At 47.3% G+C, this 68,725-nt stretch overlaps 6 protein-coding genes across 6 annotated transcripts; 3 read left to right on the forward strand and 3 right to left on the reverse strand.

Annotated features, from left to right (window-relative positions):
* Window positions 1–1,051: 1,051 nt before the first annotated feature.
* LOC133909393 (4-coumarate--CoA ligase-like 5) lies at window positions 1,052–10,567 on the forward strand. The gene is made up of 6 exons (XM_062351813.1): window positions 1,052–2,267; window positions 2,359–2,548; window positions 9,282–9,427; window positions 9,516–9,583; window positions 9,706–9,808; window positions 10,222–10,567. The coding sequence occupies exons 1-6, from the start codon at window positions 1,236–1,238 to the stop codon at window positions 10,345–10,347; spliced, it is 1,665 nt and encodes a 554-aa protein (XP_062207797.1). The 5' UTR covers window positions 1,052–1,235; the 3' UTR covers window positions 10,348–10,567.
* Window positions 10,568–11,428: 861 nt separating this feature from the next.
* Window positions 11,429–15,240, forward strand: LOC133909392 (uncharacterized). The gene is made up of 11 exons (XM_062351812.1): window positions 11,429–11,754; window positions 12,021–12,103; window positions 12,197–12,332; window positions 12,413–12,906; window positions 12,995–13,042; window positions 13,265–13,439; window positions 13,647–13,759; window positions 13,851–13,947; window positions 14,117–14,336; window positions 14,512–14,671; window positions 14,760–15,240. Exons 1-11 carry the CDS (start codon window positions 11,553–11,555, stop codon window positions 15,192–15,194), a joined length of 2,163 nt encoding a protein of 720 aa, XP_062207796.1. The 5' UTR covers window positions 11,429–11,552; the 3' UTR covers window positions 15,195–15,240.
* Window positions 15,241–15,644: 404 nt separating this feature from the next.
* On the reverse strand, window positions 15,645–18,110 carry LOC133909394 (uncharacterized). Its single transcript, XM_062351814.1, has 5 exons — window positions 17,768–18,110; window positions 16,658–16,814; window positions 16,386–16,436; window positions 16,181–16,273; window positions 15,645–15,922 (listed from the first exon to the last, which is right to left on the reverse strand). The coding sequence occupies exons 1-5, from the start codon at window positions 17,908–17,910 to the stop codon at window positions 15,863–15,865; spliced, it is 504 nt and encodes a 167-aa protein (XP_062207798.1). The 5' UTR covers window positions 17,911–18,110; the 3' UTR covers window positions 15,645–15,862.
* Window positions 18,111–21,225: 3,115 nt separating this feature from the next.
* LOC133909395 (protein PLASTID TRANSCRIPTIONALLY ACTIVE 10) lies at window positions 21,226–25,336 on the reverse strand. Its single transcript, XM_062351815.1, has 12 exons — window positions 24,557–25,336; window positions 24,271–24,330; window positions 24,150–24,179; window positions 23,983–24,056; window positions 23,437–23,518; window positions 23,071–23,144; window positions 22,850–22,916; window positions 22,663–22,755; window positions 22,354–22,530; window positions 22,190–22,240; window positions 21,956–22,107; window positions 21,226–21,890 (listed from the first exon to the last, which is right to left on the reverse strand). Exons 1-12 carry the CDS (start codon window positions 25,271–25,273, stop codon window positions 21,497–21,499), a joined length of 1,971 nt encoding a protein of 656 aa, XP_062207799.1. The 5' UTR covers window positions 25,274–25,336; the 3' UTR covers window positions 21,226–21,496.
* A 4,226-nt stretch (window positions 25,337–29,562) lies between these two features.
* Window positions 29,563–36,481, forward strand: LOC133909396 (probable thimet oligopeptidase). The gene is made up of 20 exons (XM_062351816.1): window positions 29,563–29,790; window positions 30,093–30,214; window positions 30,482–30,645; window positions 31,032–31,122; window positions 31,640–31,819; window positions 32,004–32,081; window positions 32,349–32,429; window positions 32,617–32,709; window positions 32,924–33,004; window positions 33,102–33,264; window positions 33,364–33,484; window positions 33,838–33,910; window positions 34,191–34,298; window positions 34,574–34,671; window positions 34,770–34,815; window positions 35,193–35,289; window positions 35,666–35,739; window positions 35,813–35,917; window positions 36,003–36,083; window positions 36,175–36,481. Exons 1-20 carry the CDS (start codon window positions 29,667–29,669, stop codon window positions 36,283–36,285), a joined length of 2,091 nt encoding a protein of 696 aa, XP_062207800.1. The 5' UTR covers window positions 29,563–29,666; the 3' UTR covers window positions 36,286–36,481.
* Window positions 36,482–37,121: 640 nt separating this feature from the next.
* Window positions 37,122–40,344, reverse strand: LOC133909397 (probable carboxylesterase 16). Its single transcript, XM_062351817.1, has 2 exons — window positions 39,361–40,344; window positions 37,122–37,993 (listed from the first exon to the last, which is right to left on the reverse strand). The coding sequence occupies exons 1-2, from the start codon at window positions 40,008–40,010 to the stop codon at window positions 37,453–37,455; spliced, it is 1,191 nt and encodes a 396-aa protein (XP_062207801.1). The 5' UTR covers window positions 40,011–40,344; the 3' UTR covers window positions 37,122–37,452.
* Window positions 40,345–68,725: the final 28,381 nt, after the last annotated feature.

Consider the following 68,725-nt stretch of genomic DNA (forward strand, 5'->3'; position numbering starts at 1 on the left):
CCTATTGAATAATTTTATTTCTACTTAAGTTGTATTTTAGTCACATTCCAAGTTATTCTCTCCATGTAAAACCAGATTAATATTTCTTCTCTATTTTATAGTATTATGGAAATATATATTATCATTATATAAAATTATATATAAATTAGAATTTAAAAAATTAATAATGCCTTAACCACCGTGAATGAGTACTAAGGGATATAACATAAGTATCTAAGAAAGATATAAAGCTAAATAATTATCCTTAGCACCTAATAGAGAGGGTAAGAGATGCACGTGCTCTAACAAAAAGGCTCCCGGTATATACTCCCAATCTAATATAGTTTGTAACTGTTGGCTAATCGGGCTGGATAGATGGTGGGGATACGGTTTTAAAACGTGTGCTGATTAATGCGCATGCGTGCGGTTGCATGGTTTATTTATGACGGATGACTGACAGTCAAAGTGAGGGCATTATCAGCTTTGACCAACCGTATCCTCCCTTTCAACCTCGTGTTCTAGAAAAAAACTAATACTCCCCCGTTACAAGCGTAGATCGTTTTATATCTATGTATAAAGATTAATAAAATAGATCAAATAATTTTATTACTCTTTATTTATTTTACATTGGAAAAGATAACTCATTCATTTGTGAGAGTAATAGTTTTTATTAAACCAGAAGTATATGAGGATAAAAGAGAAAAAATACATAAAAATTTAAAAATAACTTATATTTAGAGAATAGTTGAAAGAACTAAAACGAACTATATTTACAATAAGAGAAAGTACATATATATTCATCTCTTATGATGTACTAACTCGAATACCTATACAGTAGGTTCTTTCCTTAAAAAAGAAAAAGAGAAAGAGAAAATCGTTTACAAGGCTCCGATGGGCTAACGGGAAGAAAGTAAATTTTGTAAGATTTTTTATAAAAATTTGATATAAAATCTTGATTCATATTATTATTTTAATTTAATAGCTGGTATGTACAATAAAAAAACCCATAACATAAAAAAGATACACATGATGTCGTTCTCTAATCTATAAAACCGGGTGTCCTAGAATCTTCTTCCTAATCTATAACGGTCAGCCCAGCCCGCAACTAGGTCCGTACTCGGCCACGTCTCGCTGCCTCTCCATCCGCTTCTGTCCCCTTCCCTTCCCTCCCCTCCCCGGCCGCTACCACCAAACCGACGCGGCACAGATCCCCGAACCCAACCCGAACTGTCGCCTACGCCACGCTCCACTCCACGATGGCCGAGCAGGAGCCGCCCGCAGGGATCGACCCGCGCAGCGGCTTCTGCGCGGCGACGAGGACCTTCCACAGCCTCCGCCCGGCCGCGGCCCTCCCGCCGGAGTCGCTCCCCGCCACAGCGGCCGCCTACGCCTTCTCCCTCCTCTCCTCCCCGCTACCCGACCGCCCGGCGCTCGTCGACGCCGCCACCGGCATTGCCGTCTCCTACCCCTCCTTCCTCGCCGCCGTCCGCTCCCTCGCCGGGGGCCTCTGGTCCAAACTTGACCTGCGCCCCGGGGACGTTGCGCTCATCGTCGCGCCATCCCAGCTCGACGTCCCCGTGCTTGACTTCGCGCTCATGTCCATCGGCGCCGTCGTTTCGCCCGCTAATCCGGCATCCACCGCCGAGGAGTACGCGCACCAGGTCGCGCTCTCCAGGCCGGTCGTCGCGTTCGCGGTCCCTGAGGTGGCCGCCAAGCTGCCCCGACATCTGAGGTGCGTGGTCATCGGATCGGATGAGTATAAAAGGCTGTCCACTGGAGGCGCGGCGGCGCCTCCGGTGGTGGCGGTGAAGCAGTCGGACACGGCGGCTGTGCTGTACTCCTCGGGCACGACCGGGCGGGTGAAGGCCGTGGCGGTCACGCACCGCAACCTCATCGCCCTGATCTGCGCGCACAGAGAGAACCGGGAGAAGGTGGCGAAGGAGGCCACCGAGGTGGGCGAGCAGCCGCCCCCACCAGCGGTTACGCTGTTCCCTCTGCCCCTCTTCCACGTGTTCGGGTTCATGATGCTACTGAGGTCCGTGGCCATGGGGGAAACTACCGTCCTCATGGAGCGGTTCGACTTCGGCGCCGTGCTGCGCGCCGTGGAGCGGTACCGCGTGACGCTGCTGCCCGCGGCGCCCCCGGTGCTGGTGGCGATGACCAAGTCGGAGGAGGCGCGCCGCCGCGACCTCTCGTCGCTTCTTGTCATCGGCATCGGCGGCGCCCCACTGGGCCGCGAGGTTGCGGAGCGCTTCGCCGCCATCTTCCCCAACATCGAGATCGTGCAGGTTCCATGCACAAGAGCCTCTCGTGCGCACTGCAGATTCCGTTCTTAATCTAAGAAATTGCTAATGTCTGTACCTCTCTGTTTCGTTTCAGGGCTACGGCTTGACGGAGTCGTCGGGGTCGGTGGCCGCGACGGTCGGGCCGGAGGAGTCCAAGGCGTACGGTTCGGTCGGGAAGCTTGCCTCGCACATGGAGGCGAAGATTGTCGACCCGGCCACCGGAGAGGCGCTCGGTGCGGGTCAGCGCGGCGAGCTCTGGGTCCGAGGACCAGTCGTCATGAAAGGCAAGTAACTATTTGTTGGACTGAGTAGTAGATGATAGCTTTGTTAATTTAGATGAATCATGCAGTGCATACGAAAATTCTTTGCTATGATGATGCATCGCCTAAGATTTGCAGTCATTGTATGGTCGGTTTGGATTTGTCTGAGTGAGTTGTCATGTGTAAGCTAGAGCTGGGACTTGGGCTGGCCCGGGCTGCCCCCTTTGAGCCTCGGGCCCTTCAGGCCATGCTAGAATGGCTCGAGGAGCTGTTCGTGCTGGGCCGGGTTGGCCCAAGTCACCTCCAGCTAGGCCCAAACCTAGCACGAAGCATGACGGGCCTCATTGGGCTGGGTTGGCACGAGACCAGCACCACTCGTTCACCGTAACTGCCGTGCGCACGCCTCATGTGCCGCCCTGCCCATCTTCGATGCTCTACGGAGGCAACCAGTCTAGGACGGTGATCTGCATGGCAACCAACGTCGGCACCGATGCATCCACGACATACATGGCGTGCGTGCAAATGGTCAGCTCCGGTGTGTCAGTGGCCGTGAAGCTGGAGATGCTTGTCTTCTCGCCGACTGCCAAGAAGCAGAGTGGCAACTGGTGCCAAGCGGCGAGGAGATGCCCGGTGGAGGGGCTGCTGGAGGAGACGACTGACTACATCGCCGCGCTCAAGGCGCAGGTCGCGTCATGCGCGCGCTCGCCTGCCTGCTGTCCGGCTCTGGCCTCGACATGCCGCTGGAGAAGACGGTTGTTCTCGCGGTCTCGCCACGCCGGAGAAGTCTTAGTGAGAACAAGTCATCTCTGGCCTCTGGCCTGGGCTTTAACTAGTTTGAGCCCTCCCGGGTTCGGTTCCTCCTCTGTGTCGTAAAGGAGCAACACTTGCAGATGTTGGGTAGATTCATGGAACCAAATTTCTTGTAACCTTTTTTGTAAGGGGTGTTGATGAGAAAGGAGAAATGGATGAGCGAGCACGCTCGTCCTAACAAACTAGGCAGATAGAATATGGCTATTCGAATTTCAGAAGAAAAAAAAAGAATATGGCTATCCGAGCATGTGGCTCGTGAAAATATGCATTCTAGGCTTCTAGGACTAGGAGTACTTTTCCAATGTTGGTGTTTTCGAGATACTTTTCCCATGTGCAGGACAACAGGAGAGCATCGTGGCCCACGAGTCATGGTGACGTGGCTACAGCCCATGTGACTGTTAAGTGGGGATACTGCGACTCGTGGAGGAGGGCCCAAAGCAGGTGATAGGATGAGTGAATGACAACAGGAATCAAGGAGCAGTATAGTGGGCAGGGCTAAAGCTCTAGGCAGGGGCCTCTTGGTCTTTTCCCTTTTTTTTTTTAGAGAGACCAGCCAGTACCATGCAACTCATTTTGCCGTAGAACTTTTCATCCTCCTCGTACTAAAAAAAACTTTTCATCCTCCTCTCTCTCCTTGCAGTAGAATTCAAACTTTTAGCACAACTTGCAGCACAATTCATGGTAATGCGTCACCAGTCGGATGACTCATGAGGACTTTTTGACTCTAGAAAGGAGAAACAACATGCAACATAGTTATAGTCGAATCAATATGATATGGGGCAGAGCCGTTTGATCCACTTAAGTTTATTACTTTATCGTATTAGGTAGTACGTTTCAGATCGATGCGTACCACGTGAGTTTCACATGGTATAATTATCAACATGTACCCTAACCTAACACGTCACTGCATCAGGCATAATAAAAGAGTAAAAAAGAATAGAATACATAAAATAGATGCATCAATATTTTTAGAGGAAAAAAAGAGAAATTTTCTTATAAAATAATGTGTTATAATGTGACTGTCTCGTTAAAAACCTTACTCCACAGTATGGGGTTCCTCCGGTAAAGAAAAGAGTACAGTACACCGTTACACACATGACTTACTCATTATCATCTAGATTAAGGTTCTCGAGGTCAGCTAATGCCCCCGTGATCTCCAAATCCTCAAGCTTATGTTGTGTGCCAGCGTTCGCCCTCTCCTAGTCTTTGAGGCAGGTGATTGCCTCTACCATTTCATGAGTGAGCGATAATCTCCGCTCTTCAATAATTCTCCCCACCATGTTGAATGTTGCTTCCGATGAGACGGTGGACACTGGAACTAGAAGAACGTCCCGTGTAAAGTGTGACAACACGGGGAAGAATCGCTCTTTATCTTTCCACCATGCAAGAAGGTTGACAGTGTTGTTGTCCGCAAGCATTGGATCATGCGTGTAAAGATCTTACTCAAGGTAGTGGTTAAGCTCTGCTATGGGATTCCAAGATAATCTAGTTGTCTACTGAGATGATGATGCAGATCCTTTGCCTTTGATCTTGTTCCACAAATTGGCCGCACTCGACTTGCTTGCTTTGTGTTGTTGTATACACTTCAAAACTTGGGTGGGGGGGGGGGGTTGCATCCAAATTTACCCTGGTATAATTGGAAAACCCGAAATACTTCTTTGACATGATTGTAGGCATCTGAGAAATCAAGGTTGAGCAAGTCACCTATTTCCTACAAAGCAAGCTCCAAACTACCCAACTTTTTGCGCGGGTCAAACATAACAACAAAACAATAGAGATGTGGGATAGTAGAGAAATATTTTAAATATTTATCTTTCATTTGTTCAACAATGGGAGCTAAAATATTGTCATCCTTATTTTCGCTAAATTTGGATACAATTCTCCAGAGCCACTCTATCACTAAGCAAGATGTAGGATAATAAACATCGGACAATTGTACTGTTGCCTTGCAAAAGGGTTTTAGAAAAAGTCGTAAACGTGTAGCAATGTACCAATTAGTTTCTGTCAGTAGTAAACCAGCATTATGAGCATTTACAAAAACAGTAATAATTTCCTCGTAACCTTTCACTTGCTTCAACATAGTATATGTTGAATTCCAGCGTACTCTCATGTCAAGTCTGAATTTCCTTGGCTTCTTACCTTGAAACTACTAACATTGTAGGCGAACTAGAGATGAGGCGGATGACATCACAAATATTATTCAAATATCTACTTACCATTGTCATACCTACCTGCACCATGGTATTGATGATATGACGCATACATCTTTGGTGAAGAACATATCCACCAATGTAGCTCTGTATGTGAGGTTCTAGGTCCTCTATTGCTTTTGAGTTGGCTGATGCATTGTCCAAAGTATAGAAATAATCCTATTTTCTATTTTAAATTCCTTAACAACCTCTAGCACACGTGCGGCAATAGCTTCTCCAGTATGTGACTGTTGATGATTCTAAACCCTATTACTCTTTTATCTAGGCTATAGTTGTTGTCTACGTAATGGGCAACAACGTTAAGATATGATATTCTTTGATGTGATGAAGTCCAAATATCAGGTGTTAAAGCAAATGAGTAGGTCACGTTATGAAAGTTTTGCTTCAAAGCGTCTAATTGACTATGAAACAATTTTAAATGTCATTCTTAGTAGTTTTTTCTAGAGACATGTTGATATTGTGGACCAAAACCATGTTGGATCATGCTCTCAAAACTAAAGCTCTCCCTCGTTCTAATTGGTAGATCCTCGGAAACTATATATTTAGCAATTTTTTGACGAGCTACTTAAGGATCAAATATCCATGTGCTTACCGAACTGTCAGGCGCGAAGGTAAGTTGTGTCTGTATAGGTTGTCCAGCTATTCGCGTAGCTGCAGCAACCTTCTCCCAACACCGTTTCCAATGTCGATTCAAATGTCCAGTGCCTATTGCTGTAGACGCAGATAATTCACGATTACAATAATTGCAAATTGCGAGACATACCTTCTCACCACCCCGTATTTCCCCAACCAACTTCATGTGCTTCCACGCTTCTGACCACCGTTCGGTCGAAGTGGACGTGTTACCAACAGAGGTATGATTCACATCCTCAGGCTCCATCGGATTTGCGTCGGTATGGTCATCCTCGTACCCCTCGAGACTATCCATGTGACTGTCATCCATGCCATAATCTCCCATGCTCGGGGACAACTGGTGAGGATCGAGAGCTAGAAGGGAGCTAATGGAGCATTAGGCGGCTCTGGCGTGCTTGCTCCAAACAGCACATGACTTTGAACGAGGCATCATAGTTGTTTGTTGTGTTTGGTGACTTGGTGTGGTAGAAAAATGTAAATCAGACTGGAAGATTAAATAGAATCAGAGAAGTAGTCGTTTACTCCTTGCTCTTGCCCGTTGCTTTTTTTTTTTCACTTTATGTCACTTGACGAGTCAAAGCATAAAGCTAAAGTCGATGAGTCACTCAATTGTGTCACTCGATTGTCACTCGATGAGTCGCATTACACTTTATGAGTCATGGGCTCACGGCATAAAGCTAAAGTTCATAAATTATTCACTTGACGTGATGGCCACTGTCGAAGATGAGCGCCACGCCGAGCCCTGCTCACCCCTATTCAACACAGTGTCACCTCCTCCTCTACACTGTCCTCCTTGTCCTCATCCATTTGACCTTTCTCAGCAACCAATCCTTTGTCTCACTATCTCGCTCTCTCTCCAACAACGTGGCGGTGGAGTTCCCAACATCTGGAATATTTGAGCATTCATGCAGGGGAAAGAAAGCAAAAATTAATTTATGTTTAGTTTCTTGAGAGAAAACGGAAGTGTTTTTTTCTCCAAACTAAATAGAGGCTCAAGTTGTCATGCTAGAATTAATCAAGCTATTCTATAGATTTGACAAAACAGTACCTAGTTTTTTTCGCTCCATTGATCCAGAGACTCTGCTCAGAAACTAAAAGAAAAACAAAGGGAATTCCATGCAACAACAGGCACTGGCCGAAGTCGTCGGAGTCATCACAAATCAAAGGTGTGCAGGCTCGTGTTCATGTGGTCATCAGAGGCTTAGAGCCAACCCTGTGAACCAGGTCAAGAGGGTGTGAACTGCCATCTAGTACGCGCTCACCATGGGTCTCAAGCTCCGGCGGCTCGCGGCCAGCATCCTCTCCCTGAACCCCGCATCCCCGACCTCTACCGCCGACGCGCATCGCGCAATGGCACGCACGACGGCGTGCCACCCTTCCACGGCCCCTCCCTCTATGCACCACCTGGACACGCTTCTCGCCTTCCTAGCTAGCGCTCTTCGGCGTCCGCTTCCGCACCTTCGGCCTCCGTGCTCTGGCGACCGAAGGCAAGCGCAGGGGCATCTTCTACGTGTGCACGGCGCTGACACGCCAGCTATGGCCGCCATGAACACGGACTTCCCAACGGATGGCGCCACTTGTGACACCGCACCGCTGTCGCTGCTGACCGAGCCGACCTGAGGCACGGGGGTGGGGGCTACGCCGAAGAACTCGTGAGGGCCTTGTCGGAGAGGACGAGCTTGCTCTTGGCGGTGAGGTTGTCGAGGCGGGGGCGGGAGGGGGAGGTATTTAATGAGAGGTTGAAGAAAGCGGCGACAAGGACGACGTCGCTTGGCTACAAGGGGCCATGATCGGCGAGCTCCGCGTGCAGCGACTGGCGAGCTCGACTGGGGTGCTGGTGAGATTTGGATCTGGGCGGCAGGCGAGATCGACTGCTACTCGAGGGTGACGCGCGACGCTCGGACTGGAAAGCTCGGTCGCCGCTCAGGGTCAGCGCGCTCAAACGCCGCTCGGGGTCGCCCGTCGCTCGTGAGTGGCGCTGGTGCTCAGGCCGGCGGGCCTCGGGGTGGCACACGGTGCTCGTACGAGGAGCTATAGGAGGCGAACACGCGCATCGGGGCAGGACTGGGTCACTGTGCCCTCTATGGGCCATCGTGCCTCAGACCTTTTTCGTGCCGAGTCAGCCTAGGCATGGCCCATTTTTTCGTGCCGGGCCGGCTTGGCCCATATGTGTCCGTGCTGTGCTTGGCCTGGACCGGGCCGTGCCGTGCTTCGGCTGGCCCAAAAAGCATGGCCCAAAGTCCCAGCTCTAGTGCAAGCTACGCATGTCTGTCATCAGGCGACCTTTTGTTAATCCCATTTGCATATAAGCAGCGTACTTAGGTTGCCGTGTGTTTCATGGTGACTTTTATTGGTCTTGTTGCATAAACATTTGTCCAAACCAAATACAGGTGATTGGTGCCGTGTGTTTCATGGTGGCTTTTATTGGTCTTGTTGCATAAACATTTGTCCAAACCAAATACAGGTGATCGGTGCCATGTGTTTCATGGTGGCTTTTATTGGTCTTGTTGCATAAACATTTGTCCAAACCAAATACAGGTGATCGTTGCAGTACCATTAGTCATCAGTTGTGCCTACGAACCTGCATCACTGGCAATGCATGGCTGACTCCTACTTATTAGTACTAATGAATAGTGATGCATCGCAGCACTGACACACGCTTCTGTGTCCTCTGAAATCGTGTTTTGATCAAGGAAGATATCAATTACCAGCGAGCCATGTGTACCACATGGTGTCTTATATCTGAAATCTAAAATGTGCTTCATGGTTTCATGCCTTCATGCTCAATAAGTGACATACGAACTAATTAGACGGTTGGTTGGTCTGGAACTTCACTAACCGACTTCATCAGATTATTTCAAGGTTTACTTCTGGGATTATACTAGTAGCTGTTCTTTTAAGTATACAGAGCTAAAAAATTCAGATAATCCCTATTCAATCTTTTCTTGTTCACACTTCATAGTGAATTGGCGTATTTTTAAGGAGAGATGTTTCGAGGGTAGCCAGCATGTTTGAATATTGGTATTTTATATATTTCCCGTGAATAGTAGAACATGTTTTTTGGTTCATCATATGAGTCATGGTATGCCTCTCTTTTTTTTCAGGTTATGTGGGTGACAACGAGGCGACTGCGGCAACAATTGATTCAGAAGGCTGGTTGAAAACCGGTGACCTGTGCTACTTCAATGAAGATGGTTTTCTCTACATCGTTGATCGATTAAAGGAGCTGATAAAGTACAAGGGATATCAGGTGCTGCAGAACTGCAATAACATTACCAGGGGAGAATTTTGTCCCATAAGTTTCTGTTTGCATGATACTGATACACATCTTGTCTCAGGTGCCTCCAGCTGAACTTGAGCATATCCTACATTCTCATCCTGAAATCGTTGATGCTGCAGTTATCCCGTAAGTACCTTCTGCTGTAAACACGGTAAAATTTAGTGGATTTAGATCTAAACAAATGCTGCCGTGCGATTCCTTCATCGTGTAACAGTATATAAATTGTTCCTTCTGTATGCAATATGCAGATATCCAGATGAAGATGTTGGGCAGCTACCAATGGCTTTAATAGTGAGGAAACCAGGCTCAAACCTTACTGGCCAACAAGTCATGGATTACGTGGCTAAACATGTATGTTTCTCCTTTTGATTGTTCAAATGTTACATCCGGCCACGTATATAGAAATTAATGTGCCCTGTTGAAATCAACTTTCTTTTACATTTTCCTAAACAAATAGTGCAAGTCGCCAAGTTTAGTTGGATTTCGTACTACTTTAGTATTGTTAGTTTACTGGTTCGTTTGCTGTTAAGGATAACATTCTTTGTCCTGATGCAAAAGGCAACACTAAAATAGAATGTAGCACATTGGTGCGTACAGTTCCGGATGGCAAGCTTACCTTCTAGTAGTGATTCCACCATGGGATCATACTACCGGCTCTTTCGATATGCCGGATATTCTAAGAACCTTTCATGTCATAACTTGATAATGTCTTAGTAGCGCTTTAGACAGTAGAGCCAGACCCAATTTTTTTCCTTTCGTGACAGGTCGCGCCGTACAAGAAAGTCCGTCGAGTGGCCTTCGTCAGTGCGATACCGAAATCGCCTGCCGGGAAGATCTTGCGGCGGGAGCTTGTGCAGCAGGCCCTGTCCATGGGTGGCTCCAAGCTTTGAGGTGAATGTTGATGCGGAATCTAGGAGGAATTTCTTTGTTGTATATACTAGACCGGGGTATGTACACTGCTGGGATTTTCAGTTTGGTTCCGCTATTTTGAGATGAATGGTTTCATGTAAACACTGGATATTTTCCGCGCAAAACAAGTATGCAACGGACGACTGAGTGGGATATATTGTTCATTTCAGTAAGGAATTTTCATCTAAGGTCGCCCAGAAATGGTACTTGTGTTAGTTCTCAGAAGACTTTCTTTTTTTAGGGTCAGAAATGGAATTGTCTTCTTGTCCCCATATCGCCATGGCAGCCAACTTTCGACTTCGAATGAAAGAGGGTAATTTGCCGTGTTCTGAAGGAGAAAGACGCCTTTCCAAAGACCCGCTTCTGAACTTCCATCGCGTCTACGATTTGCAGACGAGGCAGAGTTTGTGTGAGCTAAACCGACCGAGCTTAATTCAAGCCAAGTTTTCAAAACATAAATAACCAAAAAGGAGTCTGAACGACATAATTTGCATAAATATCGAATTGTCCAGATTAGATTTAATGGATGGGATTGAGTTTGTTGGTATATTCATCGATACATGCTTATGCACCTAATATTTTCTCGTTAAACGTACTCCCGTTATTTATCAATCTAAATCAATAGGGCACCTTTTCAATTTATTCACAAGTGCTAGACAAGCCACTCTTGTGTACAGGAAGAGATCCTATAAGGTAAGTGCTCGTGTGATATCGTTGTTGACGCTTGAGGTCCATTGAGAATGAGAGTTTAGGTTTGTTTGGTACAAATATTTTTTATTTGAATTTTTTAAAAGAAGTGATTTTTAGAAAAAATAATTATGTGACTGAAAGTGTTTCTTTAAGATAAACTTATAAAAAATAATTTTTAGAAAGGTGAGTAAAGGAAAACTACTTTTTTTAAGCTCCTAGTATCTTTTTAATTTTAAAGAATCATAAATTTTACTCGAAAACTAAAAAAATTAATAGAGGTGCTCCTGATCGTATAAAAAACTGCTCAAAAACTCTTACCAAATAATCCTTTGGCTCAAGCGTGAGTGACAATTACGTCCGATTGACAATTACGTCCGATGAACCGGGTCCGGTGTATAGTCGTGTCCACTTTCTAAACCCATAAACCCCTCTTGCAAGTTGCAACTAGCCTATTCCTTCCGCAACGCTGACGCCGAAGGCCCAACTGGTCGCGTCGATGCCGTCGATCGCCGGCGGCGGACGCGGGCGCCTCTTCGCCGTGCACCGGGGCGTGATCTGGTGGCAGCGCCACCGCCAGCACCCGCCCTTCTCTTCCCTAGCCGGTGGGGGAGGCCGAGGCGACGCGCCGCATCTGCCGGTCCTGATCGTCGGAGCTGGCCCCGTCGGGCTCGTCCTCTCCTTCCTCCTCACCAAATTCGGTGAGAACCGCGTCCCTTGCGCATCCTCTGTTCCAGTCCGCGCTTCTTGAGTAGGCGGTAGCGTCGAGCTGAGCGGAAGGTTGGCGATGAAACCGCGCAAATGTGAGAAAGCAAGTCACCTTTGAGGTGTGGTGTGCGAGTTTGGGTGATTGCATAGTGGGTCGTTGAGCTCAGTTGCTTAAATTTTGCAAGGAGCCGTGGAAGTGCTTGTCTTGTTAGGAACGGCAGCCACTTATGCAACTGCTCGTTTTATTCATATCTCGCAGGGATAAAATGCGCTGTGATAGAGAAGAATGTGGAGTTCACTCGGCATCCCCGAGCGCATTTCATCAATAACCGCACTATGGAGGTGTGTTTACTGTTAAATGCAACCCAGCATCGCCATTTAAGCTTATACATGTTTTGTGTGTGCGGTGGTTTCACGGACGTGTGGCATTTTCAGATCTTCCGCAAGTTGGATGGCTTGGCTGGGGATATCGAGAGGTCCCAGCCACCGGTGGATTTGTGGAGGAAGTTTGTGTATTGTACTTCACTCTCCGGTTCCATTCTCGGATCAGTTGATCACATGAAGCAAGAAGGCCAGTTTAGTTCTTTTCATGTCGAGTGCGTGGTGTTTTTACACCTCTCTACATATATCTTCTGACGACTACTTTTGCAGATTTTGATAAGATCATTAGTCCTATATCGGTTGCACACTTCTCACAGTACAAGTTAGTCGATTTGCTACTGAAGAAGCTGGAAGGTATTGGCTTTCGGACATGCTTTCCTGATGAGATTGGTAGCTCGACTCAAGATGTGGTACTGGAAAACAAGATATTGATGGGACATGAGTGCACCTCCCTTCAGCAGACTGATAAGGGCATTTTGATTGGAACATCATTTAACAATGGGGGGAGGATACAGGAGAGAAAGCTACACTGTGGTCTTCTTCTAGGGACAGATGGTGCAAGAAGCACAGTGCGTGAATTGGCAGGTATATCTATGGAGGGTGAAAGGGACTTGCAGAAACTGGTTAGTGTGCATTTTCTTAGCAGAGATCTAGGCAGATATCTATCCAGTCAGAGACCTGGGATGCTGTTCTTTATTTTTAATCCGGTTGCAGTTGGTGTACTGGTTGCACATGACCTGGAGCATGGGGAATTTGTATTGCAGGTATTTCAGACTTGTGATATTAGAAGTTTGACGATTCATGTGATATTATATAGTACTAATCTGATATCATCTTCTATTTTATTTTCAGATTCCATTTTATCCTCCTCAGCAGATGTTTGAAGATTTTAGCGCTAAGGTGATCTCATTTAGTATTTTTCTTTATTCTAGTTCATTAGCTACTGAAATTTTATTTTCCGCATCCAACTGTGCATTGACATGTATTTCTGAAATACACGTGCTGTAGTGTTCTTGAAACAACATTTTCCTAAATATGAATAAGTTATGCATAGATGATACCATATGATGGGTATATGTACATGCATCCCTGACTAAATTTTAATTTTCCTTGTGATTCTAGGTATGTGAGCAAATTATTGTCAAATTAGTTGGATGGGAGCCAGCAGATGTTCAGGTTTTAGACATAAAACCTTGGGCGATGCATGCTGAAGTTGCAGAGAAGTACATCGGCTGCAACAATCGTGTAATCCTTGTTGGTGATGCTGCTCACCGTTTTCCTCCTGCCGGTGGTTTTGGTTAGTGGTCTTCTAATTTTGATATTGAAATATTACCATGTTATTTTCTTAACTATGCATAGAAAGTCCAACAGTCAGAAACATGTGCATGCTGATTTGGTTAGTGGTCTTCGAATTTTGATACTGAAATATTACCATGTTATTTGCCTAACTATGCATTCAAAGTCCAACAGTCAGAAACATGCGCATGCTGATTTCCTTTTGCAGGAATGAACACTGGTGTTCAGGATGCACATAATTTAGCTTGGAAATTGTGCTTACTGCTGAATGGTGTTGCTTCATCATCAATTATGCAAACTTATGAATCAGAGCGCCGACCTGTTAGACTCTTCTCGCAGGATTTCTGTTGATTCAATGTTAATGTCTCCTCTACAAAATTAATTAAGTATGATACACATGCTTGCCTTGCAGGTTGCTATTTTTAATACAGAACTTAGTATGGAGAACTTCAAAGCAGCAATGTCTATTCCTGCTGCCCTTGGTCTTGATCCAATGGTTGCAAACTCAGGTAAATGTCCTGTTCCTGCATGAGGGCAGTAAACATTTTGTTGTTTTCTTTTTAAAGCAAATGTTGACAACAGGTACATTTATGCTTGATTTATTGTTAAATGTTAAGTACCTTGCAACTTGCCCCTTGTCATCATCTCATCTTATGTACCATTTGCTGTATTTGTCAGTGCATCAAGTAATCAATAGAAGCTTAGGATCAGTTATCCCGAGAAATTTACAGAAAGCAGTTTTGGAAGGATTGTTTTCCATTGGTCGGGCACAGGTCTCAGACTACATTCTGAATGAGAAAAACCCCCTTGGGTCCTTGAGGCTAGCAAGATTGAGAACTATTTTTGATGAAGGAAAAAGTCTACAACTGCAGTTCCCTGCAGAGGATCTTGGCTTCTGGTTAGCCTCACTATAGCTCGAATCATTGTTCAATAGGACCTAATTCCTTTTCCTTTCTTTCTGTTCAGTTCATGGGATAATGAGCAGATTGCACTCATGCAATAAGGCCATGCTCTCAATAAGGTTGTCGTCAAATATGCAAATTTTCTTAAGTTGATCTATTGTGTTCTTTCAGCTATGAAGAAGGAGCCCTAGTCACTGAAGATTGTGCTAAAACCACTCAGAAAGCAGAAAAACTGAAGCATTTGAAGAGGTCATCAGAGTACATGCCATCAGCCCAGGTTGGTTCACGGCTACCACACATGCTAGTAAAAGCACTGTCTGCTTCAAGTGAGGTTTGTCCCTTGGACACCTATTAGATACACATGTTTTTAGCTATTCCCCAACTGTTGTCTACATTGTGACTCTGATGGATTCTTACAGGGTGTATTCTCAACACTGAACCTAGTAAGCGGGGACAAACTCGAGTTTGTTCTCATTACCGCACCACTGAAAGAGTCTTATGAGCTTGCCCGTGCTACCCTCAAGATAGCAGATGAGTTTAAGTTGTCAGCCAAAGTATGTGTCATATGGCCACAAGGCTCGGCTGATGCAGAAGTGGAAGAGAGCAGATCTGAGTTGGCACCCTGGACGAACTATGTCGATGTTGAGGAAGTACCTAGAGCATCTGGTAGTTCATGGTGGGAGATGTGTCAGATTAGTATGAAAAGTGTCATTTTGGTTAGGCCTGATGAGCACATAGCATGGAGAACGGAATCTGACACGGTGAGAGATGCTGATTCAGAAGTTAGGCGAGTCTTCTCTCAAATTCTGTGCCTAAATAGTCACCAAACGTGCAAATTTCCATTCGCTCATTGACTGGGTTTTGCGGTGCCAGTAAATCTTAGCCCCTTTTTCTTTGTAATGTCAGCCTGTGAACTGCCATTGTGTCATGTTCATTGTTTGCACTTACGAAAAGCTTCCATTGTGAAATAATGAAAGAAAGCTCCTACTGTAATTTCACGAGGAAAAAGAGATAAAGCCTCCTCTGTGTTATGTGATTATGTTACTGGCGCGATGTTAGTTCGATCAATCATTTCTGCTTGCATGGTCCAGAGTCCAGACCATCCAGCCATCCAGGGGTGCAGCTCTTTTGGTCTTGCTTTGGAGTCATGGAAATGTCCTACTCCACACAGTATATTTGAGTTTAGAATCGGGTTAATCCTTGTTTTGTTGAACACGTAGTACGGTTTTAGTTCAAAGACTGGAACAGATCGGCTCCCTGGGGAAGTCAATGAACTTAGGAATCAAATTAATGGTCATGAATCATCACGGAAACAATCACATTTTAGATTTCATCATAACTTCCAACAAATGTTTTGTACATCAATCCTGCGAACATCACCTGGTCATACAATCACGTGCCACCAAAACTTCAACCTTCAACAGCACAGAGTTACAAACCTTGCTAATACCTAAAGTAGCAGAACACTAGAGAAACTTCTTCTCAAGTCCCCTGCAAATGCTACCACAGTTCTTCTGCACCTTCAAAGGAACAATTGTCCTGTTGTAGCTATGGTAAACCCAAGCAATGCACCAGCGACAACCTGGGAGCAGTTTAACACCCAAGAAGTTAGCAACATATAAAGAAAAAAGATCCTACGTGAATGTAAGCCACAAGCAGATAGTGGTTGATGTTGATAACAGATAAGCAGGTGGTGCCAAGTAAAATGGGGGTATGGTGACATGGGGACCTCCAGTTCAAGGTTCACTTGGCATCCATGTAACCGCCATGCCAATAGGCCATCGCTTTCATTTTGCCAAACTACAATAAAATGCAGAATAAAAAGGACATCTGAGCAAACCTGGGTTGGTGTATGGCCTAAAAGTTCTCGCAGTGGTCTTGTTTCTGACAAGGGATGTTCAGAAGGAAGTTCACAAACAATTTGATTCAATACCTGAAGGTCAAATAAAACAGGGAAAAGTTCAACATAAGCAGAGTATTACACTAATGTTGGCACGTTATTGACTCAACAGCAGAGATGATACACCAAACGAGTTATTGAATACCTCAGCTTGCTTTCCAGCATGCAATCTGATACCAGAAGCATCGTACATCACCTGCCAATCAAGTCACGGAATGGAAATGTCTGAGACCTCGCCATTTGGGATTAATTAAAAGGAAGTGAACATAAACATATGCACAATGCCAACACGCAAAACCATAATGTCTAGCTCAAAACTGGAATTGCATCCAAGCAACAGCTTGTTTTCTTCTATGAAGAAGCAAGCGAAACTTCTTTGAAAGGGGCAGGGGGTGAGATGGATAACGGATAACCTACCACACTTGCGAATATTGCTGCTGTTGCAAAGAGGGCGCAGCCGAAGCCATCTTGGAAGCCAATCGCTATTGCTAGCGCTGTAACCGTCGCAGAATGTGATGATGGCATGCCACCGGAGCCGACAAGCTGCTTAGGATCCCATCTGTTCTCCTTGTACCTTTGTTTCAAAACGAATTCAAATCAAACTTACTGCAGCATGGGGAACTGTATAAACACAAGTTCAGACTTGAACCACAAAAATTCATAAGGCTAATGCTGGTATATCTATCTAAATCAAACCTACTCGACAAATAGGAGAAAGGAAACAATGGCCCTTGATGCAAAATCATTCTTTTGCCAAAATAAAGATCATAGTAGGCCAGGACACACATCTCTAAGACGAACCAAAAAGGAACTGCTCATGTGTAAGCATGACAAACACTGTGAGTTCATATCCCTGTCGTGGCTGAAACGTTGGAAGAGTACCGCTCAGAGCTCCTGAGTAGTTTCTAACTGGAAATTGGGTTATCGGAATCAAGGTCCACAATCATTGTGAAGAATATGAATTTTTAAAATTTCTCACCCTGTTTCATCCTGTATAGATTTCTGATTGAATGATACAAGGATATCCGAATGAAGCATGCCGTTCAAAATGCGACTGTAGGTCCTGCCGCTACAAGGACAGATCAAATGTACAAGGGCGTACATGACCAGCAAATGGCACTCCATCGATGCATTCCAGGTGAACAATCCAAAGGACACCCCAGGAAAAAAAAAACACAGAGACCCACCAGTGTTCCCTGATTTTGACCAGATCAAGGTCAATCCCTTCTGCTTCCAGCTCAATTCACCAAAACCATCCAGAATTCTAAGGAAATCCATTGTATAGGATGCCATTACATTCCCAATCCACCTTTCCTCTCGGCAAAGAAAAAGAAGAGGAAAAATTCCTACGCTCGGATATCCGGGAAATGAAACAGGGAGACAACGTCAAGACGCAGTCAACTTTGATCACCCGGAATTAGCAGGCGGATCCGATCACGCCCGGTCTCGATCCCACAGCCAAACACCAGGGGACGCAAGGTGAACGCAAGCAAAAGGATGGAGGCGCGAAGAGACGACTGGACTTACCACGTGACGAAAAACTTGATGGACTGTGCGACGGCGAAGCCGAGCAGGGCGGCGACGAGGGGGTAGTTGTGGAAGACGGCGAGGTAGGAGAACCCCGCGGCGGCCGGCGGCGCGGAGGCAGCGTCAGCACCACCGTCCCCCATGGCCGAATTCCTTGGGTCCTGGATGGACGGTCCGGCCGGCGCTGCCCTGCCTGCCTAATCCTGCGGCAGCACGTTCCCGGACCGGAGCGCGCGCCCCTTCACAATATTTATAGCCTCCGCGCGCCTCGCTGCGCTGAAATTCTCCCTCCCCTCCTGACTGCGTCGCACGGCTGCAACACGCCAATGGCAACGGCAATTGAAGCAAACAACACTCCTCAGATGGCCTCATTACGGGAAAGTTAATCAATCTTTAATAATATATTCTTTTAATCATATATAATTAGTTTATAATAAAATTTCATATTAGATAAGAGTGATAAAAAATAAACTTTGTTACAAAGTAGACATGATCAAAATATGATGAACTCCGAGTCGACTAATTTTAGACAATAAATCAGATTTACCCTCACTATTTGCTGCTCTTTCTCTCGGAGAGTGGGGAGCAGCGAATTGTTAATTGGAGGGGAGGTATCAAAGGGGAAGCCTCCGGGCGAATATGCCGATCCAGCAAGCTGCCGTTGCAAGCTTCAGCTAGTGGTCCAAAATTGTATATATATTTTTTTGTCTGCTACATCCGGCCGGGCTTAGGCTGTCCCCTTTGCATGATTGACAAAACAACATGAAACAACGGCGCCTTCAGCCTACGATGCCAAGACGGCGACACACTGGCATGGGTTCTTGCCCGTTTGTACTCGTTTTGCCTGTTGCGATATGATCTCGGCTCTCTTCTTAATGTATCCTAGCTAAAGGGTGAGAGAAAATATCACCCACACGCAATGATAAGAACCGTAATTAATTTAGAGAATCTTTACAGTACACTATGATACTAAGTTGATGGAGAGTATTATTGTTGTGATCCAACCGTCTATTTTAGTAGGTATTATTGTAATTATCTTGATACCCTTAGGGGTAATTATGTCATTGACTGACCGGACTTCGGACTTTCGCCATCCATCATCGACTGACCGACGGAGGGTGGAAACCCTAATAAATGAAATGAACAGAATAAGTGAAAGCTTATCCGAAAAATAAACTAATATTTTGATCTTCCCTAATTAAACATATAATTTACAAGTTTATCATAGTTTTTTTTCAATCCTACCCTTATGATACCCATAATACTCTTTAATGATACCTATGATACTGATGGGCGATAGAGTATCATTGGGTCAATCTAAACCACCAGATAAAAAAAATAGACGGTATACACTCATTTAGGTGTACTGTAAAAGTCCTCTTAATTTATGGTTATGATCTCATCTTGTGATGTGCAATATAAATACTGAGGGGTGTCTGGCACCAGCTAAACTCATTTGTGTTAGTTTTTGAAATCCCCCCCAACCCATTGCATTTATATTCAATCCTCACGTGTGTAGTAATGAGGCGAAGGCCGCCGCCACATCGCCATTGTCTTCATCGGGCTCTACATCACGTCGGCTACCACTATGTCGACTACACGCTAGCTCCATTGACATACTACACAACGTCAACTCTTCACCACAACATACACCTACACCAACTCTTTGCATCAACTCACTGTCAAGCCTAGATGACGTCATCCGGCTCTGGTAAATCAATCACGCTTCCGCTAGTGATGTGTGTTTGATCTTAGGGCTAGAACTTAAGTGGATTAGCGCATAATTAGGCCAACATTGTCATCTCAATTTTGGATGTTGCAGTGACGGAATCGCTGCCAAAGTTTGGCTGGGCAACTTTTTGGCGAAAGATTTTTACGCTAGCGTTCTGTTCGTGAATTGGTGAGAAAATGAACTAACACGGGCGCCTAAGCATGGGTGACGTGCGGGCTCACCAATGTGTTGGCACCGAACCAAGCAACAACCTCGTGGGCGTGGGCATGCTTCGGTTCACACGTGAAAGTGCTTCGAAAGGCATCGGCTCCTAATGGTGAAATTATTGCTGTCAACTTTTAGCAGGGCAGGGGGAGGAGGGGCACTCAACCAAACAAACCATAAGCCACAAATACACACTTTACATGCTGGATAGCAATGGCAATGGGTCGGGTCGGGTCGGGTCTGGGTGGAGCAAAACCATACCTGACCCAAAACTCGATAGCTCTAACCCGACCTGTACTCGAAGTACTGAGCGGACGAAAACTTAAACTTGAACCTAAACCCACTAGGCGCCTGTCGGGTTCAAGCAACTGGGCATGCATAGACCGGCAACCAGGATTGAGATGAGGAGATTATGCTCAAATAGGTTAGGATTCGAGAGGATTTGGTTGGAGATAGAATGGGGATTAGATTTGGAATAGGATGAGGATGTGATTTCGCATCAATTCGACGCAATTCTTGTTAGAGACGAAGGTGATTCAATCTCTATCTTGCGGATATAGGAGACAAGGGCGGCTCAGTTTTGAAAGCCACAGGGACGATGGGAGTGCCAGGGCGACCGAGTGACGGGAGCTGCGGCGAGGCGACGCAGGAGCAGCAGGGCGACATGATGCCAGAGCGACTGGGCGATGCACGGGAGCGGCTGGGTGGCGCGACGCACCGACCGGGCAACGAGAGTAGCGGGGTGTGGGGGCGATGGGAAGGACGAACAACTAGAGCAGCGGCTAGACAACGAGAGTGGCCAAAGCTTCTATCTAGATGGTGTTGGTGTCCGATTGGGCTAGGCTGGGCTACAATGCAATGAAATATGTTGGGTTGCATGCATACACATCTATCGGATGCCCACAGTCACCTGTGAGTAAAATACAAAACCTGAGTCTGATCTGACCCAATTCAGATACCCGATCCACCAAATCTATGGACGAAAATTGTAACCCAAACCTAAAACTGTCAAGTCCAGACCTCATGGGTATCCAAACCCCCGGATCCAATTGCTACCCTAATGCTGGACATGGCAGGGATGCAGATGTACCATGCGTAACGCAAAAGCGGTGAATCATGCACCGCACAGAACGGATAAACAACCGACGAGCAGCGGAACTGCCAATCTAACATGCTGATTGACACAGCAGGTTGCAAATGGGAGGAAAGAAAGGGACGTGGTACCAGCGGTCAATCTTGCACAAAAATTTGCAGCCACGCAACGTTACTACGACTTACACAAACCTTCACGCATAAAGCACCCGAATTAATATCCTAATCACGACGTGTAAACGTCACTAGCTCGCCTGGTGTTTGATCTAGTCAACCATGGACTTAGTTTATGCTTTTCATTATTCACCAGTCGTCTATAGATCCAATACAACCAACCATCAGATTGTTACTACATATTTCAGTGCTGAACGAGAGTTTAAGTTGGAACATTCCAAAATGGGTCAAATTGGTTTGTTTTCACTAACACATGTTGACTGAAATCTTTTTGAATTTCTACCAGTGGAAATGGCCAATCATCAGAAAAACTTCATTGACAGAAATGCCAAATTACAACTCTGAACAGGCGACCAGGCAAACAAGCATGATCTCCAGTTTCTATATCGTGCTAGAGCTGCAGCCAGAGCTGAGCCAAGCAAATCCTGCAGCCTATCCTCGTACTATTTCCAGGCATAAAAACTATCAAATATTCACATCTCTTGCACAACAAACAACTACATCTAAACCGCGGTATGCCTAACCTTTCATTTTGTGATGTAAAACCGGTTATGCGGGGCACGGGGATTGGTCATCTTCTTCAAATCAAGGTCCATCCCGTCGTCGTACTCCTCGTCCTCCTCTTGTGGCTCCGATGCCTCTTTCTGCCTTGCCCGTGCTTCAGCAGCTTCCAATCGCAGCTTCTTGCGGACATAGTCATCATATGACATCTCGCACCATTGTTTTGCATCTCCGACAAACTGTTGGTTGTGAACCTCCACGTCCCTCTCCAGCTTGGTTTTCTCGGTGTTCTTGGGCTCTCCCCAGTAATCATAGCGGTACATTGGCTTTGTTGGGTCATAGTAATCTTTCCCGTAGACCTCTGTCTCGTCTACGTCATAGCGCCCAGGTTCCTCGATGGGAAGACCAAGCGCTTTCCGACTGCAAATTTAAGAGTTAACACCTATGCACAAGGTGTGATAAAACATGTACATATAATAGATTACCAGCAGATGTCTCTGATAAGGGCTTCCCTTTCTTCAAATGAACGACGCCATTGCATTAGATCATACTCATCCATTTCTTTGTTTCGCTGGAGCTTCCCAACTTTGTACTCCTCACCTCTGTCCTCTGCTTCCTTTTTCAGTTTCTTGATCAGCTGCATCGATAAAAGTTCAGTATTAAAACAATGCATGGTGAACGATTACAGAAATCTGGTCAGGTTATGGAGAAAGAGGTACCTGGCGCTCAGCACGAGCAGCATCCAGATCAAGCTCTTTAATATTTATATTCTAACAAAAGGGTTCACAACAGGAAGTCATCAGGTGATCATTGTGCTTCAAATTAAAATAACAATCCTGCGATGTCCAAATATGGTTATCAGGAGCTACACATGATTACATACCACAACTTTCTTTTTCAGCAATGTTTCTTTGAAATATCCTTCAGTATATTCAACTCTGTTTTCTTCATCGAATGAGGATGAATTAACCGTGGACTCGTATGTCGTATCCTTGAATTTATCTGGATTTTGCTCCTCGTAGTCTAAAATCATTTGTTCTGCATTATGCCATTCCCACAGCTGCAAAAAAAGAAGCTTTCCTGCTAAACTTATTTGATGGGAATGGAAGACAACAAACCGTGAAGGCTACAACAGGATGCAGAACACTGGATATGAAGCAAAAGGCATGTGGTCGTGATTCTGGGGAAATACCGTTTCGACAAAAGGATGGTCAGATACCAAAGGTTCCTTTTCCATGTCCTTCACAGGTTTTTTCCTAGGAATGGGTGGCCTTCCACCTTCACGCTGTCAGTTCATAAAAAGGTTAGATGCACACGCAATATAAATATTAACAAAATAACAGAAAAACAGAATCAAGAAAGTAGAAGTTAATTCGCACCCACAACTGCTCTGGGTTAGTATCCTCCTTACGATGAAATATTGGTGGAAAGTCAAATCTATTAAATCTGCAGTCAGAATGAAAACAGGATGATAACCATTAGTCAAGTAGGAACCAACTGAAGCATGGGATAAGACAATGGCCATTAAAACGTTCATAATACCAGGACTGAATCAGCATTCAGAAAGAACTGAAAGAATTGGGATCGTAGTGGTACTCACATAAGGTGATCAATGTTAGGATATACGAATCGCATTTCAAGTGGGAATCGGAAGCGGTAGGGGTCTCGTTTGGCCTGCACAGCAATTGATAAATATTACTAAGACTGGTCTACTTAAGTTGCATAGACTTCCAAGTGCACAGATTGCTCTAAGAAAACGATGGAAGAGGAATGGAGGATCAGACAATAAAGACAAAACTTACCTTTTTTATGGAAAAAATGGACAAAGGTGCACTTCGGTCAATGAAAAGGCATAAATAAGATTCTTTTTCGCAACAAGAATAACTAGAATTTTCCTTTACTCTATAATATTGCAACCAGATATCCTTAAACATCACTATAAATGTGAATTCTCAAGATCACTTACAAGAATCTCCACATAGACTTTCATGCCGGGCTTGATGTGATGTCGGATCCAGTACCAGTCATTTCCTTTTATCGGCACCCACCTAAAGACATAGCGAGTTGTAAATGTCAACAAGGTAAAGATCAGAGGACACAATTAGCAATTAGGTTAAATTAAAAATATAGGCTTAGAAACAGAAGACTATCCACAAAACCAAAGTTAACAAACATGAAAGGGTTGTTCATCACTGAACAGTGGAGAGTGCTGATTGGATCTAAGGTTATGTGGAGATGTTCTGTGCAGCTTTCAGGCGTGCTTAATGATACGAAGTGTGACTATTCCATGTAGCTCACAGGTCACAACGAAAAAGGGACAGTAACAAGGAAACATGACACCAAAATTTCAGAACACATGCATGGGCAGGCAAATCTCATGCTACACCAACAGCATAAAATCTTGCATTAGGCTACAAAAAGGAGGGAGTGTTGGAGAATTCTTCGCAGTCTACCTTTCAATAAATGAAGTACACCAAGTTCATCATTATGCAGCAGAATTCAAAGTACATACCCATCATGGACACAGCCGATGTCAATAAAGGCTCCCTGATAGAGGTGAACGGTCGTCACTTGCCCATAACAGATCTGCATGAGGTGCATCCAGCCATTCATAAAATGGTTAGAATGAGTCAGAATTTGCTGAAGAGAAAAAGTGCACTAGAAATGACCCAACAGAACCTGTCCAGGGTAGTAGAATGGAAGTTCATGCTGCATGAGAGCAAACATTGATACATCAGTAACATAACTAAACGAATTGAGAAAATGTATGCACCAAACATTCAAGAGCTAATGGACATACCATATCTTCTCTGTAGTCCTTGCCTCTTTTTCGTCTGCCAGGGTAGTAATCCTGATCAAACTGCACAATAGAAACAGCCCAAGTATTACATTACACGGTCGCAGAGGAACACTACAAATACTCGATGAGATGATAAGACAATCTCAAAGTAATTCTAATCCAAGTACGTACACAAATGATAACCAAAACTAGCTTCAAGGTTCGCATGGTGATCCTAAAAAGCTACTCCTAATTAGAACTAAGCATTAAATACTGTCAAATTATCGATGAAATTACATTATTATACCTGGTAGGACTCCTGCTCCAACCTATCCCGGTTTGCCTCCACCCATTCCTTGTACTGCTTCAAGAACATTTTGTACCTCTCCAGCGCCAGATCCTCCGGCGCGTCCTCCAGCTTCTCCACGTTCGTCACCCCGGCCGCGACCGCCGCCTCCATGTCCAGCCTCTCCGACGCCTCCCTGTGCGCCTCCCTTATGAACTCCAGCTCGCCCCTGTCCACCTCCCAGCCGGGCGGCGGCCAGTCCCGCGGCGGCACGAGCCGCAGCGGGAGCCGGCCGGCCCAGGTCGTCTCGAGGGGCTCCGGCGTGTCGCGCGTGGCGAAGAGGCGCTCGATGTACCCTGGCTCAGCTTCCACCTTCTTCCGGTAGGCCGGCGTGAGCATGCGGAAGGCCTCGAGGGACTCGGGCGACTGGAGCGGCACCTCCTCGCCCTCGTTTAGGCTGTGGCGCGCGAAGGCCACCTCGGGGGTCATGACCTCCTCCCACGGCGCCCAGCCATGCTCGACCCAGCTGCGGCGGCGAGCGACCTCCTCGGGCTCGGTGTTCTTGATGATGATCGAGGGGAGGACTGGTGGGTCGGCGGCGGGGGTCTCGTCGGGGGGCGAGGGGTTGACGGATGCGGCGAGGCGGCGGAGGCGAGGCCTGAGGAGGAGCCTGGGGCGGAGGCTTGGAGGGGGGATGTGATGGTGGAGGAAGGCGGCGGCCGCCGGGGTGGTCGCCATCTTGGGTTTTGGGAGGACGAAACGGTGGCCGTGTTGTGGCGCGGTTTAAGGGAGCCGAGGGCGGGGAGGATAAGGTCTTGTGAAGATGGTCAGCATGTCGGTGACTTACATATGAAAATTTTCCTCAAAAATCAGTGAACCAGATTTTGTAATATTATGATATTTTAGTTTCAGTTGTAGATCGTGAAAACTAGCTTGTAGATTTGGAATGATAAAAGGTTGAATTGTACAAACTTGGATTGTTGAATTGTTATAATACGGGGACTAGATTGTTACAAGTTGGATTATGACGATGCATGTTTGTTTTAATTAGATATTATTTGACTTTTTCGTTTTCCTATTTGCTTTGAGATTCATGTTTTTTAGCTGTGATATTTTCTCTATCGGTATAGACAACAAGTTACAATGTAGTTTATCGAGACAATTTTGGATTCATAGAATGCAGTGATGTAACAGGTTATAGGTCCATTTGTAAGGTTTTCTACACATCTGAATTCTTACTTATTTCCGGTTGGCAAATTTTGTTATGAGACACTCAACTTTCGTGGTATTAGTCATTTCACACCAAACTTTTTGTATTAGGTCGGGTACCATTATAGAATTGTGGTTCTTTATTGTGGAACACCGTCTCCATTAAAATAGTCTTTTCTCAGATATGAGATGAGAGGATGGGCAAATAGACCCTTTTACCCTTGAACATTGGGAGAGCATAATTGGCTAGGTGCAGCCAAATAGCTTGATTCGGGCTCACTCTTGGACTTAGCCCGTTCCTTATCTTCTCCCTTCAATCGACCCTCCGCTCCCAACAAACCCTAGATTAGGACCAAACCACCTAAGGAAAGCAAAAATATCGGCAACAATGTTTGCATAATACTTTTCTAGCTTCAAAGACATGTTCTATGCAACCCATTCCTTATCTTAAAAAACAATGTTATATAGGTACAGGTGCTTGATTTTGAACCAGGTGGTGAGTGATTACAACAACTACTTTTTTCGCGCAAACAAAGTGCTCAAGAGTTCTCTATTTCCTTTGTTTTGATGAGCTGGTGTCGAGTACCAAGAGCTTGTAATTCATAGTGAGTGTTGAATGTGTTAGGATTTAGAAATTACTCTAGAATTTCTTAAACCCTTAACACTAGCGATGCACATGAGTAATGGAACAAATTCAGCGGAAAAATGTTATGAGGAGAATGAGTTTTAATATATGGCGCCGTAATTGTGAGGAAACATCATCTTCCATCTTTGCCCATTTGTAGTGCTCCTGCTCAAGACCCAACACTCCCCCCCCCCCCCCCTCAACGACGGCGCTCTCCCCAGACGGCGAAAGCTCTCCTCGGGCGGTGGTGCTCTCCCCCGATGGCGACAGCTTTCCTCGGGCAGGGCCTTTCCTGTCGCACCCTCATTTGTGCCGTCTTCATCAATTATGTGCCAAGAACCACTCCCGGACCTTGCGATTTGAGGAGATCCAGTGCTGACTCCAAGCCTGCAGTTTTTCCAGGTATCAATTTGGGGAGATCCAGTGCTCCATATACTCTTGAAATTGATTTTTCTATGGTGGAGGCGACTCTCCCGCCGGATGCAACCGAGGCAGCGCCGATGAGGGAGATGAGTGTGGGCTTGGCCTAAAACCTGGAGCTACGAAGGAGCTTGAGGAGGCGCGGGAGGAGCACATGGAGGTACGTGGCGAGGTTGTTGAGGCCTCGACGGCCACCACGGCTGCGAGAGCGGCAGCCAGGTGCGCGCATTGGTCCTGCTTGTGGAGTAGCACCGATGGCGGGGATGACGCGGTGGCGTCCAGTCAGCGGGTGCTCGTCGAAGACCGCGACCATGAACCCCGGTAGCTCGTCAGCATTCAGCCCATGCGTGATCGCGTCCAGCTCTGCGACCGCCATCGGCTTCGTGTCCCTGTCCGATTTCGAGCGATGAGGTCCAGCCAATGCCGATTGTCGGTGTTAGCCCACACCAACAAAAGAAGAAATCAGTTGGGGTCATGCTCTCAGCTGTCAGAAGGTTGCTAGTCCATTCTTGATCCGTCAATGTTCATGATCCGAGGTGAGAGCTTCTTCAAGTCACAAGTGGGTGACATTGTTGTGAACATATTGCTTGCATGTCTATGACAAACCTTGATATGGCTCTGCTACGAAAACATGTATGCCTGCACAAGGAAATGAGAATACATATATACCTATAGAAGTAAGATAAACCACATTGCGCATCACCTCTCACTTCTGTCTTTGAAGCACATGAGTTTTGGATCTGTAGTGAACAAACTGAAGAGTAAATATCTACAGAGATGAGAATATTGAATACATGTTGGAGTATGAACATTGTTACTGAAATGCTGAACTATGTATAGTCTTTGTGATCCATGTACAATCTTGTTTAAATGAAATGGGAAGAAAATGGAAAACTTTTGTACTCTTGAATTCCTGTGCTTCTTCCATTTTGCTAGTGACTAAGCCCAGGAGAAACATACATAAACACAATAAAATGACTTGAACACTTGTTGCCCATGTTTTTAATATGCACTTGGCGAAATGTTACAGTATCCTTAATGACAGCAACAACTTGCTCAGTGGGGAACTTAAAATTGGTATGCTTGCACAAGGGGACTTCCTCTTCTTGCTCCGTTGCCCTCTTGCTTCTTGAACATTTGGCCCTCCATGCGCAACCCTGCAGGAGGTCAATTGAACTATGAGCTAAAAATGTATTGCTATATGTATCAGAAAATTCAAATGAATTATCAAAAGTTCACAGTAATTAGCATCTGACAAATGAATTGAGCAAAATAATCTACGAGGATATGCAGGTATGCTACCACTAGAGATTATGCAAAAAAAAAAAACTAAGGATATTTCAAATTTAAAAGGCATTGAACAGAATATGCTACAACCTATAGGTGATGGATGCAAATGATAGAGCTACTCCTACAATCACACACAAACAACCACCATATATAATTAACACATGTGGATTCAACGTGGATTCAGTGAAAATAGAAGTACTCCAGAAAAGATGTTTCAAATCATGGAGGAATTCAATGGAAACCATGTGCAAAGAAAGAATATATGAAAATCCTTAATTTATCCTACATTTGAATACTCTGAACAATAGATGATAGTAGAGGAGAAGCACAAATTTCACGTATAAGAGACACTAACTGCAAGACTCCAAGCGAGGACACAAACCAAAATGACCTCCCTAGTAACTCTGTCATGCTGAAACTATAGGTGCATTAGACTCAAGAATTCATAATAACGCCGCTACCTTCCCTAGTAATTCTAGTGGCAGTAGATTGCAGAATCAAGTAGTGACAACTCAACATTACAGAATGTCAGACTTAAGTTAGATTCATTCAATAATTCTTGGTAGTGTTCTACATACATTGAAGCAAAGGGAAGGAGTGCCTTACATGGCTAACAAACCACAATTCACATGCAATGATCTTTCATATCAAGAACCTCATCCATAATTGTTCAGCACAAGATCAAGACTGCCGTAAAACTTGTTCAGCACAACTTGATAGACATAGGGAGACATAGGGAGACAAATAAATTAGGGATGACTACCGAGGGCAAGGGCGTCCTCCTCATCATCGTTGACCGCGATGCGCTTGTGCTCCTAGACCTCCAGCATCATGTGCCCGAGGAGCTACATCACGTCCATCGCCGTACCAGCGTGCCACCCTGTCATGCCCCGTCTTGATCCACGACTGCCTCGCTGCAGCCACCGTCGACCTGCTACATGGCCGTCGTAGGAATCCTCGTATGACAACGCGTGGCGCACGTGAATGTAGATGGAAGCTAAGAGAGTTTGTGAATGGAGACACGAGTCATGCAATAGCGAGTCACCACAGTGGGAGTATAGGGTGGCGGCGGGATGGAGGCGCGAGTCACACGGGGCGAAATCTTCTTAGGAATAGAGGGCAAAAGAGTCAATTCACGCTTTCCTTAATTTTATCAAACTTGTGTGAAACGTTATTTAAAAAAAATATGGAGGGGGTATTTCGTAGAAACTTAGTAGAAAATAACTTAAATCCGCATGAATAAGAGGCTCGGTGTGAAGCAGCCTACTTACAACGCGATCCATTTTTGGGAGTTTTTAATCAGTTTCTTGTAGAAAAGGGAATATGACGTTGACTTTGTTCGCACCCAAAGACGTTAGATATACGCGTACAAAATTTCGCTCCAAATCGAGCCGTCTACGAGAAAATTAACGGCCAGATCTCGCGTATCCTCGTGACCCCCGTCAGCTGGCTCAGCCGCTGCTACCGTTTGCGTATATCGCCGCAGTGCCCACTCCGCCACAGAAAACCCCCCTCCCCTCTCTCCCCTTCGGCCTTCGTTGCCCACCCCTTCTCCAGAACCTTCTAGAAGCCTCTGGAGGCTCCGCGATGACGCCGCCGCGGAGGCGGGAACGACGGGCCATCGCCTTCGCCGGCGCTGTGGCGCTCGTTGCCGTCGGCCTCAACCTTGCCTTCTCCGCCGTCGCCGCCCACCGCCGGAGGAAGCGCCGAGGTAAGCGCAGCAAAACCCTCGACCTTCTCTTCCGAACACAAAGCCCGTCCGATGCTTTATAATTGCACAAAACTTGGCTGTTTTTGTTCAATCTCACACCAATGTAGCATATGCTGGTGGGTTTTTGCGATAACAGCCCGATTGCTTTGCCCTTTGATAGCTGAAATTGCCGCGTGAAGTGTAGAAACATGCATCTATTGTTCGAAATGTTACAAATTAAGCGAAATTTAGCTATCAGGTATGGAGTTTTGAAAGTTTATCGGTGGTGTTTTTTGAGTGGTTAATGCTCTGAATGGTTGCAGAGCTTCCAGGGTTTACCGCACAAGTCAATCTGTCAGCAGCTGAGATTAAAAGATTAGCTGATCGTATCATCGCTAAGTCGAAGGAAACATATGATTCAGTGGCTGCAGTTCCCCTAGATAAAGTATGTTTGCTAATCTTTATGCCATTGCATTTTTCTCATCACACTGTTCTATAGAATGTAGCTTTTATATGGAAGCCTATGTATGACTTTGTACTTGTGATTTGATCTATGATCTTCTATAGTTCGAATATTCAGACAACCATACAGTGTTAGGGAAGTGTACATATGTTTGCCATGCTGCTTCTTAAAAAAATACAATGTGCATAGAGTACATACAGCTCTCGAATCTGAAGAAACTTCTAACAGTTACATATTTTATTTTTGCAGGTCAGCTTCGCAAATGTCATCGCACCATTGGCAGAATTAGATGTTCTGCAATTTCCTCTGGTTCAAGCTTGTGTTCTTCCAAGGATGGTATCACCATCTGAGGATGTTCGCAAGGCCAGTGCTGAAGCAGAGAAGCGATTGGATTCTCACTTTCTGCTCTGCAGGTGCAATGTTGTTACTTATTTCCTATTCATTCACTTGGATGTAACTGCAGGTAGTAATGTATATCCCCTAACTGACAATATGTAACTATGTAATGTCAAATAATGTGAAGTGGTACTATATAGTACAAAATCATGCACATCGCTTGTAACTTGATATCTGTGTTACTTGTATTACTTACTCAGTTTAGTGAGGCAGCATCTGTGACATAATTTCAGTGACCCGTCCATTGTGCTGTTTTGTAAAGTTTATGAATTAATGTATCATATATTAAGAATAGCAATTCTAATAGAGTGTGAGGTTCCCTACTATTCTCCTCTCTGAGCCAATACAATGATTTGTTGAATGTGTAGTATAAGAGTCGTATTATTTCCTGCAAGGTGACCAGGCAGCGTGAGGATGTTTATCGTGTCATAAAAGCTTTTGCAGTGAAAGGCGAAAGGATAGGTCCTGAAGCAACAAGATTTCTCCAGTGCTTGGTATATAATTCTTTCGCTACATGTGAAATTAGTCTTATGTGTCATACATAATCCTATGTTCTGACTGACAACTGAATGTTTATACATGTGGTGAACTGGTGTCATCGCCTTAACGCTGCATATGTTTTTGCTACCATTGTTGTATCCATATTTATTTTGATATTTCTTATGGACATAGATCCTATAGGTATAATCTGGCTAGTGACTGCTCTTGTTAGAACATGCCTATTTGCTGCACCTTCTCTTGTGCTGACATGTCTTTGCGTCTACACTACCCATTCTTCTTGAATTTTAATTTTATGCAATTGTTTGTTAGCATAAATGATTAATATGTGTCTTTTTTAAATAAAAGAGATGTATCATAGCTGAAAGCAAATCATAGAGCTAGTGAATTGTAAATTTACTGAAGGATATGTGATGTGCTACTGTACTATTTGCAACTTGCAAGAAAATGGTTTTCCAAATTGCTTTGACTAATATGTGTTGTCTTGCTAATTTGTCTAATTGTGGTGAACAGGTTAAAGAGTTTGAACGTAACGGAGTAAAACTAACTCAAAGCAAGAGAAAAGAAATGAAGAAACTGAAATCTCGAATTGATGAATTAAACATGAAGTATATCCAAAATATGAATGACTTCACCAAATTCCTTCTTTTAAGCGAGGATGAGCTAGCTGGAATGCCCCTTGAGTTCCTAAAGGTGAGCTGAGGATTAGAGAGTATATCAAGCTTGAATCAAGCATATCTTCAAGAAGTACAATAAGCAAACTTTAGATTATTCAAATAATATTTGCTTACTTGATGCTTGAACTGAAGTTTGAATAAATTAAAATGATGATTTTATTGTTTTTTAATCCTCTTTTACTCAAAACTTTTCAACTCAGGATCTGGAAAAGGTAGATGGAAAGCTGAAGGTTCTGTTAACCAGTTACCATGTTACTCCAATTCTCGAGCACTGCAAGGTCAGTTCCCTTTCTTGTGCTTTATCACACATCTGCACATTTAATATTTATGGTTTATAGTCAAAATTGGCTGTTTTATGAGTACTGACCACTGGTGTGACTTAAAGGGTTACATCTAGCAAGTAATACTGTATACTGTAGGGCACTCTTTTTTTTTACCCTTTTCTTTTTTGTGCAAGGAAGTATGCTGCGGGCCACTTGCAATTGAGTTTTTGCACTGGAGTTACCTATTTTTACTAGGTGTTAACTAGTTGCATCTTTTTCAAGGTTGGCTCTACCAGGAAGCAGATTGCTGTTGCTTATGGACAGAAAGGTGGGAGGGAGAACCTAGGCATCCTAGAAAATTTGGTAATACGAAGTGTCCTGCTGCGTCTGTAACTTCATAGTAAATGACGTCTTTTGATCTCTGATTTCACCTTATTTCATAGCATCACCCAAATGCGTGTTACATTTGGTTATTTTTCATGCATAGTTTCATTGTAGGCTGGAACCCTGGAACTGACCAGTTGTAGTTTCATTTCTATATATAATTCAGGCTCAGCTAAGGCACAGGCTTGCTAGATTGCTGGGGTATCCCAACTACTCCGATTTTGCTATAGAACTAAGAATGGCAAGGACATCAAGGAAGGTTTGTGCTTTTCTGCCAGGGAAATATGCTTGATTCTTTCTTTTTTTTAGCTAACTCTGCCTGGTGAGATGCAGTGTTCAATATCGACTTGGTATAATTTCTTAAACCTGATCTAGTCAGCTCACCAACAAGATGCTGTTTAGCTACACCTCTCATGTTCACTTTCACATGACACTAGGAAAACAACAGGTGTTCTAAGTGCCTTCTCTTGCAGGTCTTAGAGTTTTTGGAAGAGATGTCAGAACAGTTAAGTGACGTGGCTAATAGAGAGCTCAGCATACTCAAAGACCTTAAGGTTTGAAGAAAGCTCCTTTTTGCTCTGCTTATTTTGTTCATCGATCAAACCCTTTTCATTATACATCAAATTGTTGCTATCAATTTTCAAATTTCAGATGAAGGAGGAAGGAAATGCTCAATTCAGCATGGAAGATCTGTTGTACTACATCAAAAGAGCTGAAGAATTCAAGGTTGATCTTGACATTGGTGAAATTAAACAATACTTCCCTGTTAGCCTGGTCGTATCTGGAATGTTGAAGATGTTTCAGGATTTATTTGGTAAAATGTTAGCCATTAACTAATACACTATCAACCCCTACTTCTCATAAGGTACGCACGTGGATATATTTTGCTCTAAGTTCTTTTCTTTTCATGCAGCACTGAGATTTGATGAAATTAAGGATGCTGAGGTTTGGCATGATACAGTTCGTGTGTTTTCTGTTTGGGATGCAAGTTCAAGTGATCTTTTGGGTTATTTTTTTCTCGATATCTTGGCCAGGTTTGTTCTGAATGCATGCTAACAAAGCGTTAATGATTTCCATGGTCTCATGATATACATAAATGTTTGATTGAATACAAATGCTGAAAGTGAATTCATTGTTTTTCATACAAGAAATGCAGTGCAAGTTGCTCTAGCTGCTTGCTTATTGCCCTGTTAGTCATAACTGCCGAAATGTATATTAAGGGAATCCAATTCTCCTAGGCCTCAAACCTACATTTCCAAGGGGAAAATAGCCTCAATAAATGTAGTTGCAAAACCCATGTAAGAACAAAAACACCAATGCAGATGCACATGCATAAGACACCAAACTGGGTAATTTTAATCAGCTACTTGCCTCTTTTGCTTCACAGGGAAGGAAAATATGCCCACACTTCTGTTGTGACACTTCAGAATGGATGCCTATCTTCTAATGGTACACGTAAGGTAACTCAGACAATCTCATGTACAGTGCAATCAGAGTACAACTTTCTTGTTAGGATAACCATATTTAAAAGATTATAATTATTAGTTTCTCTTGTAACCCTTTACTAAAGCAAATTTAACAGAAGACCTAGCAGTCTAGCATAATCTAATTGTTAAAAGCTCAAACGTAATTGTTCTCCTGCAAACACACAAAACCTATAATTTGTGGGAAGTACTTCTGTAGCATACTTGAGTGGCTAATTATTGTTTCATGCTGTAAATATTTCATCTTTGGTGACAGGTTCCGGCTGCTGTGCTGTTATCTCAATGTCCAAAAGAGTTTGATGGGAATTCAGCATTGCTGCGGTTCCCTGAAGTTGTCAGGCTATTCCATGAATTTAGCCATGTGGTATATTGATATCTACTTTGTCTCATGTATTCTCTTTTAAAAATCTTATAAAACTTTGCCCCATTAGTTGCCCATTATGCTTTTACCAAAATTTTCTTCCTTAAAACAAAAGTTTTTAACAGAAACGCGCCACTTGGAAAATTTCATTAGGATTCATCACAGTGAAGGGACTCCTTTTTGTTCCTCGGAGGAGAAGTTGGAATCTGACAAATTTTAAATATCTTTGACATCTGCTGGCACTAATAAAAAGATGCACTGATTCCAATATCATGCAGGTCCATCACATATCCAACAGAGCCACCTTTTCAAGATTTTCAGGTCTTCGACTGGAGGGTGATTTTGCTGAAATTCCAAGCCTGCTACTTGAGAACTGGTAGACATAGCTCTCTTTTTTCAGTAACATGCCAATGCTTGTGTTTAATCCATTGGAAGCTGCCATTTCTGATATGTAATGCAACCTTGTCATCCCAGGTGCTATGAGAGCATTTCTCTGAAAATGATGTCTGGCTTCCATCAGGTGGTGCAAATTTAGCATATGATGTTTATGTAATGGCATTATTATCATACCATGTATATTTTCAGGAACAAAAAATAAAAGATGCAAGAAAACTGGTTAATAATATCTCGTAATTTTAGAAGATGGAAGCAATTTCACGGATAAAAAATATTTCTGTCCTTGCATGGGTGTATAATCCTTGGACTAATCTAAGAAAGCATTACATGATCCGGACTAATCTATCCTTTTCTTTTGGTATAAAGTGAACTTACTGACACACCAAAAACATGTTAATGCTGCATTGCGAGAACTATTCAATACTTTGATAAGCTCGTGTCAATCTGGTGAAACTTGTTCAAATTGGCACTAAAAAGTTTTCCCTGTTTCTGTCATCACAGGACATTACAAAGTCTATAACTAGTGAAGCTTGTCAATCACTGAAAAGAAGGCGTGATTTATTTGCTGGGCTGAAACTGAAACAAGAGATCCTTTTGTGTGAGTCATTTCGCTATCTACCAAATTATATGGAGTGTAAAGATTATTTCTCAAATATTGTCTTACTCATACAAAATAGTGAGGTAGAAGTGTTAATACATTTTAACTGACCTGCCACCTGGATTTGTTTAGCTTTTCATGTCCTCATCACTTCAATATTTCACTTCACTACTTCAGTAAACAGAATGTACAATCTATACACCCACTCGCCATTCTGCTAGTAGATACTTGTAACACATATTACTTTCCCTGTTTTCCACCTATAGTAATAAGTTCCTGCTGCTATGTTGTTAATTTATCCAGCAAAACCATCCTAACTGGTACTTGTTGCCAATTATGGACAGCTTAGCTTATATATTGTTTTGAATTTTACCAGGCCTTGTTGATCAGATAATACATTCGAGTGAGAATGTGGACATTGATGACTTAATCAAGGATCTTCATCCGAAGGTACATTCTAAATTATTGATTCAATGTATATAGTTCTTATGATGACCGCTTAAGGCGAATGCTCCTTTTCCAGGTAATGCTGGGTATACCTTTATTGGAAGGGACCAGTCCAGCTTCATGCTTTCCTCGTATTGTTATTGGATATGATGCTGCGTGCTACAGTTACATATGGAGCGAGGTTTGAGCGATACAAACCCAAAGGCATATTACTTGTATCATATATTTGGAAATCTTAGAAAAGCACATCTATCTGAACTATGCAGGTGTTTGCTGCTGACCTTTTTGTATCAAAATTTAAAGACGACTTGCTCAATCAACATGCAGGATTGCAGTTCAGAAATAAGGTAGTGACTCATGTAATGTCCTCTTAGTCGTTCTGTACTTATTTCATTGCATATTGATATGAATTGTTATAAAACGCTTGCATGGCTGCAGGTGTTGGCTCCAGGAGGCTCAAAAGATCCCCTGGAGATCATAACCGACTACCTCGGAAGAGAACCATCACTACAGCCTTTTATTCAGAGCAGGGCAAGGAGCACTCTCTGAAAGATCTTGTAACCATTCCCTAGGTTTTGAGTGTTGAGTTTTTTCTTTTGCGTGACAAGTCTGATCAAGGTTAAGTTCTATTTCTGACTATCATTTGTTCAACCCTTTTACCTCAGCTGGAATACACTTGCTGTGGCTTGAATTTTCCCAGAACCGTCCTTTCCTAATCTTAGCGTTCATTCAGGCTTTCATCTCATGACTAGAGTAATACTTTTATCTTTTAATTAGTCTTCATTGAACTGGAAGAGAGAGAGAGAGAGAGAGAGAGAGAGAGAGAGAGAGAGAGAGAGAGAGAGAGAGAGAGAGAGAATTACATCTCAGATCACATGAATGAGGATTCAACTAGAAGTTAGAAATAATTTACTTATATGAGAAACTTGAGCTTAAAGTCTGTTGGTGTAAGCACGAAGCATGTCTTTAACAGGTTTTGCTTTTAAGCTTTACGAAATCAAAGTTGATAACTGGATGGAAATACGTGATATTAGAGGTGCAAGTGGGTATCTAATGGTTAATTCCGGATCACTACTAAGTTTATTTTTTTAAAGTTAATTAGGTGAAGGTGAATCTTTAGTTTAATTAAATGAGTTTTAGATCAACTCAATGACAAAAAGAATCCAAAACTTACATCCCTACGTAGTATGTACACAAAGCATACTTTCGATCAAACATTTCTGGAACTTGCATAAGAAGAAATTTGAATAATATCAGGATTACATGCACACTGATATATGCAATACACAAATCTGGTGGAAAATTCAAGTGCAAGACCGAGCGAAAGGTTGGGCGTTGATATCTGCTACACGAAAAATATGAATGACTGGAATCCACATTCATCGTATATCAATACTTTGCAGCTGGACCCCGTAGAATGATATTTCCTTTCTCAAAAAATGGTAACTTCAGCACCAGTAATTCCATAATACACAAAGGGTACAAAAGGAATGAAAGAATTGAGCTCTACAAGGGGAAGAGCATCGTTCTGAGTACAGTCTACAATTTTGCACGCTACATCCGTTCACAGAAATCACCGAAGGACTCGGTACTCGCATTAAGCTAACTGGTTACTCGACTGTAATTCGAAATCCCTTTCATAACAAGTTGAAAAGGAACACATTGATGTTTTCCCGTAAAGAGTCTTCTATTTCACAATGCTGATCTTTTCTACAACTAATACGAGAACTCATGCCCTCGGAGGGATATGTATTTCTTCATCCATATGGCAATGTCCTCGGCACAGGCCTGGGCTTGTGGCGTATTTAGTAACATATCCAGGGTTGCAAACTCATGAACTGTATCCTTGTAATCGAGAACCGGTGAGTCAACATTTACCTTGCGGAGTTCCTCAGAGTAAGCAATCGCCCGATCCCTCATCCAGTCATGTTCAGCAATCACTGTCAAGGTCGGAGGCATGCATTTCAGTGGAGGGCCTCCTCTGCCAGGTGCCAGAGGGTTGGCAGCAGGATGGTCCAGGCTGAACTCTTTATCTGATAAAAATAGCCTCCAAGCAAGTATACATGTCGACTTGTCATAGAAGTATGAGTTTGCAAGCCTGATTTCCGAGTGTGTTGGGACACTCCCTATGAAGAAGGGATACATCAGAACTTGCGCAACAACCTTAACTGGGGCAAATAGCTTCCCATCTTCGACCGCCTTCTGAGTGACATAATCAGCAATATTGGCACCACAGCTTACACCAAGCAGAACACATCTGCTCCAAGTAAAAGATACATGATCCGTTCAAACTCCAGTAATACCAATATACAACAGTTAGCACAAAAGTACAACAGACAACTAGATAAAGTAACTAGCATGACATTAAGGTGAACTGAAGTGTGCATTGAATCTGATGAGGGGTCTACTCTCAGGTAGGTTTAGATGGTTGAGACGAAGATGGTACACTAAAATGTACAGCTATTTACGAGATGACGGTCACAAAGTGGAAATGAGAAAACTGAATACTAACTCAGGTATCCAGAGAAAGCAGAATTTAGGGGATATGCTTGACTTTAGTGAAGCTCCCTTAAATACGGTATTATGCAAACAGAGCTACCACACAAGAGTCAGCATGAGCAATACATGGCCTTTTCACTCCAATAATTCAGTGGACTTCAGTCCCATGATAGGTTAAATAACAGAAAGCAGGAATTTTTTTTTTCAGAACTGGTTACATTAAATGCAAAATTTGAGTAGTTTAGAGTTGCTTAGATTATGGTGCTGTTGTTAGCAGCTATCTACTCAAAATTTAGCTTCGAAATGAATATAACTTCACCAAAAAGATCCCAACGATACAGCTTTATAAGAAATGGTCTTCACAAATGCTGAGTGGATCTTAAAATGGCATTAAAATCATACATATGTCAATGCTATGAGGAAAAAAGCCATGGTGAGCTGATGTTTGCAAAGTTTGAAACTGTCTCCTTTCTGTTGAGAGAAACTCCATTTTAATCTGAGCTTTTGCACTCCATCAGGCTTAGACACACATACAGCTAGAGTGCATGCAGATGGTGCGATATAACCTAACTACATATAACACTTGACCCAGCTTAACTGTCAGCCGTTAGACGCGACATTTCTCAATGAACATAGTCCCTACTTTAAACTTGATGCTCCTCAGAAATGCCAACTCATGCAGCAAAATTTACAGGCTTGATGATATTTTTCCATGTGAACCAATAATGGATTAAATAGATTCTGTTCCAGCATTTTGTTGAACTGGTAAAAGAGAATGCTCCTTGTACCGTTATTACTTTTATTATTTTACTATTACTAGTATCTTTATTATCATTATTGCTTTCTCATCATCTTTTAGTTGGATCATGTGGGTTTCATATCTAGCCTGCCCCAACTTGCTTGGGACGAAGGCTTTTGTTGTTGTTGTTGTTGGTGGTAAACGAGAATGGATGACACTAAGGACTTAACATTGCAGCAATACAATTAAAAATTATTGGACTCTCCCACTCATCGTCACTTGTCATTGCCATTCATGTTCCCTACCCTTACCCTATCTAGTAGGACAGTTTAGCACCAAGTAATGCAGCTATAAACAGGAGGATCAAATGAGATTAGTAACTTTACCTTGCCGGATCACCATGGGCAGCAATCCACGGCTCAACAGTGGACGCACCAAACGTGTCCATCCCTCCCCCGACCTTGCTCATCATGGCGAGATTCGCCTGTTTGGCGATCCACTTGAGTACCCTGACCCCGTCATCAAACGCGGCGGGGTACCGGCTCTCTGGCGCAAGCCTGTAGCCCACCGCCACGACGATCGCGTCGCAGAGCTTGGCCAACCTCCTGCAGAAGGCATCGTTGGCCACGGTACTGCTGCTGCTAGTCACGAACCCACCGCCGTGGAACTGCACGACGATGGGCAGCCTCCGCCGCGCCGACACTGCGCCGCGCGGGAGGTACCCGCGGTACGGCGCGCCGGGGGCGGGGTCGCTGGCGCGGCGCGGGTGGGCGAGGAGCGCGTGCGGCGGCGGCGGCGTGGGGAGGAAGATGCGGACGGAGAGCGAGGAGTTGGGGTCGATGTGGAGGTCCTTTGACGCAACCCCGTCGGCCGCGGAGAAGGCCGGGTTGGCCGGCGCGGTGGCCTCGTCGGGGCGGCAGGAGACCCCGAACGCCGCCACGTCAGGGTCCAGAGGGGCGTTGGCCAGCGACTGGAGGCGGTGGCGGAGAAAGAGCTTGAAGAAGACGCTGTAGATCTTCACGCCGACGCTCGGCATGGCTCGCCCTCACCCGGATCCGCGCATCACACGGCCGGATCCTCCCGGCGCACCTGCTCGGATCTGCGACGAGCCCGGCGCCGCCTATGGATAGGATCGGAGGGGAAAGGATTGGATTGAGTCGGGTGACGCGGGAGGGGGAGTGGTTGGGAGGGAAAAAAGCAAGGGCGAAATGGCGATTGGTGGGGTGGCCGCCCGGATGACGATGGCGGCAGGGCAGCGTGGGGGTGGTACGGGGCGACGAAGGAAAGAGGCTGACGAGGCAAGCAAGGAACTAACGAACAATCTAGCGGAAGGAGTGGTGGTGGGTGAGGAAGAAGAGGGGGAAGGAAGGCTGTTTGGTTTTCTCTAGCAAGTAAAAATTTGGTTATAGGAGTATTTAGGAAATTTGGTTCTCATTTGGTTTAAGCTCAATATTTAGTCCCGTCTAGAAAAATTTGATCGGTAAGATTTTAACATTTAAAATAGTAATATGATTTTTAATTGGCTAAAATTTTAGTTTGATCTCAAACTAAATAGCATTATGCATGGCCAAATTTTAATACAATTTTAATTTTAATATAGCTAAATTTTAGCTTAGGGAGAGAACCAAACAGAAAAGACGGGGAAGGGATCTCTCCTCTCGTGCCTTTTGGTTTTGGATTTGGATGGAGGCGTCGGCCGCGTCCCTCACAACGTGACGGTGCCGTCGGGTGCTCGCCTCAATTCAATCCCCGCTCTGCTCCCTGTTTTTCACTGCTCTGGATGGATGGATAGATGGATTTGAGGCCTTGCGAGAGCGTCTAGTTTGATCAGGTAAATTAGTAAGGCCATCCATTTCCTTGTGATCGGAATTTCAGATATGCTTAAAGAGATCCTCAAAGATTATTATTGTTCAAGGGATGTCAGACATTATCCCTCTCTTTCCCTTCTGGTTATCAACGGAATCTTATCGGCTAAAATCTAACATAGATAATATACACGATCGTATTTATTAAAATAGATAATATATCATTATATTTATAATTTTAGCATTTATATTCGGCAACTTATTTAACGAAAACTGATTTTTGTTATATCGTACGTCGAAAAAAACGTGGACCCGATCATATTCGGTACATGAGGTGCAGAATATGGCACTGTAGCCAATATTCCGCACCTCATATGCAAAAAAATCAGATGTATTAGACCACCTCATATATCGAAAATCAGGTGTATTCGGCACATGATGCCGAATATGCCAAAAATTGTCTGTATCGACACATAAGGTTCCCAACATAAAATGATAGCATCAAAGTTACCGCAGCCAGCATAAACCATATTCAACATACAAGGTGTCGAATACGGCACTATAGCCCATATTCAGCACCTCGTGTACTAAATACACTTGATTTTCAGTATATGAGGCACCGAATATGGTTAGGCTCGTATTTTCTGACGTACGGTATACCGAAGTTAGTTTTTGGTAAATAAGATACAGAATATGGATACTAAAATTGTAAATACGATGATATATTATCTATGTTAACAAATACGATCGCGTATATCATCTAATTTATGATTTACAGAATATGGATACTAAAATTGTAAATACGATGATATATTATCTATGTTAACAAATACGATCGCGTATATCATCTAATTTATGATTTTACTCGATCTTATTTGCCTCTGCACCCCGTAATTTGATCAAACAATTCCATCGTCAACATTGCACCACCCTTACTCTTGCCCAATAGATAGATTAAATGCACAAGAGGACGAAAAATCTCATACGTGGATAGCACTAGGGAAGGCTCATTCGAAGAGGAAAATCCTTGATGGCGTGTTGCGCTGCCATCTTAACTCAAAGCTAGCTAGCCTATTGATTAAACATGTCGACAATATGTAGAGCGTTCAAATTCGGGAGACAATATCTGGAATTTGCAGTTTAAAGTGATGGTGCATTTATATTTGAAAGTTAGAAGGGTGCAATCGATTTTATTTTTTCAAAATCTTAACTTTAAAATTCTAATCCTGCAAATTGAAGTGGAAAAAAAGAGAGCCTGTACTGAGAGGTTCCAAATATCTTGGCGGAAAGGTTGAAAGCTCCGTTGAGTGATGGTGTGTCCAATTTTTCCGCCTATACGTTTCTAGAACAGGAAATTAGCTTTGCAGTTTAGCAACGCGGTCGCTGACTTGGCAAAAACGTTGGTGCCATGTGCAAGCAGTTGGCGCGTCGTCTCCGGTTCCTATTCCCAACCTCGCGAATCACACGTTCCATGCTGAATCCTTCGCGCCGTCCAGCTCAAATGCTTTCTCCAGCGGGTTCTCCTGCAAAGCAGGAGCCAAAGCTGCACCGCTCCAGGCGTCACCAACACAGGGGCGAAGCCAGCGTCGGAGAGATGTATGATTCTTTGTCTTTATCAAAGTTATAGTAATTTACTGTTTATTAAAATTAATTTTAATAATATTTTTAGATAGGAAGAGGTGCATATACACCTGCACTCCGTAACTTAACTCTACTCCTAGCCAAAACAAAAACCGTGTGTTTGGGCTACTGATCGTGACTCGGCACGTAACACGTGACTCGGCACGCCGGGTATTCTCTGTTCGTTAGCGGACGAAGTGGAACGTTTCAGCGGCATGGGGAGGGAGGAGGCGAGTGGCAGCCGCGTCAAACACGCGACCAACGAGTCCGAGGTTGACCGCAGTTTCGTGCGGATTTTTCCACCCGGGGACGGCGAAATTGAGCCGCTGTGTTCCTTTCCAAGTTCCAGAAGCGCTCGGCCGGACTGGGCTGGGCTGGACATGCCTGCCGACCCATGGCCTTGCTGCTTCGGTTTCTGGCCCGAACTCACGAATCAAACGTGGTGGGCTAGTCGCGCAAACGCGTCCCGTTCCCCGCAACTTACTGGGCTGGGATTGGGTTGCTCGGGCCTTTCAGCTCTTGAATGGCACGGATTAGCCCAGCAAAAAGGAAGCTCCTCAGGAAGTGAGGAAGCTTGTCTGCTGCTACGGATGCTATACAGCAGGAGATCATTTGTCTAAAAAAGGCGATCATTTGTCTAAAAAAGGCGATAATTTGTCTAAAAAAACAGGCGATCATACGGCATACCGATGGGATACAACCTGAAGATTCAGGAATTAGCGCCTGAGATTACTGATGAAGCCATGGCTATAAATGCAGAGGAGCAGCTGAAAAATGTGCAGTCAGCCTACACAGCGGAAGGACCCTCCAACGATGCTTTCGAGTTGAATCAATGATGAAAGGTTATCCACGGGAAAGGCATTGGTGAACATGGACCGGTGATACTGACCACAATTCACAGAAATGATTTTTTGGAACCCTGAAAAATTTGTACATAGGAAAAGGAAAAAAAATAAAGGAGAAAAGACATGAAACTCAGTGTGCAGAAAGCAACATCGAATCTTAAACCCGAATATACGGCTCAAAACCACCATACTTTCCAAACTAAAGAATTGCTTGTTTGCCGCTATTTCCACTGGCCACATATGGATAAAAATCATCACTTGTAGTCATGCACCATATATTGAGAGGATCTCAAAGACTCCATAAACCCAGACGTCCTCTGCAAATAGATAAGTGAACAACAAGGCACACCTAAAACAGCACTCAAAACATCCAAAGCCATCCTAGCCTCCAGCGACCGGTTATGGCCCTTTCAAAGCTGTCCACAGCCGCTCGCCACCATCAAACATGATGGGGACCGCTTAGCCATGACCAACCAACGACCTGATTGGATAACCCTTGAGCTTCAGTCGAGTATCTTCACTCCACACATGCTCCAACGAACTGGAGCACTGTTGCCAGACAGAGCTCCAGCAACATAGATGTTCCAAAACTCGTCAAATGGTTTCCAATGGACCTGTACGAATATGGATCACCTCCCTAGGTACCGGGCGCGGCACTCTCACTGAATGGTATCCAATGAAAGACCACATAGGCTTCAGTCGTCGCTGCAGAGAATGAATAAGCAAGGCCATGCATATTCTGACATAGTGACAAGACAAGTATATATCTAAAAATGTGAACTGATAAAGTTTTTTGGGAAAAAACATACCTAAAAGTAGTGGGGGGGGTGGGGGGGGGGCAACACATCTTCATCGCTCTAACAAGGTCGACCAAGTAACTTTGAGTCGCACCTTGTAAAGACCACAATCAATCTCTTCGTTGTTTCCACCTTTAATCAGTGGAGTTAACTTGCAGCTGCGATGGGGACATTGGCATTTTGATCACCACTGCAGCGGGATCAATCATTTAAGTGACAAATCATCAATTTATTTCTACTATATTATTGATAGAGAAGTTATGAGTCTCATTGAATTTGAAGAAATTTTAGGAGTTCTGACAAGCTTGTTGCATAATTTTCAGTACGACTAGAGGAAAAACTCATATCCAAATGTGACTTAAAACTGCTCAACACCACTCAGTTAATTCTGTATGCCAAGAGAAATTATCGGTCTGGGAACTCGTCTTTCTTTACAAAAGAAGACGTATCAGAAATTCACCTTTTCTTTACAATTTATATGTTATCATAAAAACAGGCCATGTCCATTTTTTAGGGTTGTTAGCGTCGTCTAGATCCGGAGCTTCAAACCTCACTTAAATTATTAGCTGCTTGTCTGGATAAATTACTCTTTCGACACAAGAAACTACATACACATCAACAAGACTTGTCTATCCTTTCAGGGAGATCGACATGCTTGGCCTTGTAGCCGAGGCGGCGAGCCTTGTTGGCGCGGGTGAGTCTAGTGAGTCGTCGGGCGACATCGCATCAAGTAGGGGTGGAAACAGATCGAACAATCCACTTTCCACATTGCTATCCATATTTTAATATAAATACAAATCCAAATATCCTCGAATACGAATACAAATAGGATTGTTCGAATCTGAATCCGCATTCAGATATCTACTAGATAGGGTTGCATGCAAATATCCTACACTTTTAACAACAAGAATTTGTTACTTTGGTGCACAAAAAATTCGTTCACATTTGTAATTACCGAAATTTTAGAATTTTTTTTTCAAAATTCATGTCATAAATTTATTTTTTGGGTCAAATTTGACTGGAATTTGTTCTAATTTGATTGGGATGAAATATATAAATTTTGTTCACCTCTGAAATTTCTAAAATTTTAGCAAAATTTGGTTCACTGGTTGGCGGATACAGACATTATCTATTTCCACATCTGAATTCAAAGCAATTCGGATATCTACATTTGAATCCAAATTCGTTTTTATATCCATTTTAGTATCCGTTTTATAAATTAATATGGATATCTATATTCGTGTTTTGATGAATACTAATATTGGATAATTCGGATGCCTACTATCCATTTTCCACCCCTAGCATCAAGGTCATTGATGGCTTATTGCGGCTAGGGCATAGGACCTTGGGTGTGCGCATGATTTGTAACCTAGGAGACTAGAAACATAGGTTGGAATTGAGAAGAAGTCGGTGGGAAGATAGATCGTGCACTGCTCAAGTGGGACAACTGATATTGTGGAGCCTTGGCTCGTCATGCTCATAAGCCGGCTCGAGCTGGCTTGTTAACTTAACGAGCTAATACGTTAGCTCGGCTCGTTATAAAATATACCAAGCCGAGTCAAGGTAGTTCGTGAGCTTCGAGCTTTTCGTCTACCTAAAAATGTCAGATCCACCTCACTGAGCCAGCTAGCTACAGTTTTTCTTTCAACCATAGAGTCAAATTTTGTAACGTCCACATCAATCTGTTTTGCTAAATTGTTTGTCCTTGATCTCTTTGTCTTCCTTTATCTTTAGATTTATCTCAAAATAGGCATCAGGGTGAAAAACGACTCCTCTACTTAGGCCAGTCAAAATCAGAGATTCACCCTACGAGTAAGTTCACACAGAAAATGTCAAAAACTTATTCCTCAATAGTACTATGGCGCGCAGTCATTGCTCATTGACGTTGCTTTAAGAATATATAGGTCACATGTGTGGGAACTGTGAGCATATTACTTTATTTTAACGATAGATTAGAATGACAACTCTTCTAGAATGCACTTCAAACTTTGATTCAGATGAGATCAAGACACTTCCTTTGCATTAATTTAAGCTAGTATAAAAAAATCGACGAAGCAACAGAGGGCAAAGCGCCCACCTGAAAAGTCGATTTAAACATATTTTGGCCAAAATGGCAAAGTGTGTCATGCAAGGAGGCTCGTGCCCTCGCGGATAGAGAGGTAAGGGGGGAGGGGTATTTTCCAAGGGGGGTGGAGAGGATCCAATCCGGTGTCGCATGATACCAATGACTTTTGATCTGGCCCAAGTACTCCTTCTATTTTACTATGTGTGACACCAGTGAGACTTGTCTTTTGATACCAATACCAAGCCATAGTGGCTCATTATTTGCTATGTTGCTCAACCCGTAGGTAGCAACCAGCAGGTAACAATTTTGTTACATGAAACCCAACAAAATTAATGCAGTAATGGTGCTTGCTTTCCTCTTTGCCTTCCACCATCCCAGAGTACGAGACTATGCATTCAAGCAGCAGTGTAGCACGCGCGATGGCCAGCAGGCATCTCGACAGCAGCAGCAATGAGGGATCAGCCAATCAGGTGAGGTTTCTTTTGCCCTAAACCACCAAATTCCCTAATTTCCCATCCGATTTGCATTATTGCATACAAATTTTGTTCTCACCTACCTGTCGAGAGGGCCACTCGATTAATTTTCTTAATCTCCTATGATTACTTAGATTAATTAACCTATCTAGTAATTTTAGTTTAGTGCTTTATAATTCAATTTCACTAATTGGACTGGCAGTATGAATATGATGGAACGATTTTTGAAAATAAAATTACCACATGCTAGTGATGAAAGGACTAGTATAGGTCAAGATGTGTTGAACATCAATGTCACTACTTGGCCTTCTTTAATACTATCACCAAAAGATATAAATTTAGATGAACTTCCATATGATCCGACTGATAAAAAGAGAATCATATATTATCCTGGCCTTAAGCTACAAGATCAGATAAGAAGAAGATATTGGATCAAAGGTCCACATAGCTTGGTTTAAAGTATCTACAAACACTCATAGTAAGCATTTCACGATGGTTTAACCCTGAATGGTTTGAAGAATATGATTGGCTAGAGTATAGTGAGAAGGCAGATAAAGATTTTTGCCTATACGGCTACTTGTTTAGAGATTGTATTAAAGGCCAAGCTAGAAATGATGCATCTAGAAATGGTGCATTTGTAACAAAATATTTCTCTTCCTAGAACAAGAAAAATAGATTAGGCATTCATGTAGGCGGGTAATGATGCATCTCGAAATGATGCATTTGTAACAAAAGGTTTCTCTTCCTGGAACAAGAAAAAAAGATTAGGCATTCATGCAAGCGGGTTAAGTGGTTTTCATAATGTGACGGTGAAAAGATGCAACAATTTGTTAAGGCCAAGCCGATCAATTGTTGTTGCTCTCAACAAGCAGAGTGATGTTGTAAAAGAGGAGTATTTTACTTGACTAAGTACTTCCATAAATGCTACTAGGTATTTGTTGCATCAAGGATTAGCTTTTCGTGGCTATGATGAGTTAACAGAATCTAAGAACAAAGGAACTTTTCTAGAGTTGGTAAAGTTTTTGACCGAGAAAAATGAAAAAAAGAAGAAGGTTGTGCTAAGAAATGCTCCTGAAAATCATCAAATGGTGTCTCCAGAAATTCAAAAAGACATTGATCATTGCTTTGAAAAGGTAACAGTGGCTCATTTATTATTTTATTTTATAAATGATGTATCAACTCTCAATAATGATATGTAATGTGTTACGTGTTGTGCAGGTCATAGTGAATTCTATCGTTGAAGAGATTGATGGTGATGTGTTTTGCTTGTTGGTTGATGAGTCTGCTGATGTCTCAGACAAGGAACAGATGACTATGGTTTTACAGTACGTCTACAAATATGGAGTTCTCAAAGAAATATTTATTGGTGTTGAATGTCAATGAGACAAAAGCTTTATGTCTCAAATCTAATATTAATCAATTGCTTACCAAGTATAAATTGAATTGGAAATAAGTTAGAGGCTAAGATTACGACGGTGGAGCAAAATGAGAGGTGAGTTCAATGGTTTGAGAGGTTTGGTCATGAGAGAGAATAGTTCGGCATATTATATCCACTGTTTTGCTCATCAGTTTCAGTTAGTCATAGTGATAGTAGCTAAAAAGAATGATGATATGAGTGCTTTTTTATATGATATCTCTTCTTCTTAATGTGGGTAGAGCTTCTTGCAAATAGGAAGATATGATACAAGAAAGTCAACAAGAGAAACTAAAGAAAACAATAGACAATGGATAGATTTGTACTGAAATAAGATTAAACTAAAAGCAATCACTTCAAGGACCTAGAGACACTCGGTGGTGCTCCCATTATAAGACTCTTAAGAGTCTGAACAACTTATTCCCATGTGTTATTGAAGTGCTCCAAGATGTGGAAAAAGATGGCACAAATGATAATAAGAGACGTCAAGCCTGTGGACTCATAGATTACCTTCAGGATTCTGATTTTGTGTTTCATTTGCAGTAGATGTTGATGATCTCAGGGTATGCAAATGCTCTATCACTTTGTTTACAAAGGAAAGATCGGGATATATTGGAGGCCATGTTAGAGGTGAAGTCAACCAAAGAAAATTTTCAGGATTAGATATGATGGTTGAGAATCTTTATTGGAGAAAATATATTTATTTTGTGAAGAGCATGGCATTCCTATGTTAGATATGGAAGAAGAGTATATTGACCGCCATATACCAAGGAAGAAGACAAACCACACTAATTACCAATATTATAGATGCGATTGTTTGAACCCTATTGTGGCTTTCGTTCCCTCCGTCCTTCAGGCAGTGAGCTAGTTTGTGCAATTGTTTAAAATTGGTTCTTTGTTAATCGGTTGTTATAGTAGGTCCCGATCCCTTTGGCCACCAGATCACTAGGAAAGACTTGCTATTTATTGAGTTCGATGATAGCTTTAGTGAAATAAATTCTAATTTGCTTACTTACATGGCTGCTTTCAATCCTAAGGATTCTTTTGGTGACTTCAAATTGAAGAGCTTAATGGAATTAGTTAAGCTTTACCTTGATGATTCTAGTTCAGTTCAATTGAAAGACCTTGCTCATGAGCTTCAGATATACATTGACAATGTATAAGCTGATGAAAGATTTTCAAACTTGAATACCATTACCAAACTTGCAAAATTGATGGTGGATACAAAGAAGTATCTTGCTTTTCCTTTGATCTTTCGACTCTTAAAACTTGTAATTATTTTACCTGTTGCCACCACATCAGTTGAGATGTGCTTTTCAGCAATGAAAATTATGAAGACGATACTATGTAATTATATTAGTAACAAGTTTATGAATGATTGCATCATTTGCATTGTCGAGCCACCCTTCTAGCTACAATCCCAAACAGTATTATTATAGATCGCTTTCACAAGATGAAAGATCATAAACATAAAATGCTTCTATAAGAGGTAAGCACCATTGCACCGGTGTAAAAATTATTTTTACATCTACTTAGTACTACTATTAAATATAAGTTATTATGACATGTTGTATTTACGTGTTTACAGGTTACTCCACATTTCACCTTTGATGTCGGCTTTTGAGCTTTTGAATTATAGTTATATGATTATCTCTACATTGCTTAATTGCCTATGCATTGCTTAATGACTGGATATCTGGATTAATACATGAGTTCATCTAAATTGGTTGATCTCTTTAACTTTGTTGCTTACCGTTAATTATTTTTTATGCTTTTCATATATATTATTAGTTTACTAAAAGTCATGATGGTTACTACACCATATCAGAATGCAGAATAGGTCCGGCGTCAAGCGTGCGCGGGGCACGGTGTACCCAAAGCTGCTTTGGCTGAGAACGGTAATCCCGATCTTCAGTCTTTGCGTTAAGCACTTGCATCTGCAGCTTAATATCATAGCCCATGAAATTATGTATCTCTCTAGTACTACCTCGGATATTTTCTAATGAAATAATACAAAAAAATCATTAAGAACCTAAAAAAGACTTATAACACCACGACATTTTCTACTACTAATGCAGGTTGGTAATTAAAAAGTCACTTGGAAACAGGTCATACGCTCGTACGTTCTTGCGGGAACAGCAGAGTAGATAAGGGGCTGTTCGGTTGATGTCTAACCATGTCACAATTAAGGGTTAGATAAAGTATGTCTGCTATAAAAAATATAGTAAAAAAATAGTTGTTATAATTGTAATAAAGTTTGACATAAAAAATAAGTATATGATATATGAGATAAAGAGCTTAAATTTTTTTATAAACCACAGTTACAACATTAAACTAAACATACGACTAAAAATATATGGCACGTGTAAGATGGGATACGATGAATTCAGACATCGACCAGAAACACCCTCGACTGCTCGAGTCACCGGCCGGCGTGACGCGTCCCTCCAAGCCCCAAATTATCGCTCGCCATTGCCCTTTCCACGAGTCATGATTGATCCCAGAAAAGGCCAAGCATATCCACGGCTGCCGTTCCATCTCCTGAACCTTCGTGAACCCAACGCATGGCGCACCGGCGATTGGGTGTGAACAGCCCCCGTCCCCGAGACAGCACGGTCACGATCCCCGAAACAAACGCGCATGTCGTTTCACCTCAACGCGGAACCGCAGTTTCTGTGCGGTTTCGCCCCCTTGCTCACGGCACACGCCTCACTCTTCACCCCGCAGCGCTCCGAGACTGCGGGTTGCGGGAACAGGGATTTAAAAAAAAGTTTACAGGTGAATTGATCGAAATTTGTAAAATTTTAATTATTTTTTGTCCTTTATAATTTCAAAATTAGATATTTCGTTTCTTTTAAAATTCACAAAATTCATGTAATTTCGATACAATTTTAAGCCCTACTAAGGGATGGTGGCACCTAAGTCTAGGGTTTGAAATATCATCGGTAACCATTTGGTTATCGTGGTTACCAAACGATTCGATTCGAATCGTATTCATAAACCGAGTGGTTACTGACCAAACTTAAATTTAAAATTTAAAAAAATAAAATTTTTTTTTGACTCATTTCTATCGAATTTTACTAATTTTACTATGTAGTTACTGTGGTCACGAGCACTACTACAGGCATGGACCTATCCAAAGCCTAGACCATTTGCCAAACTCGAGATCACGCATTCGTGCTATTAAAGTACCAGGGCCAACCCTCTCATCCGGGACTCAGTCTCATGACCAAATGTGCCGTGAGGTCACATGCATGATCAGTGTAAGCACATTATTTTCACACGCTTCTTACATTTCAGCGTATTCTTGCCAAACTCGAGATCACGCATTCTTCTAGAGATTTTAGGCGTTCCTATGAATATTCCGCCGGATTAGGGAAAATGGTTTTCAAGTGCTATCGGATTGGGTGCTAAGTTTAAAGGGAGGCTGGGGACGATGACCGGACCGACGGTGGGCGGTGAGGTGACGGTAGCGGCGCTAGTACCACAGGCGGCATGCAGGCGGAGCGGCGGTGACTACAGATTCGATGGCAGGGTGCCACTGGAGACTGTCAAAGGAGGGCGGGAGACAGGGGAGCGAGCTGGCGTGTGTCACGTAATTGAAGAAGCTACGTCAGGTGGGTGTCGAGAGGAGGCGCGTATCAGGCTTGATCTGAAGTTGAAGAGAGGTTATGAGTAGTTGGATGCTGTTGTCGCTGGAAAAAAAAACAAAAATAGGCTTATGGGGAAAAAAAAAGCAACAACCTTATTTTCATCGAATCGCAGATACAAATCATATCATTCATGCCGACTCAGTTTCTCTAACATTTTGTAACATCAAAGTGGAAAGAGTACGTACTGTGTAGGATCGAGATTGGTGATTAAAGGGAAGTGAATAGACGTCTTAATAGATTTCTTTCAAAACTGATTGTCTTCTCTATTTGATCACCCAATGCACATCAAATTTTTAGCGAAAATAAAAACACTAGAGAGATTATTTAAGAAAAGAAGTTCTGAGTGCCTCTACGAATGGTATTTGACCTATAAGTTCCATTCAAGATTATTTCATGTGTCTTTGTGCACAAAAAATTACAAATTTGAAGCAATAAGAGCTACCTAAAGAAGAAAACCCTTAAGTTGATTGAATAGAAGCAAGAAATTCATTACCCACTTGTACACATAGATATATAAATTTTATATCTCTAACAATACGGATAATGACTTCACAAGGAGCAAAAATTGCAGCCCAAAAACTAAAACAAAAATCGTATCCAAAAAGAAAAACTCGCAACAAACTACAAAACCAATAGAAAGAAACTAGATGGAGATAAACTTAAACACGCAAAGAAACTTACACTTCATTTGAACAAAAGATCAACCATATTTTAGACAGATTATAAAATATTTTTCTCTCACAAAAGCTCTAGCTCTAACCTATTACAAAAGCTAAATCTATCATCTCATATCCTCTAAAACCCTAGCTCTCAAGCATATGTAGCCGACTCATCTAATCCCGATAGTTATACCCCTCTATTTATAGGTCTAGGGAGGTAGCTTAACCCTTAAGCTTACTTTTTCCCAAGATACCACTCGCTTACAATGCCCTCCTACCTACCATATGGGTATTTTTGTCCATATTTTGCTTCATACATCGAACGGTCATGACAACTTCATGATTTAGCTTTTCTTTGACGCTAGCTTTATGATGATGCAACGTCCACTCCATCATCCCACAGTTTTGAGACCAAACCGTGAAACCGTCCCGCATGCTTCTCAAGGCGTGACTCACAGCTGCTTGCTTTGACCTCAAACAAGCATCTCGATATCGACACGTATACTCTGTCTTGTGATCTTTACTATCGGCAAGTCTCTCCCGCTCCTAATTTCTTAGGCCGTCTTATCACTTGCATCGACATCCCTTTCGATTGACTTTGCTAACACACCGTCTTCATCGTTCTACCCATGCTTTGCTTGATCTCCATGTGCACAACTAGGATCGTCCTTGACTCTACTCGGCCTCCTCAATCGTCCGACGCCAAGTACCCCGCTAGGCCCCGATTTTTCTGCCATTGGCCGCCAAATCGCATCCATCATCTACACATCACGAGACAAGCAAACATGTATCTCCAACATGTAAACACCACATGTAGTTAGCCAACATTGAAATCCCTGCATAAATAGCAAGTCACAAAAAAAATATGAACGTTGGATGGTCCAACGCTCACACCAGTACAAGCCTAAAACATTCGATGTGTACTCTCCTTCTAGCTCTGGAGTCCCTCTGAAAAATACTCCGGTGTTTAGTCATGCTCATCATCAGACTGTCCGGTGTGTACAACACTAGTCAAGCCATTTTGCGTCATCTCTATTAAATGGTCCTTCAAAACCTCTCAACATCTCTACTTCGCAGTGACAGCACTGGTGATCTGTATCCGCTTCATGCCACTGCCCATTCAACACACTGCCTACACACTTCTGTTGAAACCTGGCGTGCGCGTCTCGGACATCCAGGCCGCTCATCGCTCTCTGCCATTGTTTGCAACTTTGATTTCAAATTTGATAAGTCCAATTACCATCTGTGTCATGCCTATTGCACAGGCAAAAATGGTCGTTTTCCTTTTCCTCTATCTTCGTCAATGTCTGCTCTCCCTTTTCAGCTTGTTCACTGTGATGTATGGTGTCGGAGAGTGAACTCCTGTCGCAGGGATCCCGAGAGACCCCTCTTTAGAGATTCGGCCGGGGGGATGATCCTGGAAAGGCTTGTGTGGGAAATGAGTGGGAACGGAAGTAAATGCGATGGCTGGCGGGTACACCGGGTTTTTGGACAGGTTCGGGCCGCACGGAGGCGTAACACCCTACTCCTGTATGAGTGCTATATCTATCCTTGAAGGGGATTCTTCAAGGATATATCTGGTTCTAAGAGGAGAACTGTTTACAAAGAGCTGGAGGCTCTTATGTTCTAGCTTAACTCGAGCTGGTTCGAAAGTCTATCGATTTATCTTTCGCCTGGCTCACCGGAGGTTGTTGGCTATCTGGTCTCTTGATCGTCTTGTGATCGGGGGCTGTTGTTTTCTTGTCCTTCGACTGACCTTTTTTTCCTCTCCTTTTCAGTGTTCTCCATCCTTTCCTTTTATAGGTGTGCCGACCTCGACATATCCTGAATGGGAAAGAGGGGACGCGAATGCCCAGGTGCCACGGAGAAAGGCGTAATCATTTCATCTTGGCGAAGTGACAGGGGCGGTGGAGGAAAGGCGGCGCGCATTCAACCACCAGCCGCCGCGGGAGCTTCGGGGCGCTGTGAAAAGGGCCCACCGGACAGCCTCGGAGGTGCCCGGTGCGCCCACCCTGTCTTGTTCTCCTGCCAGGGCAGGGTGGCAGGCCGAACGCTTCGATTCTGGCAATGTTATCCCGAGGTGCGCAGGTAAAAACGGGACGGGACCCGTGCATTTAATGGACCCACGCCCCCCTGCCAGTGCATGGCAGGGTCTGACACTGGGGCGTGGGCAGCCGAGAATATCAGGATGTCAGAATGTCAGGCCACGCGCGCCTATTAAATGCGGCATTGGGCCCTTGACTGGATGACACCCTGACGACGGGGCCCTTCGAGTCTTTGAACGAGCTTGCGCGAACCTTCTGGGGACCGAGTCCTCGGGGGCTGCCACGTGCAGCCCCGAGCACTCTCTCCCGAGCACTTCGGCGGGGCCTTCGGGGCACCGAGTCCTCGGGGGCTGCCACGTGCAGCCCCGAGCACTCTCTCCCGAGCACTTCGGCGGGGCCTTCGGGGCACCGAGTCCTCGGGGGCTGCCACGTGCAGCCCCGAGCACTCTCTCCCGAGCACTTCCGTGGGACCTTCGGGGCACCGAGTCCTCGGGGGCTGCCACGTGCAGCCCCGAGCACTCTCTCCCGAGCACTTTGGCGGGGCCTTCGGGGCACCGAGTCCTCGGGGGCTGCCACGTGCAGCCCCGAGCACTCTCTCCCGAGCACTTTGGTGGGACCTTCGGGGCACCGAGTCCTCGGGGGCTGCCACGCGCAGCCCCGAGTACTCTCTCCCGGGACTCTGCTTCTACCTATCTTGCAGGGTGGTGATATGTGGTGGACGGCCGGTCTGGCCTCGGGACTTAGGGACCTCTGGTTCTAAATACACCGACAGCAGCCCCCGGGCCCGCTGGCAGTCGATGGGACGGAGACTGCGAATGGGCCCTTCGTTGCGACCGAGGCCAAGGCTGGCCGGACGCCATGTGGCAAGCTTTCGAGAGGTGGCCCCTGCGGATTTTTTAGACATCAAGCATGCCCCAACGGGAAAATGAGTGGACGCGTGTCCACTCAACTTCCGAAGGGCATGATAATCATACGGGCGGCCCACGCGGTCGCCGCGCAGATCGAGGAAAATACGCCTGGCAACCGCTGACATTGCGCGATCGGCGGGAGATTCGCCTGACAGTTGCGTCGACCGAGGCGACGCTTCGTCGAGCGAACCGTCCGGGGCGGCAGTTTTTGAATTTTGAGATATAAAAGGGGGAAAGGATCGGTCCGTTCCCCTTTTCCACGCTCTCTCGCACTCGTGCTCCTGCTTCCTTTGCGCTTCGAAGCCCCTAGGAAATTCCCAGGCGATCGGAGCGTTCTTCCTTCTCTCTCTCTCCACCACCAAAGAACACCTTCCACTCTGCTGAGATGACGAGGGTCGGAGGAGGACGCCGGGAGAGGACTCCGGACAGCATCTTGCCGGAATCTCGCCTGAGGAATGAGGAGGCGGCGGATAAAATCAAGAAGCTGCTGGTGCCAGAGGGTCAGGAGGGTGCTGTGGTGGTGAGGCCGGCGACTCTGACGCCGCCGACGACCGTTCCTGGACGAACCGTCCTCTTCACCTCCTTCGTGGCGACGGGGCTAGTGCCGCCGTTCTCCGCCTTCTTCCTGCAAGTGCTGGAGACGTACGCAATCCAAATGGCGCACCTAAGCCCCAATTCCGTCGTGGCGTTGGCGGTCTTCGCACATCTCTGCGAAATGTTCGTGGGGGTGATGCCGTCGGCGACGCTGCTTCGCCACTTCTTCGTCCTTCGGCCGGTGGGGAAGAAGAGGGGGCACTCCACGGCGGACGTCGCGGGGTGCTGCAACCTTCGGCTCCGGGAAGGCCTGGGGGACCATTATATTCCCCAGGTGGTGCGCAGCAAGTGGGAGGAATGGCGACGGGACTGGTTCTTCGTCAACATCGACCCCCACGAGCGGCTCGAATTGCCAGAGAAGGCGGCGGAACCTCGGCGATCGACGTGGGAGGCGCCTCCGCCAGAAGACGCGAGGCTAAAGCCGGTGCTGGAGCGCATCTTGGAGCTGCGCGAGTCCGGGCTGACCTCTGTCATGGTGGTCGTGGACTTCCTGCGTCGTCGATTGGCGCCCTTGCGGGAGCGGGCCCGACCAAGCTGGTTCTACACCGGGCCGGAGGACATCACCAGGACCCAGATCGGCGCGAGTTGGGATCTGGGGCAGGCGGAGCTGCGAGGGATGACCCGAGTGATCACCGGGACGGAGGACATGAGCCGGGCGGAGCTCCCGTGGCCGGAGATGGCGCTCTGCGCCCATCCCGACCGGGTGGCTATCATGAGGCGGCTGCCGGAGTTTGACGCCCAAGGGCCCGTGGACCGGCCAAGAAGCCGGAGTCCCGAGGCCTCTGAGCTCCCCGGGCTGGAAGAACTCCTTGGCGAGGAGGTTGTTGGCAGCTCGGCGCAGGCTGGCGACGGGGCCGCCATAAGCAGCAGCCGCCGCGCAAGAGAAGAGGGCGCCCCTGAAGCTGTTGAAGAGTTGACGCCGGGAGACCGGGGAAAACGACCCCGGGCCTTGATCCTATTGCCGGACTCTCCGCCGTCGCCGACGGCAGCGGCGGTATTTCCGGTGCTGGAGCCGCGCCTGGTGCGGATGGGGCCCGCACCGACGCCTGCGATCTGCGCGGCGGAGACCGAGACTCGTGCGGCGGCACCCGAGGCCCGCGTAGTGGCCCAGCCGAGCCCCCAGCGGAAGAGGCGGCGGGAGGGGTCCGGACCGACGGCATCGGACCCGGATATCAGGCTCCCAGCGGCCAAATGGCGGTATCGGTGAGTCATCTTTCTTGCTTTTCCATGGGCCCTTTCGGCCCGAACTGAGCTTTGACAACTTTTACTCGTCTCCCGTAGGCCGGCCGCAGGCGTTGCGGTGACGGAGAGGGAACAGGCGCCAAGGCCAGAGCCGAACCTGCCCGCTGCGCCAACGGAGGCCGGTGTAGGTACGGCGGAGGCGCCAATTGACGTGGTGGCCATAGGGAGAGAGGCGGTGGCGGCGACCACGGGAAGGGCGCTGGCGGAGCCTACCCCGGGCGCAGAGAGCCCGGGGCGGAGAACGGTGGAGGCGGATGCCTTGCCGGGGCCGGTGGGCAGGGCGGCTGATGCGGGAACGCAGCCGCCGTCCGAGACCTTGGCTCCGGAGGAGCCTACCCCGGGCAGGCAGAGCCCGGGGCGGATGGCGGCACAGGGCCCTGCGGAGAGCTCGGCCCCCCTGGAGGCATCCGGCGGAGAAGCCTGGGCCCCATCGGCGCCCGTAGTGCCCGGCCGGCCTGCCGATCCCCTCCTGGCCGCCATTGAAGGCGTCCGAGCAGCAGTCGGGCAGTTGGGCGCGGTGGTGGAGGCCAAGGAGGGGGAGCTCGAGGCCGAGCACGCCCGCCTGGCACTGGAGAAGGCGCAGCTGGCGGGCGCCCAAGAGGAGGCCCGTGCGGCAGCCGTGCGGGAGCAGAAGCTCCTAGAAGACATCCGTGCGGAAACCGCGCGGGAGCGAGAAGACCTGAGGACCGTACGGGCAGAGGCCGCGCGGGAACGAGAAGACGCCGCCCGCTTGGCTGAGGCGTCGAGGCAGCAAGCTGCCGAGGCCCTTGCCAGGATGGGGCAGGCGCAGGAGAGGGAGGCGGCGGTCACAGCCCGGGAACAGCTTGCAGAGGAGCGGCAGGCCGAGCTGGCCCGCCGAGAGGGCGCGGACGAGAAGACGCGCGCCGACCTCCAGCGCTGGGAAGACGACCTCCAGAAGATCAGAGGAGAAATCAAGCGCTGGGAAGAGGATGTCTCCATCCGGGAAGTAGACAACGAGCTATCAGCGTCGGATCTCGGAGCCCGGGAGGATTCGGTGGTCCAGCAGGAGGAGGTGCTGGCCCGGCGGGAGAATGAGCTGAGTTGCCGAGAAGGCGAACTGAATCGCCGAGAGGGTGAGCTGAGTCGCCGGGAGAGCGAAGCCGCTGCTGCGGCAGCCACCGCGGCGACCAGGACGGAAGAAAATGCAAAACACGAGGCGGAACTGACCGCTCGTGAACAAGCCCTGTCCGAGATGGTGGCTAAGGCGAAGCAGGCTGCCGTCCCCGCCGCAGCTGGCGGTTCTTCCGGTCCGGCCGGGGACCAGGGACTCGAGGCACAGCTGCGGGCCGCCAGGGAGAAGCTCGAGACCGCCTTTGTTTCGCGGGTCAACCTTGAGCATATGCTGGAGGATATACTCCGGCGGATGCGACGGGCCGTGGAGAGGGGTGGTCTTGGGCGGCTTGTCGACGACAAGAAGGGCGACGGCCCCGCACGACAAGTGTTGGGGCTGCAGCAGGTCTGCGAGCGCCTCGAGACCCTGCCCTGGGCAGTCCAGGAACTTGCCGCCCGAGAGGGACGTGGCTTGGCCCATGCCGTGGCCGAGCACGTCCTGGCCTGCTACCGAAGCAGGGACCCGAACTTCCCATTGGAGCCGGCGCGGGAGGGAGTGGTCGAGGCTGAGGAGGAGGCCGCCCGGGCAGCGGTTAGGAGTACCGCCTCTGTGGTGGCGGCCGGCTTCAGGCGAGAGGTGCCGCCACCGCCAGCCCCCGGGGAGGACTCAGAGGACTCAGCCGACGCCTCTACCGCCGACTAGGCCTTCTGCGCCCTTTTTTCTTTTGTTGTAGATGCAGGAGTGAACATTAGGAGTGAACCCTTAGAAAAACGCCTTGTCTATGTCTTGTGAATATAATGGCAGCTTTTCCTTGGGTTCGCAACTCCAATTTCTCTGTATGCTCGATGTTTCCTCTGGTGCTCTGCCTGGAAGTCCCGAGGAGTACTCAGTCGGGCCGTTCCCGACCTTCCCATCCCCGAGAAATGAAGTTGTTCTGGTCGCTGGCGTTGGCGCAGCCAGCCTTCAAGCTCTCATGAGTCCGCACTGCCTATTTTAAGAAACGAAGACACAGACTCCCTTGCTCGGGAGATGGATCGACCCTGCCCGGAACACGCCGTGCCCAGCGAACACCTTTTCACTTTGCGACCACTCAGCTGGTAGAAGGGAGACGCGTGCGAGCGAGAATGTGACCAAAAGTCCTCGCGGTCCGGTGGTGCCCGGGCTCAAAACGGGCCGGACCGAGCACTGACAGCCCGCCCTCAAGGCCTGAGCTCCGGACTACTCGAGCAGCTCGAGTGATAGGATTACCCAGGGCACCTGAGGACTCGGTAGTGCTCGGGGTCCTTAAAAGCGGACCGAACACCACGACCACCACGAAGGGCTTCGGTCAGACGTTACCGCACGCACGGTACTCCTTTCTACGAACCGCTCTGTCGTTCTGGAAAAAGCCGACACGTGGCAGGGTTTTTGCGTGCCAGGAGACCACCTCACCGAGCAGATTAAAGCGCGAGAGCCCCCGAGAATGACTCGGGAACATAAATTTACTGAAAGCAGATTTGTCTGAATATAACCACTCACCGGGCAGCCGTCGGCCTTCCGGCCAGCCGATCCAGAATGGGTTGATTCCGAGCTCGGGGGCCCGGGGACTTGATTCTTTCAACGGAGCGCCCGAGTGCCCAGAGGCATACGAGGCTCCTAGGGTCGGGTGATCTCGACCACCCAAGCCTAGGCGGTTGGACCACCCGAAGACCCTTGGGGCCGACCAGAGACCGGGGCATTCAAGCCCTCGCGGCCGAACTGCTTGTGATGGCCAACCTATGACTCGAGAGAGAGAATATAGAATTTCTTTGTCTGGTGCGCTCTGTTAGTGCGGTACTTGCTATAGACTGCTCTCGTTCTCGACCCGAGACCTCTCGAATACCCGAACCGGCGGACAAGAGCGGACAGAGGCATAACCTAGAGGTCCTATGGTTCGGTGGCGCCCGGGTATGACAGGCCAGACCGAGCACCGACAGCCCGCTCCGGGGGCCTGAGCTCCGGCCTACTCGAGCGGCTCGAGTGATGGGATTACCCAGAGCGCCCCGAAACTCGGTTAGTGCTCGGGAGCCCGTCACGACACCGAATACCACAGCCTACCATGTCGGACGTAAGTCAGCGGCGACTGCTCGCATGTATACCGATTGGGATTCTTTTATCAACGGGAAAAAATGAGAGAGCGAACTTTTTCTCGCACAACCGAGCACCTCACCAGACAGATTAAACATAGGGAATCCGGAGAAATAATTTGACATAGTGATTGCTTATTAAAATACTGAATGTGCAATATTTACAAGGTTGGGCGACAGCGACTTACCCCACGGGGCGAAGCCTCCAGACTGCTCAGGCGGGGAGAAGCCCCCGGCCTTATCGACCTGAACCGCGAGCTCGACTATCTACGGGTAGAAGCGTCGAAGATGCTCGATGTTCCACGGATTCGGGAGTGGCTGTCCTTCCTCCGTCGCCAACCTGAAAGAACCTGCCCGGGGGACCGCGACTACGGTGAAAGGACCTTCCCACACAGGGGACAACTTATTCATTCCTTCGCGCGACTGGATGCGTCGGAGAACTAGGTCCCCCACCTCGAGAGACCGGGCCCGGACGTGGCGCAGATGATAACGCCGCAGACTCTGCTGGTACCGAGCCGCCCGGACAGCAGAACGCCGCCGGCGCTCTTCCAGGTAGTCTACGTCGTCGCGCCTTTGATGCTCCTGCTCGCCCTCAGAGTATGCGTGCACTCGAGGGGAGCCTAGAGTAAGCTCGGAGGGGAGGACTGCCTCGGCGCCGTAGACGAGGAAGAAAGGAGTTTCCCCGGTAGCGCGGCTTGGCGTAGTCCGGTTGGCCCATAGCACGGCTGGCAGCTCATCCACCCATCCCTTCCCATGCTTAGTGAGCACGTCATAGGTCCGGGTCTTGAGGCCCTTTAGTATCTCCGCGTTGGCACGCTCGACCTGCCCGTTACTCCGAGGATGAGCGACGGAAGCGAAGCAAAGCTTGATGCCAAGATCCTCGCAATAGTCCCCGAACAAGGCACTAGTGAACTGGGTGCCGTTGTCGGTAATGATCCGATTGGGGACACCAAAACGGCTAGTGATGCCGCGGATAAACTGGAGCGCCGTGCTTTTGGTCACCTTGATGACTGGGACTGCCTCCGGCCACTTGGTGAATTTGTCGATAGCGACATATAGGTATGCATAGCCCCCGACTGCTCGGGGGAATGGACCCAAAATGTCCAAACCCCAGACCGCGAAAGGCCATGACAGGGGAATGGTATGGAGAGCCTGAGCTGGCTGGTGAATCTGCTTTGCATGGAACTGGCATGCCCTGCAGCGCCGAACCAGCTCGGAAGCATCCTGGAGAGCTGTGGGCCAGTAGAAACCTTGCCGGAAGGCTTTCCCGACCAGCGTGCGGAACGATGAATGGCCACCGCACTCGCCCTCGTGGATCTCAGCGAGAAGATCGCCGCCTTCTGCCCGAGAGATGCATTTCAGGAGGACACCTCCTGTGCTACGTCGGTAGAGATCCCCGTCTACTATGGCATAGCGTTTGGACTGCCGAGCAACCCTTTCGGCAGTCGCCTCATCCTCGGGTAGGAACCTTTCTTTCAAGTACCCTCGGATGTCAGACATCCACGAGGCATCTTGAGAACATTCGGCGAGCACAGCGCACTCGCCGGACGGCGGCGCCCTGACGGGGCTTCCCATTGAGGGCACCGCCGGGGTCCCCTGAATTGAGTTCGAGGTTTCCCCTTCATCCTGTTCGGCAGGCAGGACGGAAGGCCGTGCGAGTCTTTCTTCAAAGACTCCGGCAGGGACGCGCGCACGTGATGAGGCTAGGCGAGAGAGCTCGTCGGCCGGAGCATTGTCGCGGCGAGGGATATGCCGCAATTCGAGGCCATCGAAGCGTTTCTCGAGCTTTCTGATTGCGGCTACGTACGCCGCCATTTGAGGATCCGTGCACTGGTACTCCTTGGAGACCTGGTTGACGACCAGCTGGGAGTCCCCTTTGACCAGGAGGCGACGAATCCCGAGCCCCACCGCAGCCCGGAGGCCGGCGATGAGACCTTCATACTCCGCCATGTTGTTGGATGCGCGGAAATGCAACTGTATGACGTACCGGAGCTCTTCACCTGTTGGGGAGGTGAGAACCACTCCAGCCCCCGCGCCTTTCAGCGAGAGGGAGCCGTCGAAGTGCATGACCCAGTACCCGGGCGCGCCGTGCCCGGGATAGGCAGAAACCTCTTCTGGGTCGACGCAGGGGACGGGCGTCCACTCTGCCAAGAAGTCGGAGAGCGCCTGGCTTTTAATTGCCTGGCGACTAACGAAGTGTAGATCGAACTCCGCCAGCTCTACTGCCCATTTGACAACGCGCCCGGTGCCTTCCCGGTTCCGGAGAATGGGTCCCAGTGGATAAGTGGTAACCACCGAGACTTTGTGCGCCTGGAAGTAGTGGCGCAGCTTCCGGGAGGCGATGAGCACGGCATAGAGCAGCTTCTGAGCCTGAGGATACCTTGTCTTGGCCTCCCGGAGGACCTCGCTGACGAAGTACACCGGTCGCTGTACCCGGCGGGCCCGGACGGTGGCCCCACCCGGGGGGCTGCCACAGCTCCCAGGGTCGGCGGTATGGTCGGGGTTGGCCGGGCATTCGAGCTCGATTCCTTGGCTAGGAAGAGCAGTGTGCTCGGGCTCGACCCCTCGCTCCGGGGGAGCCACGAGGACAGGTGAGTGGTCGGGGGCCTCTGGGAGCTGGGACCCAGCACCCGGCCCTGAACACTCGTCTCGCTCCACCACCAATACTACGCTCACAACCTGAGGAGTGGCCGAAACGTAAAGCAGCAGGGGCTCACCCTGAGAAGGAGCCACCAAAACGGGTGGCGAGGTAAGGTATTTCTTTAAGTCGCGGAAGGCCTGCTCGGCCTCCGGCGTCCAGTCGAAATGACCGGACTTCTTCAGAAGCTTGAAGAGGGGGAGCCCCCGCTCCCCGAGCTTGGAGATGAAGCGCCCGAGGGCGGCCATGCAGCCGGCGAGGCGCTGGACCTCCTTGAGTCGAACCGGGGGTCGCATCTGCTCGATGGCCCGGATCTTCTCTGGGTTGACCTCGATTCCTCGGCCAGAGACCAAGAAACCAAGGAGCTTGCCCGCCGGGACCCCGAAGACACATTTCTCCGGATTGAGCTTGAGGCGGGTAGAGCGGAGACTGTTGAAAGTCTCGGCAAGGTCCTCGAGCAGGGTGGCGCGGTCTCGGGTTTTGACCACGAGATCGTCGATGTAGGCCTCGACGTTGCGGCCAACCTGCGAGTTAAGAGTGATACGAATGGCGCGCTGGAAGGATGATCCAGCGTTGCGCAGGCCGAAAGGCATTGATATGTAGCAATAAGTCCCCACCGGGGTAGTAAAAGCAGTTTTTTCCTCGTCCCCTACGGCCATGCGAATCTGGTGATACCCAGAGTTTGCATCTAGGAAGCATAAAAGATCACATCCCGCAGTTGAATCTATGATTTGATCAATGCGAGGTAAGGGGAAGGGATCTTTAGGACAAGCCTTGTTAAGGTCGGTGTAGTCCACGCACATGCGAAGCTTGCCGTTGGCCTTCGGGACGATGACTGGATTTGCTAGCCAGTCGGGGTGGAGGACCTCTCGGATGAATCCGGCGTCGAGGAGCTTGCGGACCTGCCCGCGGATAAACTCCTGGCGTTCTGGCGCCTGCCGCCGGACCTTCTGCTTCACCGGGCGGGCGTCCGGACGCACAGCCAAGTGATGCTCGATCACCTCCCTAGGGATCCCGGGCATGTCGGACGGTTGCCAGGCGAACACGTCCATGTTAGCCCGGAGGAAGGCGACGAGCGCGCTTTCCTATTTGCGGCCCAGGTCGCTGCCGATACGGACAACCTGAGTAGCGTCTTCGCCCACCTCGACCTCCTTCGTTGGAACAGATGTGTCGGCGGCGAGTCGGGGTCTGGATGAAGAGGGTCCCGGGCCCCCTGAAGAGCCATCAGCCTCGGCTTGTGCTGAGACCAGGGCCATGTATGTTTGTTCGGCGCAGGAGACAGCGCCACCGGAGTCAGCGATCACGGAGATAGAGCCTGCGGGGCCGGGCATCTTAACCGTAAGGTATGCATAATGCACGGCCATCATGAACTTGGCGAGCGCCGGACGCCCGAGGATGGCGTTATAGGGGAGAGGGAGCTCCGCGACATCGAAGAGGACGCACTCCGTACGAAAGTTATCCCGGCTCCCGAACGTGACAGGCAACTCAACCTGCCCGAGGGGCAGGGAGTGCCCGGCCGTTACTCCACAGAAGGGGAGTGACGGCTTTAGGCGTCGGGAAGATACTTGCAGCTTCTCAAAAGCCTCTTTGGAAAGGAGGTTGAGGCCGGCACCACCGTCAATCAGCACTCTGCCGACTTTAACATTGCAGACAGTGGGAGATACGACCAGAGGTAGCCGCCCCACAGCTGCAGTACTGACGGGGTGGTCGGCCATGCTGAACGTGATCGGAGCATCCGACCACCTCAGGGGTCTTGTGGCCTCCTCGCTCGGGGTTGCCGAGCATACTTCGCGCCGCATGACCTTGATGCCACGGCGCGAGCAGGGTGTGTAGGCGCCTCCGTCGATGAAGGCGACCGCATGCTCAGGCTCCTGGAAGCCGAGCTCGGCATTGTTGGGAATGACCTCGGTATTGCCTCCCCCGCGGGACTCGTCGCGCTCCCTCTGGCGCTGCTCCACGAGTCCCTTGACCGTACGACACTCTGTGAGGTCGTGCCATCTGGTCAGGTGTATGGGACACCATTTACCTGGCTCGGGCCCCGCGGGAGCGGGGACCCTCGCTGGAATAGGAGCCCGGTCAAGGGCCGGGGCTCTTGCTGGAGCTGACGCGCTAGCCGGCGCTGGGGCCCTCGCGGGCGCAGAGGCCCGAGGAGGAGCCCGAGCAGGGGCCCTGACGGGGCGCCGATTGGCACCCGGCCGACGCTCTTGCCGGCGATCGGGCTCTTGCGGCTCCCCGTGAGCGGGGATTTGGGCTAGCTCAACGGGAGCAGCCTCGCGCTTCCTCCTCTTTTTCTTTTCCCGCTTATCAGAGCGGGAAGAACTTGGTCGATCGGAAGCGGGGCGAGGAGCATGCCATGCCCTGGCTTCCGCAGCTTTGGCGCACTTATCAGCCAGTGCGAAAAGTTCCGCAGGGGTCTCGATCTCGTGCGTACCTAGCTTCTCGAGCATCCGTTCATCACGTACGCCCTGCCGAAAAGCAACAATAACAGCATGGGGGGCCACTCGCGGAATAGTGTTGCGAACCTGGCTGAAACGCTGTATGAATCGCCGTAGCGTCTCCCCTTCCTGCTGTTGGACGGCGTGGAGGTCGCACTCCAGCCCGGGACGTGCGAACGTACCCTGAAAGTTGGCCACGAATTGGTGGCACAGGTCGTCCCAGGAGCTGATAGATCCTGGGGGTAAGTTCATAAGCCAAGAGCGGGCGGAACCCCTCAAGGCAACATGAAAATAATTTACCATCACCTTTTCGCTGCCTCCGGCCGCTTGGACGGCCGTCGTGTAGATCTGGAGGAACTCGACGGGGTCGATGGACCCGTCGTACTTCTCCGGCAGCTCGGGGCGGAACTTGGAAGGCCACCTTACCCGACGGAGCTCGGCGGTGAAGGCACGGCAACCGGTGCCGTACCCCGCAGCACGAGCGGGGGTTCTTGGTGGCGAGGAACGGCGAGCCGGGGATCCCCGGTGGTCGTGGGCCGGGAGAGAGGAAGCTTGGTCCTCTGCCCCGACCCCCTGCCGGGTCTCCCGCTGACGCTCGAGAGTGACCCGGGCATCTTCGTGGCCCCTTCGCTCGTTGAGACGCAAACGGAGGTCCTGGGCTTCAGATACGTTCTGGGGGATGGCGCTCCGCCTGGAGACCCCTCGGCCCGTGCGGGTGTTGCCCGCTGAGGAGCCGACTCTGGCGGCACCGCGTTGAAAAGTGGCGCGAGGGCTCTCGGCCTGCACCTGGCGACGAGCAGTGCCGACCAAAGCGGCGACATCTTGCATCCACCGGCCTTCCGGAGTGTTTGGCGTGGCCCGAATGGGAGGGTGCCTGAGGAGGGCTTGCGCTGCAAGCAACGCGCTCCCTGGGCTGGCCTCACTAAAAGCGAGCCTGCGCCGGGGCGGCGCCCGACGTGACCCAGAGGCGGACTTAGCGGCCGGGGCCCCGACCGTCTGCTGGGGGTCGGAAAGTACACCGACAGCGGCGGCGCTGATAGGCCCAGCGCCCTGATCCCCTTGGGCGGGAAAGACCGCACGCGCGGATGGCGGCTACCGCGGGTACGCAGCAGCGACGGGGCTTTCTTGGTCGTGGGGCAGCGTTCCGTCACTGGAAGTGGAGCCGGAACGCTGGAGACGGTGCCCACCTGCCATCTCTTCCTGTGGAGAAAAAAGGGAAACAAACAATCCAGGGATATTCCCCCCTACCTGGCGCGCCAGCTGTCGGAGAGTGAACTCCTGTCGCAGGGATCCCGAGAGACCCCTCTTTAGAGATTCGGCCGGGGGGATGATCCTGGAAAGGCTTGTGTGGGAAATGAGTGGGAACGGAAGTAAATGCGATGGCTGGCGGGTACACCGGGTTTTTGGACAGGTTCGGGCCGCACGGAGGCGTAACACCCTACTCCTGTATGAGTGCTATATCTATCCTTGAAGGGGATTCTTCAAGAATATATCTGGTTCTAAGAGGAGAACTGTTTACAAAGAGCTGGAGGCTCTTATGTTCTAGCTTAACTCGAGCTGGTTCGAAAGTCTATCGATTTATCTTTCGCCTGGCTCACCGGAGGTTGTTGGCTATCTGGTCTCTTGATCGTCTTGTGATCGGGGGCTGTTGTTTTCTTGTCCTTCGACTGACCTTTTTTTCCTCTCCTTTTCAGTGTTCTCCATCCTTTCCTTTTATAGGTGTGCCGACCTCGACATATCCTGAATGGGAAAGAGGGGACGCGAATGCCCAGGTGCCACGGAGAAAGGCGTAATCATTTCATCTTGGCGAAGTGACAGGGGCGGTGGAGGAAAGGCGGCGCGCATTCAACCACCAGCCGCCGCGGGAGCTTCGGGGCGCTGTGAAAAGGGCCCACCGGACAGCCTCGGAGGTGCCCGGTGCGCCCACCCTGTCTTGTTCTCCTGCCAGGGCAGGGTGGCAGGCCGAACGCTTCGATTCTGGCAATGTTATCCCGAGGTGCGCAGGTAAAAACGGGACGGGACCCGTGCATTTAATGGACCCACGCCCCCCTGCCAGTGCATGGCAGGGTCTGACACTGGGGCGTGGGCAGCCGAGAATATCAGGATGTCAGAATGTCAGGCCACGCGCGCCTATTAAATGCGGCATTGGGCCCTTGACTGGATGACACCCTGACGACGGGGCCCTTCGAGTCTTTGAACGAGCTTGCGCGAACCTTCTGGGGACCGAGTCCTCGGGGGCTGCCACGTGCAGCCCCGAGCACTCTCTCCCGAGCACTTCGGCGGGGCCTTCGGGGCACCGAGTCCTCGGGGGCTGCCACGTGCAGCCCCGAGCACTCTCTCCCGAGCACTTCGGCGGGGCCTTCGGGGCACCGAGTCCTCGGGGGCTGCCACGTGCAGCCCCGAGCACTCTCTCCCGAGCACTTCCGTGGGACCTTCGGGGCACCGAGTCCTCGGGGGCTGCCACGTGCAGCCCCGAGCACTCTCTCCCGAGCACTTTGGCGGGGCCTTCGGGGCACCGAGTCCTCGGGGGCTGCCACGTGCAGCCCCGAGCACTCTCTCCCGAGCACTTTGGTGGGACCTTCGGGGCACCGAGTCCTCGGGGGCTGCCACGCGCAGCCCCGAGTACTCTCTCCCGGGACTCTGCTTCTACCTATCTTGCAGGGTGGTGATATGTGGTGGACGGCCGGTCTGGCCTCGGGACTTAGGGACCTCTGGTTCTAAATACACCGACATATGGACTTCACCGGTTCTAAGCAACTCTGGCTTCCAATATTACTTAGTCATTTTGGATGATTTTTCACATTATTGTTGGACCTTCCCCCTGCGCCATAAATCAGATGTCTTACCCACCCTTCATCATTTATTCGCATATGTCCACACACAATTATCTCTCTCCGTTCATTGTGTGCAAACAAACAACGATCGAGAATTTGACAACAACGTTGCACACTCGTTCTTTGCAGATCATGACACTCTCCTTCGCCTCGCTTGCCCATATACCTCCCAACAACATGGCCGCGCTGAACACATCCTCCGCACCCTAAACAAAGGCGTCCGTACCATGTTGTTCCATGCATCTGTTCCTCCATGTTTCTGGCCTAACGCCCTTGCCACATCCACCTACCTCCTGAATCAGCGGTCGTGTCATTCCCGGCAAAATTGCACTCCGTTCGAGCTCCTATTCACGACCTCACTAGACTACCAGCATCTTCGAGTGTTCAGTTGCCTGTGTTACCCCAACACAGCCTCCACCGCAGCCCACAAACTCGCCCCACACTCCCTTCCATGTGTGTTCCTCAGCTACCCAACTGACACAAAGGGCTATCGCTGCTATCACATTGCTTTGCGACGCATCATTACATCTCGGCATGTCACATTTTA

The sequence above is a fragment of the Phragmites australis genome, chromosome 2, assembly GCF_958298935.1.
Source record: "Phragmites australis chromosome 2, lpPhrAust1.1, whole genome shotgun sequence".
NCBI classification, from domain to species: domain Eukaryota; kingdom Viridiplantae; phylum Streptophyta; class Magnoliopsida; order Poales; family Poaceae; genus Phragmites; species Phragmites australis.

What these genes read in the sequence shown, in the direction of transcription:
- LOC133909396 (XM_062351816.1), top strand. Translation starts at nt 29,667, where the DNA reads ATGACGCCGCCGCGGAGGCGGGAACGACGGGCCATCGCCTTCGCCGGC. An exon ending in GATGTTTCAGGATTTATTTG is followed by an intron (nt 33,265 to 33,363) that starts GTAAAATGTTAG and finishes CTTTTCATGCAG; the next exon opens with CACTGAGATTTGATGAAATT. An exon ending in GAAACAAGAGATCCTTTTGT is followed by an intron (nt 35,290 to 35,665) that starts GTGAGTCATTTC and finishes GAATTTTACCAG; the next exon opens with GCCTTGTTGATCAGATAATA.
- LOC133909394 (XM_062351814.1), bottom strand. Translation starts at nt 17,910, where the DNA reads ATGGGGGACGGTGGTGCTGACGCTGCCTCCGCGCCGCCGGCCGCCGCG. An exon ending in CAGCAATATTCGCAAGTGTG is followed by an intron (nt 16,437 to 16,657) that starts GTAGGTTATCCG and finishes CTTGATTGGCAG; the next exon opens with GTGATGTACGATGCTTCTGG. An exon ending in ATGCTGGAAAGCAAGCTGAG is followed by an intron (nt 16,274 to 16,385) that starts GTATTCAATAAC and finishes TTTGACCTTCAG; the next exon opens with GTATTGAATCAAATTGTTTG.
- LOC133909393 (XM_062351813.1), top strand. Translation starts at nt 1,236, where the DNA reads ATGGCCGAGCAGGAGCCGCCCGCAGGGATCGACCCGCGCAGCGGCTTC. An exon ending in TAAAGTACAAGGGATATCAG is followed by an intron (nt 9,428 to 9,515) that starts GTGCTGCAGAAC and finishes ATCTTGTCTCAG; the next exon opens with GTGCCTCCAGCTGAACTTGA. An exon ending in GTTGATGCTGCAGTTATCCC is followed by an intron (nt 9,584 to 9,705) that starts GTAAGTACCTTC and finishes TGCAATATGCAG; the next exon opens with ATATCCAGATGAAGATGTTG.
- LOC133909392 (XM_062351812.1), top strand. Translation starts at nt 11,553, where the DNA reads ATGCCGTCGATCGCCGGCGGCGGACGCGGGCGCCTCTTCGCCGTGCAC. An exon ending in ATGGGGAATTTGTATTGCAG is followed by an intron (nt 12,907 to 12,994) that starts GTATTTCAGACT and finishes TTTTATTTTCAG; the next exon opens with ATTCCATTTTATCCTCCTCA. An exon ending in ATGAATCAGAGCGCCGACCT is followed by an intron (nt 13,760 to 13,850) that starts GTTAGACTCTTC and finishes CTTGCCTTGCAG; the next exon opens with GTTGCTATTTTTAATACAGA.
- LOC133909397 (XM_062351817.1), bottom strand. Translation starts at nt 40,010, where the DNA reads ATGCCGAGCGTCGGCGTGAAGATCTACAGCGTCTTCTTCAAGCTCTTT. An exon ending in GCCCATGGTGATCCGGCAAG is followed by an intron (nt 37,994 to 39,360) that starts GTAAAGTTACTA and finishes TACTTGGAGCAG; the next exon opens with ATGTGTTCTGCTTGGTGTAA.
- LOC133909395 (XM_062351815.1), bottom strand. Translation starts at nt 25,273, where the DNA reads ATGGCGACCACCCCGGCGGCCGCCGCCTTCCTCCACCATCACATCCCC. An exon ending in ATCGGCTGTGTCCATGATGG is followed by an intron (nt 23,519 to 23,982) that starts GTATGTACTTTG and finishes CTATGTCTTTAG; the next exon opens with GTGGGTGCCGATAAAAGGAA. An exon ending in CCTAACATTGATCACCTTAT is followed by an intron (nt 22,917 to 23,070) that starts GTGAGTACCACT and finishes TTCTGACTGCAG; the next exon opens with ATTTAATAGATTTGACTTTC.